This window comes from Lytechinus variegatus, chromosome 3 (genome assembly GCF_018143015.1).
Source record: "Lytechinus variegatus isolate NC3 chromosome 3, Lvar_3.0, whole genome shotgun sequence".
NCBI classification, from domain to species: domain Eukaryota; kingdom Metazoa; phylum Echinodermata; class Echinoidea; order Temnopleuroida; family Toxopneustidae; genus Lytechinus; species Lytechinus variegatus.
In genome coordinates, this window is record NC_054742.1 from 68,201,728 (window position 1) to 68,262,675 (window position 60,948).

At 36.7% G+C, this 60,948-nt stretch overlaps 2 pseudogenes; one reads left to right on the top strand and one right to left on the bottom strand.

Moving 5' to 3' along the window:
• The first annotated feature begins 8,950 nt into the window (after positions 1-8,950).
• Positions 8,951-16,121, top strand: LOC121411763 (annotated as a pseudogene).
• An 11,690-nt stretch (positions 16,122-27,811) lies between these two features.
• LOC121411764 lies at positions 27,812-58,491 on the bottom strand (annotated as a pseudogene).
• Between the last annotated feature and the right edge of the window lie 2,457 nt (positions 58,492-60,948).

A 60,948-nucleotide genomic window follows, 5' to 3' on the forward strand; every position in this document is an offset into this window, starting at 1 on the left:
ATACACAGCAAAAACTGTGGTGTTAACCGGTGTACATAGAGGACCACACCAGTTATTTTATACCGGTGTTAAATTGGTGGTGTTAGTTTTACACCTATAGGTGTTATTACAACACCTTTGGTTGTTACATTTACACTCTTTGGTGTTATGTTCAGTCTTTAGGGTGTAATTTTAACACCTCAGGGTGTGGTCCTCTATTAACACCGATTGATGTCAGTTTTTACACCACAGTTTTTACAGTGTAAAATTACCCGAAAAATTTAATGACATTTTGGTGATAGTAACTAAAAGTAACCGATGTCGTTGAAAAAAATAGGGGAGTTTGGTGTGTAAAAACAGAAAGCGAAAAACAGGGGGAAAACTATTAATTACTGATTGATTCCATAACAAATGATACATTTTCACTTCTATAATTATACTTCAATCAAAATAAATGGCGAGCGTTTATATATGCTATCGCATCTTTTTAAAGTTTAGAATATTTTCTGAAAGTATATCAACTGCCATGATGTATGTACGAACATTGTAAAAGTGCTACAATAGTGGATATGACAGACAATGCTGATTCTAACACACTCTAATCACTGGCGGATCCAGGGGGAGCACAGCCGGCCCGTGCCCCCCTCCCCCCTTTGAGAGGCACAATTTAAGTTTGTAATGTGAAAATGCCGTTAAAACAGAAGTGTGCCCCCCTCCTTGAAAGTGAAGACCTTTCTTTCCTTTTTTTTGCTTGTCATATTTTTCCGTGGACCAAATGTCCTTATTTGGGGGTTGAAAACCTCTTTTTTTGGCTCGCGGGAAATGTCCCCCCCCCCTTTATGGAAAATCCTGGATCCGCCCCTGGCTCTAATTCATTCGAAATATTCGATTTCTTTAGACGCCTTAATTCAGAGTCCCATAACAATGTGATGTTCAGCAATTTAAAACAGAAAGCTCGTAATACATATTTCTCACATGTTTTGCCAAAATGACGTAATATTGCGAAACTGTATTCAAAGTGACATCCACTATAGGTCAAGATAAATTCAATTATACATATTACAATAATTTGAATCTATTAAACTGTATTCAAATAAAGCGATTTATCGACATGACTGATTGTGATTTTTAAAGTTTCTTATACAAAAGTCCTGCATACAATGGTTGGTCATTCACAATGAAAGCAATCAGACAATCGTGTTTTTTTTTTATTTTCCTTCTTTTTTTGCTTTGAGAAAAAAACTATCGCTTAGCAGATGAGTCAATATCCCATTCAAAATCAATCGAATGAACGACAACTTTTAAACCTAGTTGAACCCCCCCCGCTGGATAGTAAAATTTCCCGCAGTGGGTGATTTCATGTTCAGTGTTGACCTATTGATATTGGTGTTAGGTCAATTTTTACACGAGTATAACACCAAACATAAAATGAAAAAGGTCCTGAAAAGTCACTAGTTTGTGAGATGTCAATAATGTGATCTGGATCAGTTTTACAAACTCAGAATCAGGTTTGGGAGCTAAGGGAAGCAATCCAAAGTCCAACACCGATGCCAACACCGGACTTGAAATCACCCACTGTGTTCACAGTGTGGAACACAGTGTGAAATTATCTTCACATTGTGAAATTTGAGAATTTTATCAGTCAGTGTGAATAACATATTTATGAACTCCACCTTGACTGTGAACATACTGTGAACACACTGTGAGCACACGATGAACACACTGTTAGCATACTATACACACTGTGAACACACTGTGAGCACACGATGAACACAATGTTAGCATACTATACACACTGTGAACACACTGTGAGCACACGATGAACACACTGTTAGCATACTATACACACTGTGAACACACTGTGAGCACACGATGAACACACTGTTAGCATAGGCCTACTGTGAACACACTGTCAGAATACCGTTTACACACTATACGACATTGTGATAATTTCTATACGGGAATGTAGGGACATTTTCACATTATGGCCACACAAAACGCCAAACTGTGAATAATATGCGATTGTGATTGACCTTGTGGCACAATGTATGAATCTGAATGTGGCTGTGGCCTACATTCTAGACACAACGAAAACACTGTGGAATCATTTAGGTCCATGGTTCCACATTGTCTTCATTGTGTGTAAACTGTCGTGGTTCCGCAGTGATGGACCATAGCATCCACGGCCACAGTAAGCTATTCGCATTGTGACACATTACTCTGAAAAGCACTGTGGAATAAAGTGTGAATAACATTACTTCATATTGTAAATTGTAGCGTGTACTATAAATGCAAACTGGCGTTGTCACATCCGGTAACCGGAGATTCATATTGTGGCCACACGAGGAATCACAGTGTGGATCAATTCGAGCATACTTTGAAAACAGATTGATTTACCATGGAAAATTCACAATTCCACACTTTCAAATAGGAGATTTTGTATTTCTTTAAACAAAACATCAACATCACTCCTCAGGAGAATTGAAAACAAGAAGTAATTTGTATTTTCCTTTCTTACTAGCAGAAGATAAACAACAACTAGAATACAACAAATATTGACACTCTGTGTTGCACTTTTCTCATTCTTGATCGGAACTCCTTATAATCAACTGATATTGGGAGGGGTGGAGAAAGGGGTTAGATCTCGGTATTAGATTACTTTTTAAAGCGGAAGTTTGTGGTTTATTGTCTTGTGACATTGCAATTTCATAATTCACTCCCCTGCGAGTGACTCAAAGTTTCTTATTTCTTCAACCATTGCAAGGTTTGTTGGAAACATGATCACAGTGGCGAGTGAACGACAGGCAATGACATTCATTTAGTCAAATCTGAGTAACTGTTTTGTGAGGCCAGTATGTATTTCAAGGGTATAAAGCATTCTTTTTTTTATGAGAGCGCCGTTAAAAAACTAAACTTAAAAACTATAGATTTAACGGAAACAAAATGCATGCACCTGAAGATGCATGCCAGAACTTTTTTGACGCACGTTTTCGGAAGTTTTTTTTTCTTTTTCTTTTCACAAATTATTTTTCGCAGTTATTGTTGGTCAATTTCAATTGTTTTACTAATTAGTTCAAACTTAGTCGATTTCATCTCTATTGCTCATTGTATTCAATATATACTGTACAGTATAGCTTCTGATGTTTGAAGAATTTGAATTTTTTTTTTAACTCGGTTGTTTCGTACCCTCGCACATATATTCATAGCATACTCGAAATCTTTAAAACGAAGAAAACATAAAAATGTTTTATACATTTTCGGTGATTTGTTGTATTGAAAAAATTAGCAAAATGCGCAAGAAATTACGTTTTACGGATTAAAATTTTGAATGGAATTTCCACGCTTGGTTGCTTCGCCCTCTTGTTTGAAATATAATTAAGATACCTTACTCGGGAAGAGAGGGACGCAAATTTAAGGTTTTTCCCCGGGCGTGCCACTGACTACATGTTGCTATGAGGCAGGATAAAATCATACAATATTTAATTCAAACGTCTCCTTTATTGAAACTAATATGTCAAACAACACACTGACTCATAAATTGCTATGGAATTCGAAGATCCCTGGAGTCTTATACTCGCAACCTATCTTCACTGACGTTTATTTCGGAAATCCATTTCCCAGGCAATGTCCTGTCCACTCTCATACTTCAGATTACGCTTAAGAGGGCATATTGAAGCTATCCTTGCGTTTCCTCCAAAAATTGTTCACAGAGTTGACTTTTGATGGGTTGAAGGCTGGTTCAGATAATATCTTCATCTTAGTAACACATCTTTTTTATATAAAGGGTTTGTTAAGTAAGTTTAGAGACCATTTTCTTGAGAAATGTTATTTTGTCCACTTGACCGTAAGAATACGACTTTCTGTCAGCCTGAGACGTAAAAGTTGTGAGTATAGTGAGTTGAATTATTATCGTCATTTCTTTATTTTACAATAACAGTGGGGTGGTGCAAAGATGGTTTTTATGTTAATATAATATTGGTGTTCAAACCCTCTATATTGATGCATCAGTGCTATGCAGAGGCCTACATTTTGTTTTCAGAACTCTATGGTTAATTCATTGTTGCAATGTAAATATATTTTAGTCAGTATTTTCTATGGAGATACTTCTTGGTGTTCTGACGTTCTATATTCAATGCTTTTGAGCTATATAGGCTTATATAATTATCTTGGTGTTTCATGATTTACCAGATATGTGATGTTTGAACTATAAGCATTCTTGTAAAAAAAAAACACCTTCAAATCCAATGCATTTGTGCTATGTTAATGAATCTTGGCATTCAAACACCCATTATTCAATATATTTGTGCTATGTGAATACATCATGGTGTTCAAGCACTCAATATTTAATGTATTTGTGCAATGTGAATACACCTTCGTACTTAAATACTCACTATTCAATGAATTTGTGCTTGGTGTTCAATATGGTTCATTGCATCAGTGTTATGTGAATACATCTTGGTGTTCAAGCACTCAATAGTACTCAATACATTTGTGCCTTGTGAATACATCTTGGTGTTCAAGTACTCAATAGTACTCAATACATTTGTGCCCTTGTGAACACATCTTGGTGTTCAAGCACTCAATAGTACTCAATACATTTGTGCCCTTGTGAATACATCTTGGTGTTCAAGCACTCAATAGTACTCAATACATTTGTGCCCTTGTGAACACATCTTGGTGTTCAAGCACTCAATAGTAATCAATACATTTGTGCCCTTGTGAAAACATCTTCTTGTTCAAGCACTCAATAGTACTCAATACATTCGTGCCCTTGTGAATACATCTTGGTGTTCAAGCACTCAATACTACTCAATGCATTTGTGCCCTTGTGAACACATCTTGGTGTTCAAGCACTCAATAGTACTCAATACATTCGTGCCCTTGTGAATACATCTTGGTGTTCAAGCACTCAATACTACTCAATGCATTTGTGCCCTTGTGAATACATCTTGGTGTTCAAGGACTCAATAGTACTCAATACATTTGTGCCCTTGTGAACACATCTCGGTGTTCAAGCACTCAATATTACTCAATGCATTTGTGCCCTTGTGAATACATCTTGGTGTTCAAGACGCTCAATATTCGCTGTATTTGTTTTATGTGAATACATACTGGCGTTTAGACATTTCAGTGCTCAATGATATATTCGATGCATCAGTGCATGATTAACGAATGCAGCTTTGGGCTCATATGTTTTTTAAGAAATAAAATATGTGTTGTGTAAATATAATTTTTGTCTTCACTGCATTTGTAACCTGCCACCCCCCGAAGCAACGACAAGTTGTCCCAAATTAATTTTGAGGGCTTTTTTAACGCTTTATATAACCTTGTTTATTATAGTACATATGAAGTGATAAATTATTGATTACATTTTAAACGAAGTATCAAGAATTTACATATGAGTGTTTAATTTGTAATATTTATTCCTTAAGCAGAGCTATTTATTTCTTTTAAAACATTCAAGGTTTAAACTTTTTTTTAATTCTCCAAGAGCAACCGTAAGTTCTTTGTGTAAGCCAGATTGTATGTAGTCAATGGTTGTCAGTCTCTCTCTTTCACTCACTCACTCACTCACACACACACTCTCTCTCTCTCTCTCTCTCTCTCTCTTCCTTCCTTCTCCTCTCTTTCAAACTTCTTCTCGGTTTTCCCCCATTTCTTGACAGATCACCTCTTCCCCCTTTCCGTCTTTTCTGAGCGAAAAGGCTGGCTGGGAAATGGAACCAGAACGTGGCTGTACGCCGCTTCTTGCCCGTTTCCTCTCTTGGGGCCCCCGTAAGGCCTTTTCTGTTCCACAATGCCCCCTTGATTGCACATATCATCGCGCTTTTAGCACATACCTCCTTGTGATAATAAATGATTTCTTATTTCATTTCTCGAAATTTGAACCGATCCCTGCGATTATCAAGACTTGACACTCTGCCCTGTAGCGTGAGTCACAGATGAGACTGAAGTGAGACGTACGTGTATTGGCGCAGCTTCAATCCGATATCAGGATCGTCGTGAGGGTTCGGCTTTCTCGTATGGGTTGGGCAAAATTTCAGACATTAACTTTATATTTGAACTGTAATATTACAAGCGATACATTGAATGTTGCTCGTTCTATTCCATTTTATCTTCTCACTTTTTTATTTTCCTTTTCGTAGTTTAAAAAGAATAAAAAAATGACAAAGACGAGGTTCCATGAAAAACGCGGACCCCAAAAATATATCGAATGTGATAAAGTATGATTGTCTTTGAATATGAGCTATGCCTATGGCCTGGCCCAGATGGCCGAGTAGTTTAATCATTCAATTTCTTATTTTTATAATTATGTTTTTATTCAAAAGTAAATCATCAATGAAAAGAAAAAAAAGGTAGAACAAAATGTAGAGTAAACTAATTAATTAATTCAATGTCTTGTAATATATATATACCCATATTCGAAGCCAATATGATATGCTGCGCATAGCCCTGGGACGCGGGATACTGCATGGGGTGTGGAGTTACCCCCAAGATTTAAGGGGGGGCTGCGGAAATTTTGCAGGTAGGCCTATGCTAAGTAGCGGAAATGTATCCAAAATCACCTTCATTTTGCTGTAAAACGCCTCCTTTTTGTGTGTGTGTTTCTCAAATTTGAATAAGCACCGCTTCTTTAAAAAATCTTTCAAGGGCCCTGATCCTACGAACACGAGATTGATACAAAATAAAATGTCCCCATCTCCAACTGAATGAGAGAGGAGGTAGTCTGCCACCAGGCGAAAGATTTTCTGAATGAGGACTCCTGGTTAATCCAAATTACATTTTCAGGGTATTGAACTATGCAGGAGTTGAAAATGAATGAATGAATAAATAAATGAATAAATTAATTAATTAATTAATAAATAAATAAATAAAACCTCTGCTCAACATTGGCAACATTTTCCTAAATTTCCATATAGCCAAGGAAAACTTTCTTAGACCCAAGTAATTAGAGTCTTTTTAATCCTCTTAGTAAACATGTATGTGTTGTCAATAGAAGTATACACAAAGACAGGTATGTATGTGTTTCCCAGTCGTTTAAAATTGAAATATAAAAGTTTTTTTTGATTCTCAGGAAAATATGTTTATTATGCAATATATAATTTACCGGTGTGACCACATTAATGTTGTGATCGTAAGTGCAGTGTTGACAGCGACAAAGCTCTTGGTTACCATAGTTGGATCTTGATGATTATTTCGCACAAAGCCATGTGTTTCTTTATACAGGTTGTATCATGTTCATGAAACATTGGGCCAAGTCAATTGCATTCCATTTCTCAAACATTCTTCGGAGCATACCTGGGTATCACGAAGGACCGCATTGACGTCACTTCCGCTGCTACCGCGCCAAGAAAATTCTTGATAAGAATCTCTGCCCAAAATCACATTTTCTCTTTCCTGTCTCACCAGACATTAAATTACGTCACATGAATTCAAGGACAAAAATGCGATCAACAGAAAAGATGAAAAAGAAAGGTAAAAAAGACACGACAAGAAATGCGTCTGTTGAACAACTGTCTAGGTATGGTCGCCACAAACTACCGGAATATTCATTGTGTATTGCGTCATGAAGTGCATCATTCCGGGTACATGAACATGCCAGATTATTAAATCATCATTTAGGCCCTATCATTCAAGGACAAACAATGCGATCGAAAGAGCAGATGAAAAAAAGAGGAAAGAAAAGACAAGGCAAGAAAACTTTCTTTGAATATTCATTGTGTGTATAATGTGCATTCTGGGTAAATGAAAAATGCCAGAATTATTATGCGTCGTCGTAGCCCTTTGTTGCTTATCTGTGGTTTCATGTAGCCCCAGCCTATCAAGAACAAAAATATGATCGAAAGAGAAGACGAATAAGTGCACGAAATACGTCTTTTGAATAGCTGAGTAGGTATATAGGTGCATTAATATTAATTGTGTGTTGTAAAAGATATTTCTTTAACACTTCCGGAGAAGAGTTAATCATGTTATAAATGGAGAAAGTAGGAGAAAATGTATATTTAAGGAACTTGCTAGAAATGATTTAAAACAAGATTTTAATGCCCACATATACTGTACATACATTATTAAACAATAAAAATCAAGTGTAAAGGTCTGCTAACATGGCTAAGGACACTCAAATATAGGTGAATTTGATCCCCGCCCTTAATTCGACCTTACGTCCTAGATTGCATTATCAAGTGCTGACACAATTCATTACATATGTTTGAGTTATATAAATTTACAATTATTAGCTTACATTCGACTTCGGTTTTCTTCGCTTTTCTTTTTGTCTTTACATCTTTCAGTTGTGGAAATATAGCAAATTGACGTTATTCCACAAGGCCTTGAATGAGTAAGGACCTCCCTGGAATGATCTTGCGCAAAGATGTAGGACCGCCAAATAGTGTACTTGATTTTGAAGGAAAATGCATACATTGAAAAATAAAATGTATACATTCATTTTTTGGAAGTATTATCTTTGTGATTTAGAACACTACATAAAACCATGCATCAATTTCTAGGGGTATACAAAAATACTAATAGGTTTCTACAGACGTGCCTGACGATTTTCAGTGCGATTGCGCGGTCGATAACCAAGATCGGGGAGGGGTTATTTTTAGGCCCCCTCCCAAGTCTTTTCATTATTCAAAATACTAGTGGCCAAGTCTCTTATAGCATGTTTAGGGTTAAGCAAATGAATGTATTGCCATTTTATGAATAAATTAGGGTAGACAGAGCTGCCACTTGAAAAAATACCGAAATAATGAAATTCATTCACTAATTAAAAAAGAGAATGGTGACCTAGCTATCTGAAAATTATTTGAAGAAAGTGACCTAGCTATCCGAAAATTATTTGTCCTACCGATTAAAATGGTCAATATCAACCAAAATTTTGGTAGGTTCTAACCGTTGAATAAGTTCACTTTTACAATTTTTTGTCGAACACATGTACCCCATAACGTATTCACTATGCTGATCAATCCTTTCAAAGATTTGCTTTTGCAGTACAAAGTTCTTATAGTAGCATCTCATAATCAGCACCCAATCCGTACAACTCGTCTCGAAGCTGTGGGCTTTACCGTGAACCATGAAATGCTCTTAAAAGTTCGTGTAAAATTTAAAATGGAGTGAATCCATAACTGACATAAAATTAATGGTAAAATGACCGCTAGTTTCAGCCATGTTAAGCAAATGAAAAATGCCCCATCCTAGGTCCTATTTGTAGAATTGGATAGGGTTATAGAAAAATGTATGAGCAATGAAAGAAACGTTTTCGAAGTAGCCTAAACACAAATGTTACTGTAAACATGGCAGAATCGAGAATGAAATGAGGTTATACCCCCTTTCTCTCACAGGAAAAGTGGGGACAAGGGAACCTGTGTTGAGGAAGGGGAATTACCCCCGATGGATTGTTATGACTGACGTGGGCCTCTGACACGGGGGACTCTCGGCTTTGATTTTCCACCTGTCAATACACATTTCCCCCTCTTCATTCGCAATAATACAGCGCATCATAGTCGTAATAACGTTGTATCTTCATACAGCTGCAGATAGTATCCACAGTGCTCGCTTGCCAGAGCTGAGCTGCCACCCGCTACATATCAGTACGGCAAAGAATCGCCTCTCGGTTCGAACTAGGAAAAATAATGCTGTGAGATGACATTGCTTGGTCCTTGAAAGACAAGTTGATCCCGCAGATCGAAGGCGGAATGGGGCCCTCAACGTGAAGCAATGAAACTCGGAAAGACGGTTCCGATCTTATATAGATAACGAGTTGTCGAGGATTGTGATCTGTATACGCGCTTCGATTTGTGTTGCGACTTTACAAGTCTTCCATCGTCCAATATTTGGAGTTTAATATTGATCTATCAATAATTGGAATTCTTAGGAACTTGTCTGTGACAGGATTTTTATCTCAAATACTCAATTGCATGGAAGTAATGTAAGTGTGCTCAAATTTCATTTACCGTACAATAAGAGTTCCTGATATTGGGGAACCTGTTGCAATTGCAGCCTCAGCTCAGGCTCTGCGAATTTCAGTTTTATCAAGATTCAAAGGAGGATAATATCAGTTGGTTTTTGTAATTATTGGTAGTGTTTTTCAGGTGTTTGAACATCATGATATGAAGACGAAGAACGTTTGATTGATAAATGCAATATTTCTGTCTGGAGAGAAAAACTGGGAGTATTTAAGGATATATCTTCTAAATATTCTCGCGGCATTCAGAAAACATTATTCAAGTGTATACAAACATGTTTTTAAAAAAGGAAACAGAAATATATCACTAGAAAAAAAAGAGTCGTTAGCAGGGAAACCGGAGGGAAGTTTTTGATCATCGAGATGCCTTGGGTGTTGTATAGGTCGTAGTGTAGGTCGAAGCGTAGGTGGACAACTCTAACTAATATCCGGGTAACTTCTTACTCTGTCAATCGCACACCACCCAAAACCTTCCGATCACAACTTTTGATTCAGACAATACCTACTTTGAATGTAGGCGGTTTGTCGATGAATGACCTCATTGAATGGAGGTGAAACCTTTCGGGCGTCAAGGGATTTAACTTTTCAATCTAATAGTAATAGGCGAACTCAAAGACATTGATTTAAAAAAAAAATCGTGACAAGCTACCACCGATTTTTGTTACGTCTGAGCCTTAGCAGCAGAGCAATCACAAACGTTTCGATTCCTAGGAGCACATGATGAGAAAATGTCCCGGGAAAATGTGAATGATTGTAGAATCATGTTTCCTTCATTATCATTTTGCGAATGGTGTTTATGTTGCAGGTGTGTATGAATTCAAGGTGTTGCAGGGGTGGGCACCACAAACCGCCCCACCTCACACAAGAAACCCTGATGCCTAAAATCTCTCGATTGGAGGATGAGTAATTCTGGTTATCACGGTGGGTGACGCAACGAAAGGTGCCCGAAAATAACACCAGACATTAATCATGTTAATTAGACGGACCAGTGATTGCATCCAATGATATAATGTTTCCTCCTTCGATCCCGGGTTCAGATGAAAGAGTTTTTATCGCTATAAACGACGACGTCTGGAAATAGGTAGTTTTTCGCATCTTAGTGCTCTTATTATGGACGTCGTTAGACTATAAGATAATGATATCATCATGTCTTGATCATTTACTTGCCGTATACCACTACGCTGTAGGAAAGTCGTAGCTGATCATAAATTCTTAATGTCATCTAAAGAAATTTCCTGATGCAACGCTGAAAGCAACTCAGAGTACATGATTAAGAAGTGATTGGTCGACACAACCCAATACTTCGGTAGATTGCAGCCAATGGTTTGGTTAATTTTGACAAAGTGCTTTTTAGTCGGCCACATATTCATAAAAACATTGGTTACTTAGACCAATCCTTTTTAAAGAGTAGCTGTTATAAATCTACTCTATCTATTTTGTAGTAATTAGAGGACAGCTCATAAAGAGTGAAATAAACAACCATGGAGAAGAAAATTATATTGCACTCTTTCCGTAGATTTTGTTTACATATGGGGTTATTATATCTCTAAAATTAGATACATCATACACTCATCAAAGGTGTAAGCAGGAACAATGTGTCCCACCCCATGGCATTCGGAAGTTGCTTATCTGTTGTTGGGTGACGAATGATCTACTCAATCAAATCAGGAAAGAATACGCGTGAACTTCTTGAGTAAATATTTATAGAGCGTTGAAAAAGTCGGAGACGTGTTCTTCCTGTATGATATTTTGGTTGCTGGTAATAAATAACATTTTCGTTGGAAGTCAGTCTTGCAGTCTTTGCAATACAACTTCGAACTTCTTTGTGGTTTCTGCACAAGAGAAACGCATTTGTGATTCCATAAACCTCCACTGGATCATAACTATATAGCTAATTGCTCGTTTCGTATACCTATGCTTTTGGTAAACCTTTACCAAAGTAAAGGTTAACCAAACAGTCTTGGGCGCCAGTCCGTCTTGATTTTTATCTGCTCGTTTTCATTCGGTCATGCCGAGTGTTCTGGTTAAAGCTTAATCTGAATTTTGTCTTTATTGTAAGCATATTTCGATTGTGAAGAATCCTCCTTTCTCTTGTTTCAGTTACCCAAGGTTTAGCTTCGATCCAGTCCATGATACAAAATGCAAATCACCACATGTCCGTAGAATCGCTCAGGGTTCTTCTATAATAACGTGGCCAACTATTTCAGATATTTCATTCCATATTACAATGCAATAATCCTTTCATAGATTATATTTCTTTTAGGTATCAAATTGTTTGCAATAACATTCTTTTTTTTCTCCCTCTCTCTCTCAACAGTGACCAATGCGAAAGATGGAGTGAATCCTGAAACATCTTGGAGACTTATTTTCTGAGACTCTTTGTTTGTCCAGCCCGGTCAGTCATAATTATATTGGATAGCCCGAAATAATGACAAACAAATACACCGATGTACGGAAAACCATTCATATTTCTCGCGATATCGACCAATGAAGTAGGAACGCATCAAATTGAATATGGAGAATATTTCGAGAGTCTGTGTTGGACGATGCTGTGTTATGAACTTGTTAATGGTCGCAATACTGTTCGTCAAAACCACGCCGACATTTTCGGTATGTCCTACGTCATGTAGGTGTTTAGCACGATCCAGAGTAGACTGCAGTGGATCCGCGTTGTGGGACTTTCCCGCAGACATTCCACCAAATACTAAAATTTTAAGCGTAAGCACAAACTTGATTCATGTACTCAATCAGGACCACTTTAGTGATCTCACATATCTGGAGGAATTACATGTCGATAAAAACGTACTCAGCGTGTTGAATGACAACACTTTCTTACTTTTAACCAAGCTTTTAATCCTTGATCTCAGATACAACAGAATAAAAGTCCTTGCAAGAGGGGCCTTCAACGGTCTCATGAAATTAACACATTTGCAATTGGAGGGCAATTGGGTAACTACTGTGGACCAGCTCACCTTTGTATCGCTACCTGCGTTAATACAGCTGGATTTGTACGACAACCGATTAAGAAATCTTCCCCAAGCAGTGTTTCACAATAACAAGAACATGCAGATACTCAATATGGGAATGTGTGACTTGGAACAGATCCCTCCAACTCTCTTGAAAGGCCTCCACAGTCTCGCGTATCTAAACATGAGTGATAACCATCACTTGACAGGTATTGCCAAGGGTGTCTTCAGGGATCTTACAAACATTACGAAGATCACACTGGACGGATGTGGTTTAACAAGTATGCACATCAGCACATTTGCAGGGCTACCAAAGTTACGCACAGTCTACCTCGATGGTAATCAGTTTTCAGAGACCATTAGGTGGGATGTGTTTGCTAACATGCCGCCATCGGTGAGGTACGTGTCGCTGACAAGAAATCACTTCACGGCACTGCATGAATTTTCATTGCATTCCCTCAGTCGTATCCAGCAGGTCAATCTTAGCGGCAACGAATGGCACTGTGACTGTAGCCTCCTGAATGTGAGAATGGCCTTTATGGAGCGACGCCCACACTTCCTGACACAACCCGGTATCACATGTAGTTCCCCTGACCTAGTGGAGGGTCAAGACCTATGGTCCGTACCAGTCAAAACTATCATGAAAAATTGCGTCACGTCTCTGGTTTCGATGGTCCACAAATCTACCGTGGATTTGGGATCTGAAGTTCAGTTTGATTGCCCCATTTCGAGGGTCAATGAAAGTCAGCTTGCATGGTACACACCTACACCGACATACCTTGCCTCTTCTTCGGTAGATTCATCTAACGGAGCTTTTCCATCTGATCGTAGATACCGACTTTTACCCAATGGAACGCTTTTCCTCAACGAAGTCAAGCACAAAGATGCTGGGCTGTACATTTGCTCTGTGAGATATGTTGACGGGTCAAGTTCTTGGAGCGTGGTCGAACTAATCCTTGCAGATGGTGGTGCTGATTCTCATCAGAACCATGCGACAATCTACGTCGCTGTTGTGACAACGTTCGCGATAATGCTGGTTTGTGCAGCAATTGCAGCTGTGATTTACAGACTAAGGCGTAAGAAGGCTCAGTCAGCTCCACTTGTCAGCATTCGTCCAATGATGAGTCAAGGAATCCTTTCTCTTGCTTCAAGGATTTCGAGGAAGTCGCTACCTCCTGAAGACACATACGCTTATGCTTACGCAGAGGTACCGATATCGAACTCATCGAAGTCATCACTGTCTTCCAATGCCTATGCCGTCGGTGCACTGCTTAAGACTAGAGACAGCTTTGGTCCTATGAACGGTGGACCTGGATCCGGTAACAACAACGTGAATGGCGGACTGACTGGGACGTCCGCACAGCGAATAGTAGCGAGGTCGTGTAGAGAGAGATCTGAACCAAAGGTTCCCATTGTTAGAACATCGCGAAGTATCGCGAGGTGTGAAACTTATGGATACGTCTCGCCGAATTTTCCCGCATGGACAGAGACTTGATCAATCATCCATAGGACAAATTCCAGAAAATGGGAGCACGAATAATGTGAACAATGGAAAGCCAACCATGTTTTACGATGTCAATAGACCAGATAGCGCAGGATACCTTGAAATAATTGGTTAAAACTCGGCCATGTACCTGTGTACCAATACTTGATGTACTCTAAGGAAATAGAGCCATAGACATTGTGGCTTGGACGTTATGATTAGTAAAAGCACCAAATACCTGAATACCTCGATGAAAGATTTACTTGTAAATGATCTTCTGATATTAGGGTTGGGTTTAACGTCACTGTGTAAAATGGGATGTGGTGATAAGTGCGACAAAATTATTTATTGGTTATCATTGAATTTGAAACATGTTACTGCAAGATGTACGATGCTAACTCTTTAATAGAAAGAAAGCCTTTCTTCAATCCACCGCTATGAAAGGTTGAAAATTCTGCGAATGATTTGATAATTAATATTTCTGATCAGGAAATTGTTATCAATGATCTGATAGATTCCATCGTACCTCCATTATGTCCATCCCTATGATCCCTTCCACCTCCCCTCTCCCTCCAAAACCATTGTATATTTTTAATGTTTATTCAATATTTTCATTTACTGTCTCCATTTACTGCCAATGTTAAATGGAAGGTAATACATTGATGGTTCCAAGTAAATCCCAACTCTGTATCTTTCTATGGAGTAATTTTGTATTTATTCTTTCTCTACAACGCGTTATTGGCCTATAGGTTTGCGTGTAGGGCACTGAGATGGGCGATGCAATATTTTTTTGTTTTGATATTTCTTTTTCTATTTCGCACTAAGATGTATTATATATCAAAAATAATTTTTCGTTGGCATTCTCGGGAGCAATTAGGGCAGTGAGTGACAACCTCTTTTGTAGGAGAGGAGGCCTCTTGGAAAGCAAATACTGAACAAAATCACCCACTTTTAGGGTAGAATAATTCTTTTGAGATTTTTTGTGCTCAACCTTTTCTGACATTTTTGATCCGCTCTTTATACACGTACCTTCATTCAATGGTGGATCCAGGATTTTGAAATAGATGGGGCGCAAATAGCAAATTGAAAAAAATTGGGGGGCAAATGGGCAATTCTGAAAATATAGAGGGATGTGCGCCCCTTGGGCTCCTGCCTTGATCCACCACGGTTAATTGCTGACAAATTCTTCCTTACCTCTTGGCCCATCATACTAAACTCTATTTTCATTTTTTTATATAAAATTCTTCTAAAATATCGCTGTTGATTTTTTTTCCATTGCCGTAGCTAATTTGGCAATGGAAAACTAGTGGACTTATTCATTTAGACTAACTAACGTCTACAAATTTTCATCATTTGTATGTTGTTCTTTATAATGCCAAACATGTTTTAATGGTAAAATGTTATTTTTATGCACCTATTAATGTACCATTAAACCAATATTTGGCTTTACTCTCAAATTCAGTTAGTAAGAAATGTGTAAATAATAACATGTAAATAGTGATTGTGTAAATGAGGACATTTGACAATGTAATATATTTCTTTGTGGTATTCTTTTGTATCTAAATCATTAGTTATTTCTAAAATTTGAGATATGTGTATTGTAGATTGTATTGATGACTGGAGACTTGTTTACTAGTGTATTTATAGTGCATTGACTGATAATACGTACTCTATAGCGCAAGCGTTCAAAGTGACAAATGAAATTATTAAATGCCAAAATTAACAAACCTATTTCTCCGTTTCCTGTCACTTTCATTTATTCCAGTACCATAAGATGGTAAGCCGGAAAGGTTTATTTGTTCATTTTCCTTTTTCATTAACAGCAAACGTTGAAATATAGGCTTACCATGCTTACAGGAGGTGATAACTTCTCCAATCAACGCCTTTTTGTATGATATTTCTAACGATATTGTCAATTTTTTTATGGGAAATTTGTCGGTTTTACTACAACTGCATTATTCTTTCACATTTCCGGGGGAAGTCCCTTCTCCGAACCACAACGTCCAATGGTTAGTTCAGTTTACGGATAGCTTTAACATTATCGCGAGTAATTTCCATAGGCATGATAGATGCATACACTGTAAAAACTGCGGTGTTAAAACTGACACCAATTGGTGTTAATAGAGGACCACACCCTGAGGTGTTAAAATTACACACTAGAGATTAAACGTAACACCAAAGAGCGTAAATGTAACAACAAAAGGTGTTGTAATAACACCTATAGGTGTAAAATTAACACCACCAATTTAACACCGGTGTAAAATAACTGGTGTGGTCCTCTATGTACACCGGTTAACACCACAGTTTTGCTGTGTACATTGTTATTTACCTATAATATATATGGATACGATATCATGGCATACTAGTATTCGGTTCATCGTCACGATTTGATCACTGAGTACCAACCATCATGCCTTTTGGCCATTATTATAAAGGTTCATCTTTGGGGGCTCTTTTCTTTTCCCATCTTGTGCGGAAATGAGACATTTCACACGTAATCCACCCAATCGACAATGACCTTAAATCATAATGAACAATTGACTGATAGATGAACATGGGACAACAATCAATCACGCAATATCCAAACCCATCCCAGGTGGGTGTTTCATAAAGCTGTTCGTAAGATAAGAACGAGTTTAAGAACGACTGGTGATCCTTTTTCTTGGTAAATGGTATGCACCATTGACGACGGTTTAGCATGTAACAATGGATCACCAGTCGTTCATAAAATCGCTCTTACCTTACGAACATCTTTATGAAACAGGACGATTGGTGAACCTTTCCTACATGCTAAATAATCACCAATGGTGGATATCATTTACCACAAGAAAGGATCACCAGTCGTTCTTATAGTCACTCTGAACTTACGAATAGCTTTATGAAACGGCCCCCAGAAATGTTTCAACGAAACAATAGGCATGCTACATACTTAAAAAATAATCACCATCAAGAATAATAACACTCCAAAAACTCCGGTGTTGATTTAACATCAGCCCGTGTCCACACCAGAGAAGTATTGAAACAACACCAGTTTGGAATCAAACCGATGCTGTTTTAATACTAATTGGTGTTGTACAAAACACCTGGTGTTAGACCAAAACGAAACCGGTGTTAACACTAATGTTCTCTGGTGTGGACATATTTAGATTCCGGGCTGGTGTTAAACCAACACCAGAGTTTTTGCAGTGTACATGACTTGAGATAGTGGGCAAGATCCGTTTCATAACCAAATCACGGCCACTTGCAACAACAAAGAATATTCATTTACCAAAAATCAAAGATTCGTGTGAGTGGGACAATATACGAACATGAATATTGGAAGTAAAGGCATATGGCATAAACTTATTTTCTGTATCAAGTGACCAAAAAATGTTATGATCTCATAGCTCAATGGAACTCAATGGCATCGAATCAAAATGGTGCAGTTAGTTCAAAATGATATATGAAAATGATGTCTTTGGGGATATTTTTGTGAGCTCGCTGATAGGTATAGAAGAAATTTTATTGAAATTTAACATTCATGACATTTGTAGAATAGTTTTACAAAACCACTTATATTAGAATATGTTTACAAATCCACTTATATTTCCTTAAAATTATGATATTAACAGACGTGCATACCAATGAATAGGCCTATAGATGATGCACTTGTACAGGGTATGTATTGACAAAGCTCACACACTGGAATCGAGTACACCATTCCGGATAGGAAATTAAAGCAATCCCTGAGTGGGAACGTATAAGCCTGTCGAAGAGTGGATTAACCCTGACTTAATCAGATCTGAATCACCTGCGGGGGTATAATATAATCATTCCACATTAGAAACCAATTACTCATGCTATAACCCCTGTAAACTGGTTTGTAAATGTAGTCAGGAACATCGGAATATCATCAGTGCCATCACAAAAAAGAGTTGGCCCGTTGTATAAAAGTTAACATCATGGTAACTTTGACGTCCGATGGTATTTATCATGGTAACGAAGTTCAACAGCCAATGGAAATCAATGATTCAAATTATCACTGGGTTGAGAAGTAATCATTATAGGAAATGTTATGCGATTCGGCCCAGGGTCCATCTAGCATTTAACTTACGATTTAATGCAAGGTAGACCCTGCAATCGAAGGTAACTACCATTGTAACCTTGGTAACAGGGCGGAAAAGCCAATCAGAATAAACGTTACCATTGCAGTTAACATTGATGGAAAGGGTTTCCATTATTGAAAGATTAATGCAAAGGGACCCAATATAAAACAAATACACGTTCCTCCTCAACGAACTAAATGTTATAAAAAAAACAACAGAAAGAAACCTCTGTCACATTTGCTCAACGACAGCCGTACGGCGAGTCGAAAACAACAGTTTTAACATTGTTGTACCAGCTACATATAAGTGATGTATAAACATTGCACCAAGCATGCTAGCGTTTGTTTTTATATAAGATTATAATCATGTTAAAAAAACAGCACCCGGTTTGGAAGTATCATTGGATTGAAATCTCCAATAAATTTAATTTATTTTTGCTTCTTTTAAAATGACTCGATCTTAGGGTAAATTATTAATGACTATTCAAACTACATCACATGACATTAGGTTATATACTATAGAATAGTATAAATGGAGGGATATATCCCTTTAACTCCATGGGACCCCTACACAGTTGACGAGAAACAACAGCCTAGAAACCCGTAATGACTGGCTTCCGCACAAGTCATCGGCAAATCGAACAAACTATAAGTTAACACGGAACAGAATCCCTCTGCAAATGGAGAGACTAGCATGAACACATGCCAAGTCTACGTATTCGATTTGCGCACGCACCCATAAACATACACACACACACACACACCCTACCACACATTAAATGAAAGTATTGTGGAAAAGCGAAGTTGATTGGCTAATTACAAGTTCCATTTGTATCATTTTGAGAAGATAATTTATATTCATCACAAAAATTGGCCTTTCCAAGAATGAATGCCGTTTTCATTGTTTACAAACTAACATTTATTTAAATTCCATATCAACAATTCTGAATCGCCATTGCATAAGCAATTAAATCTACTTAAATTCGTGAATTCAACAATTGCAATTGTGTAGATGTATCTTTTCACGCATAAATACTACAAAACATTGCATTATTGCAAGTTGTATACCCCGTATTGCCATTCGACGGTTTGCCATATTAACCATATAGGGCCTAGTGAAAGTTTATAGAGTAAATTCCCAATACCTTTCATCCGATAATCACGGGGCTGAGAGGCGTATAAATTAGCGAGCCAACAATTTTGAGAAAGTAGAACATGGCGTTATAAATAATGATTCCGAATTTGGGATATTAATAATAATTATAATATTTATGTAGCGCTCATTACATTCTGGCATCACATTGAAATTATAGATAGATTTTGATACAAGATTCAGAAAATTATTTATTTTTCAAACCTTTTCCTATTCCTTTCTTTATTTTTAAAAATCGTATTCTTATTTTCTCTTGGCCATGGAAAGTTTGATCCCCCCCCCTCCATATACATGCTAGTGATATGGCTAACTCTGTCTCACACGACTAGGGATCCATCCCATGTTCATTATAAGACTAACTCCAGGGAGGGTAATAGTCCGATAACAACACAATGCAAGGGGGCTCGACCGAACGCCAAAATTATAGTTATTATTGGGACAACAGTACGATTATAATACTAACGACCATAATATCATTGACATAATCATTATGATCACTGGCGGATCCAGGGAGGCACAGCAGGCCCGTGCCCCCCTTTTGAGAGGAAAAATTAAAATTTGTAATGTAAAAATGCCATTATCAAAACAGAGGTGTGCCCCCTCTTTTCAAAGTGAAGACTTTTTTTTTGCTTGTCAAATTTTTCTTCAGAAAAATGTGCCCCCCCCCCTTGGAAAATTTTGGATCCGCCCTTAATAATTATTATGATAAAAATAGTATAGTAAACAACAAAATGATAATAATACGGAATTAATCAATTGTTTCCCGAAGTTCCACATAAGCCGTTTCCCCCTCTGGACATGATGGAAGGGAACATTTAGTCGGATGATAATTATGATGATAATAACTTTACTTTATTTGTTCATTTATTTGTTTCCACTCATGGGTTGAACACCCTTTTCATCTAAAATTTGTCCCTTGAAGGGATCTAACAAAACAATAATGATAATGATTATAATCATATTTGAAAAGATAATAATAATGATAATGATATGTGTAATGATAAAGACAGAGGTTTGGTCATCCGGTCATCTTCCGACCTGAATGACCGTTGAAAAAAAAATTAATGAAGAAATGAGGTTATCATAATAGTTTACAAAGTTAGTTCGACGACCCACTCCTGTATTATTTCCAATGGTAATATATTTTCTTTTTTTTTCTTCTTTCCCCCTCTTAGTCTCTCCCATCCTCATGTTCTTTTGGGGTTTTTTATCACTTGTAAAATCATTGGGACGGACACCCCTGATCAACGCCCCCTCGGTATTTCGATCGATGAATTTACTTCAGAAACAAGATTTTTTGAAAGACTTTTTCAGTGAAATCATTGAAAACCGCTTCCCTCTCAACCTCCCTTCCTTTGAGATTTAAGGTGAGTTAAGGTTAATAGATGACGTCTTCATCAACAAGGGGTTATTGTTCTCCTAAACTCCGCTAAAGCTTGTGTGATTCTAGACTTCCTGTGAATCTTCTCCGTGATTAATCCGCTCTTTCACACGGTTAAAAAATCGTAATTTGAATGATGATTCCAGTGAAAAGGCTAATGACGAACTTAATCACGTGTGAAACCAAACTAGGAACATGATTAGAATCATGAACGCCTGCAATCCTCATTACAATGATGATTCAAGATTCACGTGTGAAAAGGCCCATAGTCATGTGAAAATGGGGTTAATGCTGCCATTTATAAACAGGAAATGTGTCAATACACCTTAAATCTGATGCACAAGTTTACTAATCGGATTCCTGCGGAGAGAAGCCAAGATGAAGAGGATTTTTACATTAATCACGCAGCTAATGAATATTCGCAATCGATGTTCTAAACGATACATATGAGATTATACTAAACGCTGTTCAACGTCTAAATAAAAATTGACTGATATAATCGAAAATATTACAACTATCTTCATCATTAACATAATCCACATCATAATAGGAGGGACATACAAATCATATATCACTTTTATATGGCATGGACAAATCAAAACAAAACGAGCGCTGCTACAGGTTGGTCAGGGGTGAGAAAAGCGTAACAAACATTATGTTGCTCAGAAGCATATCACCCCATCATATCACGCATAATCTCTAAATGAGTCCATGAGAAGCGCCACGAACATGACATGCATGATGTCATTATAAAATTATCGGCTTATACCATTCTCATCGGGTTATCTGCGTCCGATCAGGCAATCGCGTCACCTCACCATTCGAGAAAGGGACCCCGTCCAGTTTACCCGACCATTGGCATTCGATTTTCACAAAATATCGGGTAAACTGGATCCGACCTTTCGTGAATTTAGGGGGTCGTTTGTCCGACCGGACGCGATAACCCCGATGTGACGACAAATTTTCCGATCCCTCTTTTCTATATCCTACGCTGTTAAAAAACGTGATTTTACAGAAAATTTTGCAGAAAGCAATAACAGAATCATTCTGTAAATTTATAAAACAGAATTTTTTTCTGCAATTTAACAGAACAGGTCTGTTTAAAAAGGGGAAAAGGGTGTTTTATTCTATGAAATTTGTAAGATTCCATACACCAAATACCAATTTCCTGTAGGATTACAGGTGTTCTCGAGACTCTGCTGCAGGAACTTCTTTTATTTTAAGGATAAATCTTCTAACTGTGTAAAACATGTAAAAGCCTACATCGCTCCTCTTTCTCGTCTTTCCTATGAGGTTCTTTGTTGTGATGATACACATGATGAATGGGAAATGACTCTCTTTGATTTCGTATCTTTTGTTTTGTTTTGCCCGCTTATCTTAGCTTGTTTTAATAATAGTTCTTTTAAAAGGATACAAAGGGTCGAAAGAAAGAAATGAGGAGACGGGGTGACAGCGCTTTCCAATGTTACAATCTCGGCAGTTTTAATAGGGTGATTTATCCCTTTCCATCCATTTATTTCAGAGTATAATGAAAGTAATAATATGGAGCATTATACATGTTATACAGCGTTTTATGCAATAGGGGCTGCTTTCTATTTTCAGGCTGTAGCACGGCTATCCTGACAATGCTCGAGAGTGCTCCATTCTTTCCAAACATTACTAAAATTTAAATAGTTCCATACAACGCTCTTTCCATAGTTCCCCCTTCCATCACTAGTGCTCATATCTGTTTAATTGATTTGTATATGTATATATTCATACAATAAAGTGCCTCTTTTTCATTTCAATAGCATGTGCCAAAAACTCATGAAAGGAGCCAAAAACTCGCAAATGGAGCACAAAATGAAGTTATTGTGTAATTGTATAATTTAGCAAATTAAATCCATTGCAGTTTTCCCAACAAAAAGTTGATTTGCAGCGAGTGGCCCTCAACATAGGGATATGAGTTCCCTGTGGGTTTTCGACTAGAGGATGATGTTTTTTGTTGTTGCATTGATACATAAAACACCTTTTTAAAAGTCAAGTCCACCCCATGAAAATGTTAATTTGAATAAATAGAGAAAAATCCAACAAGCATAACACTGAAAATTTCAAATTTCATCGAAATCGGATGTAATTTTTTGGAGGGTTTAACAAACTCATGACAACCACTTGTTGTGAAATCAGATTTGTAATTAATAATTGGTTTATACAGGAAATTTCCAAAGCAGATTTGAAAGCTACATAGAGGTTATAACGCATTTTACTCCGCCAAAATTTCGCTTCTCTTTCATCAGCATTTTTTTTCTCCTACAATATGTTTCGACATTTCAATGTCAATTTTGTGTAAAAAGTCATATCAAGATGGCGCTCGACCAAAGTGTTCTCTGGTGCCATGAGCCTAATTACATCGGGAGGGCTCAAGATATTCGTTCGACCCAACCCATTCGATTTTTTTTTCAATTTGATGTTGCTGATTGACAAAACTATATGAATATGATTCAAAATCTAACACTGATTCTAGAAATGGTAACTACTGAACTTCCTTCGCCCAAATTGGGAAGATAAAAAAGTGACTTGAAACTATTTTTTTGACTGGCGGACTAATTAGGGCTATTTTACTGTTTGAGTCGATGAATTTGCTCCATTCATAGTTATCTTCATAAATGGCAATTTATTTTTTAAATGAGCTGGCTACGCTACCCTTTTCTGGTCAGATATGGAATGCCAGATATATATCCTATCCAATGGTAGTAAACATTTCACCCTCTAATTTCACATTCATTTTTTATGAATTTTTTTCAAAAGTGCCATTTTAACACACAAGTCTCTGGGGAATGTTTTACGCGCGTGACACCCTCTTTCATCATATCAACGGGAAGATGAAAAAGATTCTAGGATGCATACATCCATGAGACCTAAAATATTGATTTCATCATCCTCATCCTTATCAACAGCATCCTCGTCATCCTCATCATTGTAATTATTATCATCGTGATAATCATCGCCAACACCAACATAATCATCATCACCATCATCAAATGACACGTCAATTATATTAGACGAATGAATAAATGGCAAATATTAAACATGGATGTATGAAATTAACACATCCCACACAATAATAGAATACGAAATTGAATACTGTTGTTACATGTATTGCACTTCATTCGAAAATGCTTCGACTGATCAAACTGCATTATTGTTTGGATCACAATTTATTACGAATGTGTATAGGCCTATTGTATATTAATTAAATTCCTCATTTAGGTCATAATCATAAACAATATAATTTCAAAGCAGATATCAAATCTTCAAAGGAATCCAAGCCATTCACTTTGTCATAGTAACCTGCACGACATTTTGATTTAAAAAATGGTTTAAAAGAAAATAATGTATTTTCTCAAAATTGATAGAAATATGAACTATTTGAAAACCTTCACAGCTGAACTTATAACGCAATAGCTTTGTATTGTTGTAGAATAGGTAATCAATCTGAGAAAGGACTTATCGGATGCTTTATCCGACAATAACGTAGATACAATAATAGTCAGACATTTGTGCTCTCCAGCCAATTAAAATCAATGAAAAAAGCTGTCAGATCTCACAAGCGCTCTCTCTGTGCTGCGAGAAGTCTGCTGGGGAGAAGTCAGCCAATTGATCATGTAAGTAATTTTGATCTGGGTGGACAATCATGATTAAGAACGAGTATCATTTTATTTCTGTTTTATGAATTTCATTCACTTTCAGTGGCGTACCGTGGTTCACGTCAAGGGGGGGGGTGCACCAGCAAAATTTTTGAGTCACTTATTGGGCGCGCGAAGTGCTCTCAATTGCCAGGTATGCTGACATATAATAGAGACATTTTAAGGACTATCATTAAACGGATATTTATCTCACTGATCAAATAATGCGAGCGCGAACTGATTTTTTATTTATTTACTTTTTATATTCAGACCTAAGAAGGGGCATTATGAGCAAATTTATACCTGTCTCACTAAACAATGTGAGCGCGACGCGCGAGCTGAAATTTTTGTATATTGACCCCAAACAGGGTTATTTTAAGGACTATTTTTAAGGGATTCATGAAAAGAGCATAGCGTTGATAGCGCTGATTCTGTTAGAATTACAACGAAACACATGAAGCACTTTTTGAAGTCATTGTAATCATGAAAACATGTAACTCTCTATTCAAATATTGCAAGCGGGAAGCGTGAGCTGAAAATTTTTGAAATTCAGACCTGAAGAAGGGTATTCTAAAGCTTTTTTTAAGAATTCACTAAGACCGTACGTATTTCAGTAACCAAATCATGCGAGCGCGAAGCGCGAGCAGATTTTTTTTTATATTCAGACAAGAAAAAGGTGCATTTACGGACTGTTATTTGGAATTAATGAAGAGCTGATAAATCTCAGCAATCCACTAATGTGAACGTAAGCAAGGACTGGAAATGTTTTATATTCAGACCTTAAAAGGGGCAATCACTTTTAGTAGTCATAAAAGGCATATGTCACGACATAAATCAATGTTAACTCAAAGTGCGAGGATATATATTTGGTGTATATTGACTTGAAAACGGGATGTTTTGTAGTACTACAGGATTATCTCATTGAACAGACAATGCGAACACCAGAATTAATGAACACATTGGCCCTAATCAATAATTTGTCAAAAAGTTATGCAAAAAAATCTGATGTAATATAATATAACATAAAATATGATATCCAATACTTTCTTCTTCCCCCACTACGTTTCTTTTTCTTTCTCTCTCTCTCTTTCTCCTTTTGTCCTGTTTTTTTTGGGGGGCAGCCGATGGAAGAGGGGCACGTGCCCCCCCGCCGGGATTACTTCACTGTTCACTTTGATTAATCAAGATTTTGTACAAAGAAAGCAAGATAGCAGAGACACATAATAAATCTAAAATAGGAATTTATTCCAATAATTTAGCAATGGATTAGAAAAAAAGACAGTTAAAATCATTTATTCTGAAAGACGGTGCTGGACCAGAGATGAGGGTATTGGCTTAATAAGCAGACAACTTAGTATTGCCATTGTGCGAAATAATCATTTACCAAGTGATGCCGTTTGCAAACAAAACAACCAGGAGCGGATCCAGGATTTGCCAAAGGGGGGGGGGGGCAATTCTTTGAATAAAAATTTTGACAAGCCCCCCCCCCCAAAAAAAAAAGAAGAAAGGTTTACAACCACAAATTAAGGATATTTCGTACCCGGAGAAAAAAAAAATAAGCAAAAAAAGGAAAAAAAAAGTCTTCAAATTCAAAAAAGGGGTACACCTTTGTTTAAATGGTATTTTTTTACATTACAAATTTTTAAATTTGCTTCTCAAAAGGGGGGGGGCACGTGTGCCCCCCCCAACCCCCGCGAATCCGCGCCTGAAAACAACCATCCAAAAAAATCCCGTGTTAACGAAAAATTTATTCAGATTCCATAGGCCGCATGCTTCCATTAGATCAAGTAAGTTGACACTTTAAAAAACATATAAACACATAGTTGGTCCTTGTTGTGTTTTATGGTTTGTACCATGATCACATTGGGATATCGCGTCGGGTCGGACAATCGCGAAATATACCAGACCATTCGAGAAAAGATGACCAATCGATTTTGCTATAATTTTCACTAACATCAAGTAAACTGAACCCAAACTTTCGGAATTTAGGATGCCCTTTTCTCGAATGGTCGAGTAAACTGGACCCGATCTTTCAGGAATTTAAAAGGTCCTATTCCGCAAGAAACCCTATGACCGATGTTGCTGCAGTGGAATATGGGGATCCATACTCTGAGCTGCAGCAAACGTACCACTAAACATAAGCTGAAAACGGCCCTTCTGAACGTTTCTCTAGCTTTGAAAGATACCTTGAGGAAGGATATTGCGTCATCTACTATATAGTACGCAGATTTGGATGGTGTTATCATCAATACTCAAATTGTATTTTTTAAAACTCTTTTTAGCAGCAAACCTACCGAGAAATAATTAGAGGCGTGCGACCCGATAACAGGTTCGGTGGCCGACCATATCTCTATGTGGTCGACATCATCCATCCGCCAATAAACATTAACTGACTGAGAGGGAGTCCTTTATTTTGTAGAGAAAATGATGATAAAGTTCCCTTCAGTCACATGAAAATGATCGCTTAATTTCCCCCATTGAATGTAGAAGGATGAATTAGCTCTGTTGTCCGGTAAATGGCACAAGCGGTAATGTTGATCTTATTCCGTGCACCTGTGCAGAGAGAGTTGTCAGGGGTAAGCGTGGCAAATCAAGTAAAGATAAAAGCTTGGTAATGTTATTCTAATTGGAACTGCGAGTAATGAAGTTTTTATCATTTTCTATTGATATTTCCCTTCAAGTTGTCCAATGTGACGACTATCAATACTTCTACAATTATATGACTACCACTACTACCACTACTAATATTACTAGGCCTACGACGACGACTACTACTATTACTACTACTTTTACTACTACTACTACTACTACCACTACTTCTACTTCTACTTATACTACTACTACTACTACTACTACTACTACTACTACTACTACTACTACTACTGCTGCTGCTGCTGCTGCTGCTGCTGCTACTACTACTACTACTACTACTACATCGTGACTGTGCCAGACACGCTGAATGTGGGCTCTCCACCGTATTTTATTGTATATAATTGCGCTTTTAATATTCAAATACTACCTCTTCTATACCTCTACTGCTGCTGGTACTACTTACTGCTAATGACCTTAGTACTATAATGGCACTTATGACAAATTTTTGAAAGCGGTTTAATACAAATAAGATAACAATATTGGACCCAGGGAAAAGGAGCGGCTTTTGTAGACGGCTGTTGAAAAGAATGCTGGGAGAGAAGTTTCCTTACTGAAGTAGCCAGCTAGGGTATAAATAAAACGTTATTATCTACGATTTACGATATCTTATAAATCAATAGGACTGAAAAAAAGAAGTATACAAACTTACTCTACAGTCTTTTACCATTGAAACCTGTCCAATACATCAGAGTAGATTACAAGTTTTAAAAATGATGAAAATGCAGAGTTGAATCTTTTAATGATGAAATATTCAGCCGAAGTTGTATGAAAAAAATAAATACAAATAAAATTTTAAAAAGGTAAATGTTATGAATTTAACCTTATATATCAATGAAATATTCAGCCCAATTTCTACAATACCATGAAAAAATGGCAATGAAATTGTGATAAGAGTTATGATAATGGGCACAAAATACAGATACCGATGTTTCAAATTTGCGCAGTGTCCTATATGACCATTATCCACGATGAGGTAAAAATTCATCAGTTAACCAAAAAATGTTGTTTCACTTGTAAGTACAACTTAAAGCATTTTGAATAATACCTGGTTTCTGTCAGTGTTTTATCCAATAGTAACCATATCAAGAGTCAGAAACCAGTCTTATTTTTCTAAGCCAATCAAGGATCAAGGATCTGACGACCCGTCCGACCACAAAATATTGACAAATGTTGACAAAACGCTCTCCTCAAAAATTATTGCCAGAGAGTATCATGTTTGTGCTTTTATTTTTTTTTTGTTTATGACAAATCTTAGATAAAAGCAATACACATGCCTGCAATACAGATTCAGAGGCAGAAACGACAGCTAATACTTTCTAATATTCATTAATTTTTATTTTATTCTTTTAATATTTGCAACACTGTCATTTTCAGTGAATTGTCCTACAAACCTAATAAAATTGCAATGAAAATACCTATATCGATCATAATTCTAAGTGTAATAGTTCTTTTGTCGCTGACGTTCTACTTTTCCCATTAAAAAATTGAGATGCATGGTTCTTATTCTCGATATTACCCGCTACCATCGTCAACAAAGTAACAATTGTATTATAACTCAGAAAATTTAATTGGCAAGATCTATACCCTCTTCAACAAAACATTGAAATAATAATCTATATAGCGCTAAATAAATCGGAATGACGTGTCTAAGCGCTTTACAGATATGTTATTACTCCGGTAACCGGATTCAATCAGTCATTCCCACATCTTCCACTCCTGGGGGGTATTACAGTCGTTGTTGAGACGCACACAGTACTGGACAAGCTACCATGACGTTCACATCCTATCGGGTACCCATTTAGCACCTGGGTCGTGAGTGGCAAAGTGTGGATTAATGACTTGCCAAAGTGGCCAGACCGCCGTGGGATTTGAATATACGACCCTCTGTTTACAAGGCGAGAGTCAGAACCACTACACCACGGCTCCTCCACATGGTAATAGGGAGAAATTAAACCCTCAAATGTTTATTCTCTTCGCTGCTTCCTCTGCAGCACGATTCACCATGCCCTTTCTAATCAGAGCCGTGTAGGGTACGTCACCGCGAAGAAGATCTTGGCAAAATTTGGAATCATTCTTCAGAGTCAGCTTATCCTCTCTCCTATCCCCTGTGTTATTCTTCTTCGTATCGATACACATATCCATTGCATTCGACTCTATCTCTCTAAAATGTGCTAAATCTTCATGGAAGCTTGGGCCGTAGTCAACCACCCTCTTCCAGAATGTACGATTGAAGTGCTCGTAAAGCATGACATCGGCCGCGCTCCATTCCCTAATTCTGTCCGCTATATCTTGGTTTACGGAGAACCTATGGCTTTTGCTACGGATACCGTTCGAGATATAAAGAATGTCCGTGTAATCCCAACATAAAAGCTTTTTTAAAAGAATGAGCGATTCTTCGAAATATTCCGTGATCATAACCAGATCTATCTCCCTGGATAACTGGTCGATTTTGTCTTGAATTCTGGCCACGTTTTCCTCGTCGGCGTGTGGGCGAACCCGAGGTCGTACATCTGTCCATTTCGACTCCGTGACCAGAAATAACTCTTCATTGCGTAGTACTTTCGAGGCTGGGACATGAAAGTTTCAAACGGATTTTTCGTGGTTATTTTGAGGTGCTTGCCCATTTCGAAGTACCCGAACGCCGACTCGAGCTGAGTCACTGGATCCCGTATGATCGTGATGTACTTTGCCTCGGGTATAGCAAGATCCATCTCTTCCCTGTTGTATCTAACATGGTTCACAAGCATGTCGAAATCGTTCCGGGTTCTGTTTGGGATCTTATATACCATGGATCGCTTAAACAGGCCTTCATTCGAGATGATGTGACTCCCTTTAGACATGGCGAAACTCAAATTACGCAAGTATCCATAGCGTTCGAAGATGGAAGCCGTGGTGGTGGACCCCGTCTTATGCGTTTTGATGTAAACTATCCTTTCTGTGGGCTTACAGCTACTTTGTGAGTCCGGAGAGGTGGTTGCAGCGAGGACTGGGCCGGTGAAACCTGGACTAACAGGGTCGATGGCCGATGTCTTGGTCAAAGTTCTTGTAATACTATAAGATGCAGCTGCATTGGCGACATCGTTTTTGTTCGAGTCGGTGTCTTGTTTTTCCTCTTTGATCAAGCGGTGATACCTGAGGAGAAGAGAAGGGTAGAAATATAACTAACAACCACATATTGAATTTAACTAAAGGGGCATCATGTACTGTTTGGTCTATAGGGGGACAAGTTAACGTGGGAACTGTCTACAAATATGTCGTGAAATCACGTTTTTCTTTCAATGTGGGTACCAGGGTACCAAGATCTCACCAGTGACAATATAGGATGCCATAATCTACAAATATATACTTTGATATGATGATCATTTAGGATCTTCTTGGAGATAAACTTCGTTGAACTTCTACGCCTAGCGACCACACACCAACGGGCATTAGTACTCAATGCACGTCCCACCAATTTTCAGGCTGTAAGTACTATAACTGAGTGATCTATTATATAACTCACTCTGCTACTAATTTGAATTTGGAACTGGAATCGCATATTACTCCACATTTACGGTGGGCCTATACGTCTCTCTGAGAATACGAGAATTGGTTTGTTGTGGACATTCCTAGTATGAGAACACATTTTATGTGAACCTCCATGTCTTATAATTTCCTACCCGTGGCACATAGGCCTCATACTTTTACTATCCGATATGATCTATATAGTTGCCTGAAAAAGAACCATCACTTTTGCCATCATAATTTATTTGCCACATATGGTGATTAACTGATTGATTTACATACGATTATATGAACTGCCATTTTGCGAATTTGGAGACAAATATGGCGTCGTTTGAACCCGATGTAAGCAAACTCAAACAGAGATACCCTGTAGAGGGTGAGTACAAAGTTAAACAAAAGAGCCCATCAGGTAAACTAATCCCATTTGAAGCTATAGACCTAAATCTTTACAAAAAGGGCGCTAACAGTACATGCTTCTCAACCTCGGCTGAAAGAATTCATTATTGGATTGCTGCAATCGGTCAGAGGCTACTGTCCAGAAACGATTTGAATACTGATTGCAACAAAGATGACACAAGCAAACTTGAGTTCGTTATCCATGATAGTACAAATGACGGAGATATATTATATCGCGTCATTGTATACACTACAACGGGCAAAATCCTGATACAAGGGAAATACTTCCAACGTTGATGCGACGAAGAATTCGAGCATTGTAAGGGGCTTATTGCCTCTTTAACCCACAAGGTACCGGGTGAGCAACAAACAGCAGGTGCTGCCGTTCAGTCAAATGGCGACACGCATGAGCACCTGTCAGTAACGGCTGCGCCAACCATCTCCCGCCACAATGGAACGCATGCGCACTACATTGAAGAGCCCGACCAATCACACACTAGCGATAGTACATCCACTGATTATGCGCAGGAAGGAGCTGGAGTTGAGATTTCAGCTAATTCACCACCAGAGGGCGCCCAAGACAAAGCTGACCAACCATTTCATCTCTTGTCCTCTAGTGATGATGATGATGAAACCCCCAACGCAATCGCGACTGACGTCAAGAATCAGAGTACGACGGCAGCAATTGATATATCCAACGACTTAACATGCGGTCCAGAAACAAAGGAGAGCTCTAACACCAATCCTGGAAGGGAGACTAGCGTTGCATGAAATCCATCAATTGATCTTCCCGACATTCCCAAGTCCTTAGAAGTCTTTGGCTCGCGACTTGACACAATGGAGCTTGCGATCGTGAACATCACAAAAGCCATATCTCAAGTCATAACACAAAATGACAAATCCAATGAACTACAAGTTAACCTATTAGAAAAGCTCCAGAAAAATAAATGTTGTGGAAACAAATCAGAGTCTGACAAAAGGCCATTAGAAAAACTGATAAACGATGAATGTAAAATGCTAAGAAAAGAAGTTAAACAGATTGAGCAGATTAATATGATCGAGAAACGAAGAATAGCAGATGAACAAAGGGCTAACGTTGATAAGATGAATGGTGTAATAAATAGTCTTAGAGAGGAGAAAATAAAATTGGAGATAGAAAACGGTGGATTGATTGCTCATATCCAAGATCATGAACAAAGAAGAAATGACTTGAAAAGCTCTTATGAAGCTAGACTTTCAGATAAGGATAAACATATAGAAAACCTTCAAGATAGATTGATAAATGCCAAAACTGAAATGGAAGGTGGTCCGTGGATATCTGTAAATAACAGTAAAGTATCGGATGACAAATGTAGTAATGTAAATAACAGCAAAGTATCCAGTGAGGTAAATGATAGTAGGCCTAGAGCATACAGTGATGTAAATAACAGTAGAGTATACAGTGATGTACATAACAGTAGAGTATACAGTGATGTGAATAACAGTAGAGTGTACAGTGATGTAAATAGAGTATACGGTGATGTAAATAAGAGTAGAGTAACAGGTGACACATACAGTGATGTTACTAAGGGTAACAGAAGAAGCTTACAACATGAACAAAATTCTTCTAATACTAATAAACAGAGCCTGGGCGGTAGTCATGGTAGTAATTATGAAACAAGGCCTAACAGTTCCCGCTGGAGCTCGAGTGAGAGAATCACCCTTGTACATGATTCTACTGCTAAATCTCTCCACATAGGCAAGCTCACAGCTAGGGCTGGTGGGCTGGGTGAGAGGGTATATGCTCCTACAATAGATGAAGCAAGTAGGGCAATTGATGACATTAAACATCAAGATACTGTAATCATTCACACAGCCGTGAATAACCTCAAGACCCAAAACCCTGAACTAGTTGCAGAAGGATATAACCAACTCCTTCATAAATGCCTTGTGAGACCCTTTAAGAAGATTGTTGTCTCCCTCCCCACCCCTTCCTTAACAAAACCATGGAATGATAGAATATTGCAATTCAAAAACATAATCACTTCCCAATTTCCCGAGTCCCCCCAAATCTCTCTTTGTAATAACAACAATTTCAATCAATACGGAAGCCCTCAAGAACGCTTCTTTGTAGATGATGTTCACCTCAGCAATGAAGGAACCAGACTACTTTCTGGTAATATTATTCATACCACATTTGGTCGTAGAAATAAGCCAAATATGAGTCAATCTCCAAGTATGCCAAGGGTAACCTCTGACAGAAAGGACCATAAAGCCCTTGCATCCGAAATTGCAAATGCTATCATGAGGGCATGTAATGGATAACCCTCACTCTAAAGTTATTAGAGGGCATGTAATGGGTAACCCTCACCCTAGAGTTATTGGAGGGCACGTAATAGGTAACCCTCACCCAAGAACCCTAAAGTTATTATAGGGTACGTAATGGTCAACCCTCACTCTAGAATTATTAGAGAGCACATAATGGGTAACCCTCTTGAGTTATTGAAGAGTATAGACTAATCTGATGGGTTTTTTTAATAATACGGAAGTTTGGTCGAGCATAAGTATTAAAAATTACCGTAATATTTGAACAGCATTATTGGAAATTTTGTTTTGTAATTTCGTATACGAGTCGTCCTACTCCAGGAAATGTGACAGTGCATATATGTGTATATAAGAGGGTGTAAGGGTGTGTATATGGGTATATCATAAGCGACTAGTAGGCCTATATATATATTTATTCATTTTTTCTTCTTCTTATTTTTTTTTATTTTTTTTTTGCTCTCTTTCTCTTTGCTCCCGCTCTGTCTATCTCAATATCCCTTCTATCCTTCTCTGTTCTCCCCACCACTTTCTCACCCTCTTCCTCTTCTCAATATCCAGTAAGGATAATAACAACGATGATGATGATAATGATAAAAATTAATAACGATACTAGTAATAATAATATGAGTAATAATGATAATAATAATAATAATAAAGGTGATAGCAATAATAATGTTAATAAGGATAATAATAATAAAAATAATAATAACAACAACTATTAAATACATTAACGACAATGATGATGATGATGATGATGATGATGATGATAATTACAATAATAATGATAATAACAATGATAATAATAACAATAATAATAATAATCATAATCATAATGATAATAATAATATAACTAAGAATAATAATGATAATAATATTAATCATAATAATAATAATAATATTAATAATATTAATGATAATGATCAAAGTAACAATAAAGATATTGGTGATAATGAAAGTATACAATTATTTAAATAATTTTCGATGATAACCACAGTTTACGATAGGGGTAAAACCCATTTATATCAATGTTTGAGTTTATGTATTAGAACAAAAATGAAGTTAAATAAATATATAATTCAATTAGCAAAATTAGAAAGACAATATCATAATAACAACCACATATCAAACAAAGAAAAAACACGCTGCTCTTATTCTTTAAGAAGTTCCGACATAACGTTTACGAATCCAAGTTCGTTCCAAGGTATTACAAATGGAATATTTCAACTTGTACGTATAGCCCCTAAACTTATATTTATAACTTGTAACACTTGTAAAACCCTCCATACCGGGTTATGATATTCTTTAAAGCTAAATATAATAAATATATGTGTCATAAAAAAAATATATATATTATTCATAAATAATAATAAAATAATAATAATAACCATTTAAAGTATAATTTTGAGATCTATATCATTAATCGAACGAACCCTGGTACCCCGTCTTGTCATCCAATCATGAATAACTCAAAAGTCTCTAAACAATTATCAATTAGCTCTTGGAATGTAAATGGCCTCATCAAACGACTGAACGGAACTAGACAATGTAAATTAGACGAACCCTTATTACGTGAAAAACTTTTCTCAGATATTATTTTTCTTAGTGAAACACACTTATCAAACAGTGATAATATAGCATACAAGGGATATAAATACTATGCCAATTGTAGTTCAGATGGACCAAGCAGGCTGAGAGGAGGATTAGGTGTACTCATCAGACAGTCTCTTGTAAAGGGTATCACAATTGTAGATAAATCCTCAAGCGAAAGTATATGGCTGAAACTCAGTCGCACATTTTTTGGCTTTAGGAAAGATATTTACTTATGTCTTTTGTATATTCCGCCGATTAACTCTACATTTACACTTAGGACGGGAATAGATAAAGATATTTTTGAAAATCTCGAAAAGAATATAGAAATATGGAATGAAAAAGGTGAAATTATTATCATGGGAGACCTTAATGCACATACAAGTAAAAATTAACGTGATTATATCAACTTAGACTCTACTGATCAATCAATAAACTCCATACCAAACGCATATATTGCCGATACAACTCCCCAGTGCAGAAACATGTCCATCAAACAAACCACAAATAATTACGGAAAACAAATCATAGATCTTTGTATAGCCGCTCAAATTAGGATACTAAATGGTCGCACTCTTGCGATACCAAGGGAAGAGCGACTTTCTTTAATACAAGAGGCGTCTCAATAGTCGATTATTGTATATGTAGCGCTTCTTTACTTAGCAATGTTTTATCATTTGTAGTTGAAGAATTCTACCCGTTTTTATCAGATCATTGCCCAATAACTGTAACTATCCAGTCACTTCAATATATCCAAAATGACATGGAATTACACACAATACAGCCATGCAAATGGTCTAAAAAGATTGAAGACAAATTTATTGATTCAATACAAAAACACAACTTCGAACAAATCAGGGCAGATGCGACTGATATAATGAAAGGTGACAAGGATATTGATATAAAACAAAAGCTAAACCATATGGTTGACAACTTTTCACAGACATTAAGGGTCGCTGCTGGTAACCACACTAATCATAAGACAGCTCGGGTTAAGAAAAAAAATAAACCTTGGTTTAATTCCTGCTGTAGAACCAAACTACGCCTGATAAGGAAACTCTGTAGAGAGCTTAAAAAAACACCATGGAATAATGAACTTAGACTTAAAGTACTAACTGAACAAAAAGCCCTTCGTAGATTAAGTCGAAAAAATCATAGAGCTTATAAAAGAGAGATATTTTACAAATTACACTCTCTTGACAACAAAGACACAACTTCCTTTTGGAATATTATAAACAAAATGAAAGAAAAAAAGATGGATGACCCCTCAGTCAATATATCAGCAAAAGAATGGTACGATCACTTTAAAGAACTAATGAACAAAAATTATACCGATAACTTTGATACCCTTACAGACTCCAAACGCACAACATTTGATCCAGGAAAGCTTAATTGTAGTATAAGTGTAAATGAAGTACTAGATGCTATTAAAACACTCAAAAAAAGCGAGTGGCTTTGACAATATATTGAATGAAATGATAATAACATCCGGCAGCATTCACATTAACACATATGTTGATATATTCAATGCCATACTCAAGTCAGGCGTATACCCAAACCTGGAGAGAAAACTTCATTAAACCAATCTTTAAAGGGGGGAACATTAATGATCCTGGTAACTATAGAGGAATTGCCCTCACAAGCACCCTAGCTAAACTCTTTTCAAGAGTACTATACAATAGACTCCATAAGTACCTTGAAGAAAATAGCATAATTGAGCCTAACCAAATAGGCTTTAGAAAGGGCTGTAGAACTAGTGACCATATTTTCACTTTAAAAACGATGATAAATAAAATGTTAAAAAAAATAAATATCTATATGTACATGTATGTTTCGTTGACTTTCGGAAAGCCTTTGACCTTGTTAACAGAAACGCTCTTCTTTTTAAACTAAAAAACTACAACATCTCTGGTCCGTTCTATGATATAATTGAAAATATGTACCATGATGTACGTTTTTCCATTAAATTACAAAATAAAATAACACAATCATTCCCCACTTCGGTTGGAGTAAAACAAGGTTGCGTATTAAGCCCCACCCTTTTTTCCATTTACTTAAATGATATTATTGATTCATTTGGGGAAGATTGTCATCCAGTAACACTGAGTTCAGGTCAAAAGATATCGTGTCTTCTCTATGCCGATGATCTTGTTATCAGAGATGACATGAGGAAGAACATGGTAAACTAATTTTAACCTTTTCCTGGATGGATGATACTTGATTTCACCCTTCCTACGGAACTTTTACAAAGCTAATAATGCTTTCAGAGTCTCACTTTTTAATGTACTTTTTTAATAACCTGTTTTCTGTCCTTTTTTTTCTTGATAGTATGTACCCTTTTTCATTCCGTTTTTGTATATTTGAATGTATGTCAGAGGAACATGATCAATTATGTATTTATCTTCACCAGTCAGTATTCATGAACATATATCTGCAACTTCATTTAAACATACTCATTGGAAAACATGAATTCTTGCATTTTTTTATATGAATCCGTTAATAGATATTGATCCAGACTTAAATATGTTTAATTTTGTAAACACAAGTACTTCTACTTACACACCAAATGAGTTTAATATGAAGGTTCATAAACATCTTGGGCTGAGTATACTGCATATAAATGCTCGTAGTCTTCAGAAAAACTTTGAAAAAATCTCAGAATTTATATCAACAATTCATATATCTTTTTCAATTATTGCGGTTTCTGAAACGTGGATTACTGATATACCACTTTTACCTTTTGAGCTGGAAGGCTATACATTTTTGAATTCCAACAGGGTCTTTGGTCGAGGAGGAGGTGTAGGTTTTTTTGTATCAAATAAGTTAAAATACCGAATAAGAAATATTGTTTATGAGAATGAGGTTAATGATTATGAATATTTATTTATTGATGTCTTAAATCTTTATAACATCGAAACTACAGTTGGAGTTTTATATAGAAAACCAAGTGGTAATGTTGACGAGTTCTTTAAATTTTATGAATACATGTTATGTAAACTTAAATGTGAACACTGCAATTTGTATATTGCTGGGGATTTTAACATCGACATCTTAAAACATCTTAATAATTCTGATGCTGCCAATTTTTTGAGTATCAATTCTTCTTATGGTCTCATACCCCTCATTAAAAGTCCGACTCGTATTACTGCCAATACTACTTCTCTAATTGACAATATCTTTACCAATGTTATAAATTGTATAAATTATAGTGGAAGTTTTAGTGTGGATATTTCTGACCACTTGCCAATTTTTCATCTCTCTCAAATCGAATATATTGATTCATTGATTGCAGAATTGTATGTTACAGACTGGTCTTCAATATATTGTTGTTCTGATGTAAATGAATCTTATGAGTTGTTTTTATCCAAATTACTAAATGCATTTGACAAACATTTACCTTATGTTAAATGTAACGATAAGAAACATCACATCCGCAAACCATGGATCACTCCTGAAATTTTACGTTATATTAGGAAAAAGAATAAGCTTTACAAAATATTTTTGAATAATCGTTCTTTATCTCATGAAAATAAATACAAAAACTTTAGAAACAAAGTGAATCAGATTTTGAGGAACGCCAAAAAATCATTTTACTCCAATGAATTGAACAGTCATCATAATGATGTCAAAGGCACATGGTCTGTACTGAATAATACTGAGAAAAACAAAAAAATCTCTTCCTAAGTATTTTATATTTGATGATAAACGTGTTGATGATCCACAGCAAATTGCGAATGATTTTAATAATCATTTCATTAATTCATGTGCCAAGGCTATTGATTTATTACTTCAAGACAATAGTTATCTATTTTCTGATTTCAAAGATTATCTGACAACTCCAAGTGGTGTTTCGTTATATTTAACACCAGTAAATGAAAGTGAAATTATTGAAACTTGTAAAACACTAAAAAACACTAAGTCATGTGGGTTTGACTCTATTAGCACTGTTGTTTTAAAGAAGATTATTTATTCAATTGTTAAACCAGTTACACACATTTTTAATCAATCCTTAGCAACTGGAATTGTTCCAGACAAACTGAAAATTGCTAAAACTGTTCCTATTTATAAAAAAGATGATTGTCATAATTTTGAAAATTACAGACCTATTTCAATTTTACCTTCTCTGTCAAAAATATTAGAAAAGTGTATGCATAAACGTCTTTTTCTTACTTGATAATAATAATATTATATTGTTAATAGTCAATATGGTTTCCGTTCAAATCATTCAACTCTACATGCTTTGATTAATTTACAAGACAAAATAATTGCAGCCATAAAAATAACAACGTTGGAATAGGTCTGTTTATGGACCTTTCCAAAGCTGTTGATATTGTGAATCATGACATTCTTTTATATAAGCTTAAATATTATGGTGTAAGGGGCATAGCACATCAATGGTTTCAGAGTTATTTACAAAACCGATATCAATATACTGTTTTTTATGAATATTCATCGGATCGTTTTATGGTAAATAATGGAGTTCCTCAGGGGTCTATTCTCGGCCCCTTGCTTTTCTTGATATATGTAAATGACATAGTTAAATCCTCTGGTAATTTTAATTTTACAATGTATGCAGATGACACAACAATATTTTATACGCAACCTAACCTTTCAAACTTAGAACAAAACTTTAATTTCGAATTGACTAAAGTGTGTAATTGGTTTAAAGCTAATAGACTCCTCATAAACAAAAAGAAGACCAATTTCATGATATTTTCTTTACATAACTTATCTGATATTTCAAACACGTTGACTGGCATTACCATTTCCATTGACTCCATTCCTCTAAAGAGGGTAAATTTTGTAAATTTTCTTGGAATCTATATCGACTGTAATCTAAAATGGGATACCCATGTTAACAATGTTATTTGCAAAGTATCCAGATGTATAGGTATTTTATTTAAGCTTAAATACTATCTTTCAAATCATTCTTTGTTTTCATTATATAATGCTCTTATATTACCATATTTATCGTATTGTGTCAGCGTTTGGGGTAATTGTAGTAAGTTAAAAATAAACACCTTATTTAGATTACAAAAAAAAGCTTTGCGAATTTGCACCAACAGCCATTACCTTGCCCATTCTGCTCCTCTCTTTATAAAACTCAAAACTTTGAATATAAGTGATTTATATCAGTATCAAACAGCAGTGTTAGGTTACTTGTATTTTCACAATTTACTTCCATATAATATTTCTACTATGTTTTCTTCAAATCTTAATGTTCATAATTACAATACAAGAAATCGATATAATTTTCATCGTTGGAAAGTTTTATTTATGTATGAAGAAAAATGTCCTCGATGTAGTATTCCAGTCATTTGGAATTCATTACCAAATTATATATCTCTTTGTAATAACCAAAACTCATTTAAAAAACATTTGAAAATATTCTTTTTATCCAAATACTGACATGTACATGTACCCCATGTAGTGCATACTGTTATTGCCATATTTTTTTTGTCTATGTTCCTCTGACACATTTCATTTTTGTTTCTTTTTTGTAAACATGTCTTTCAGTAACACATATAGTTAATTGTATCAAATATAGATATAAGGGAACTTATTTTACAGGGCCACATGGCCTTACTTTAGTTTCCCTTTTTTTTCATTTTCAAATAATTTAGCATGTATTTATCCTTTCTTGTTTTCATTGAAAGGCATTCTGTAAACTGTTTATATGTATTTTACTTTTATGAATGTATATTATTGCATGTATTTAATTTGTATTGTAATGGACTGTTTTTATATGATTATGGAAAATAAATGATCAAACAAACAAAAACAAACAAACTTCCGAAAATGAACTTGGGCTTCAAACAGCATTAAACCATGTAAAGACATATTGTGTAAAGTGGAACCTAGAAATAAATACAAAGAAAACCAAAATAATAATTTTTAATAAAGCAGGTAGAACACTTAATAAGAATAAATTTTTCTTTGATAATACCGAGATAGAAATTGCTAACGAATATAAATATTTAGGAATAATCTTTAAACCATCGTGCACATTTACTCATGCTATAAAACACTTGTTCAACAAAGCAAAAAAGCCCTCTTCAGTTTACGAAACATTTTACCAAAAGACAGAATCTCCCTTATAGCTCACCTTAAGCTTTTTGACTCTTGTATAAAACCAATTGCCCTCTATAATTCAGAAGTTTGGGCTGTTGAATATTTAATAAAAGAAAAAAAGTTAATTGAGACTTGCTATAAAACATTTCCCCTGAAGCCCTACAATCAAAATTTCTCAAAGTGATTTTGGGTACGAACAAGGCGGCAATGAATAGCGCCATGCTAGCAGAAACCGGACGATTTCCTCTTGCCCTCACTTCATTGAAAGATACTATCGGATTCTGGCACCACATGACTCGTACCTTGGTCACATTTGCTACGGCCGCCGTAGATTCTAAAATTTCTACGGCAAGTAGTAATTCTACGGTCGCCTCAGAATTTCCACGGCCACTTACTTTAGCGGTCACATATGTTACGGTCGCCGCACGGCGTATTTTTTAATTTATGGAGAAAAAAAATCTGCGGCTGACGTAAGTCCTTGAAATCATGACGTACGGTCGCCCTAGAGAGACCCTGCGCTGGCCGTAGGTTTTTGACAAATTCTACGGCAGACGCGAGGTGGCCGCAAGGCGCCCTCACGGCGGCCGCAGGGGAACTATACAGTGAGTATACCATGAATTGCTTTTCACACTCATCATGATATTTTACATTAAAGTAATTAAACATTTCATTTCAGAAAGTTTTTACAGTTTCGCACCGCCCATACACGCATTCTGGGCGGGAGGGAGGGAGTGGGTTTTCGGGGTCCGGCCCCTGAGTAGGCAAAAAGGGGGCGCCAAAAAGAGGGAGGGAAGAAAGGGAAAGAAAAGGGAGATAAAAAGGGAGGGAGAAAGAAGAGAAACAGAAAAGGGAGAAAAGAAAGAGATAAGGAAACAAGAAGGGAAAGGAGAAAGGGGGAGTAATAAAAGTGCGGGAGCACCAAATTAATATTCGACCTAGGAAGGGGGGTCGCCAAATTAATGTTTGACACTGATCTGAATATTATACGATCAGTAATGTTCGACCTAGGAATGGGGGGGGGACAAATTCGACCTTTGGGGTGATTCGCACGTCGCGCTCGCATCGAATAATTAGTTTGATGGACATCCTGTTAATGAATACCTAAATTGCGTAGAATGTCCAATTTTGGAACGGAATATAAAAAAAAGTTCAGCTCGCTCTTGGCGCTCGCGTCGAATAATTTTTAAGTGCCCATCCTGTTCATGATTACCAATAATGCTTAGAATTTACAAACTTTGGGTCATTTTGGAATATAAACAATTTTCAGCTCGCCCTGACAGATAGATAAATACCCATCCTGCTCATGCTTACAAAATTTATCAGAATATTCTATTTTCAGGTTTATACACAAGCTAAAAATCGCGTTCGCATTATTTATTTGGAGTTAAACATGTTAACTTGTTTGTAGGAATAAAGTTAAGATGTTAATAAACGCATTAGTCTTAAGTAAGAACTACACCCTATATAGGAAACAACAAAAATCAGCATTTAACTCCACATGATGATAATGGTGTTAATAATAACAATAATAATAATAATAATAATAAGGTCATATTTTACCCAAGTTAGCCCCTGGTGAAAAGGCAATATCTGTGATTCCTGGTCACATTAATTTTGTTCTTAAAAAAAGTGGTATTACATCATATTCATGGATAGTTTGCTTTTAAAAAAGTGGTCTGCAGTTGCCCTTTTTCATGTGATTATAAAATAAGATAATTCAACATGCATTTAAGGCACCTGTTTGCCTGACGAGGAGGGGTCGCCATTTTTTGTTCGAAAAGTACACATGCATATGGGCCAAAATTATAGGTCGGGCCCCCGAGGTGCAAAATTCTAAATACGCGCCTGGTGGCTCCCGAGCAGATAACACAAAAGGAGAAGGGGAAAGGAGGGAAGAAAAACAAGAGGGCAGCCGCACGGCCACCGCACGCTCGACGTACGGCCGCCGTAGACCGTTCTACGCCATGCCTACGGCTAGTCTAATTTCTACGGCGAGCGTAGAAAAGAAAAAATGTTATAACTCCGCGTTAAAATTCTACGGCCACCCCTACGGCCTGTAAAAAGTAGGAATCCGCCGTACGTCGACCCTGCGGCCACCGTAGATTTTCTGCGGCCGCCGCAGAAATCTCTCGAATTCAGGTATCTACGGCCGCCGTACGGCCGCCGTAGAGCAAATGTGACCATGGTATTACTCCGCCTGTAAAAGCCTGGTAAATAAAACATACGTTGAGTACAAAAATACAAACATAAATTACTGCAAATATATTGAATCTTTTCTAAGCTCATTGAGCTTCTCCCATGTATGGGAAAACCAAAATACGTTTTCGATTAACAGATTAAAAAAAAGCTATACACAGCAAACTACAAGACAGACATGGAAAGACGCTCTCTGCAATGAACAGTACCCCAAAAGTACCCAATACTCCACCAAACTGCAAACATATAAAACCTTTAAACTAGAATACAAAATGGAAAATTACTTATCACTAGACATAGAAAAGTCACATGTAACTAAATTCACTAAACTCAGAATAAGTAATAGCAATCTTATGATTGAAGAGGGAAGATATAAGAAACTAAAACCAGAAGAAAGAGTATGTCCTCTATGTAAGGCCGGTATAGAGGATGAACCTCACTTCCTTGTCACCTGCTCATGTTTAAAAGAGCCCAGGTTAGAACTATACTCTAAATTGAATGAAATATTACCGGATTTCCAAAGCTTAAACAATAATGATAAATTTAAACTAATGATGTCGAATTCCGAAATAGACTTAAACGCAATAATAGTTAAGGGAATAAGTGCAATGTTTGATAAACGTCTGGAGCTCTTGCAACATAATAATTAATGTATTCATAATACAAATAATGACAATAATAATAGTGATAATAATAATAATAGTGATAATAATAATAATAATAAATAATAATAATAATAACTTTTTATAGCGCCTTTTTAAGTGCTTTACATTGTAATTATTTACCCTTACCTACCCTTTTATTTTTGTTTTCACCTGAATATGGCTAATAGATAAAACTAGAGAAATTTTGTTATTATTGATTTGCTTATGTTTTAATATTGTTGTTGTCATTATTATTGTTGTTATTATTGTTACCCTTCTCCTCAAGCTCCCTTCTTCCTTTAAATATCACAATGTACTTATTATAATTTGTATTAATTCATTATGATGTAAATATGTATTATTTCAGTAGGTCATGTGACCTAAGACTCCACATACTGTATTATGTATATTATTATGTAAAAAAAAGTGGCTATATTCTATTATGTATCATATTAGGTATATGCCTATTATGTATTATGTACATGTATGCAGGCGCGCCGGAACACTTTCAGTTTTGGGGGGGCAAAATCCCGACTGAGGGGGCACAATATTTTTGACAGCGTGAGTAACCGAAGCGATCGAGCGGGAGAGGCTATGGGACCCCCCCCCCCCACGGTAAGGATTTTGTGTAAAAATAGAGTATAAAAGTTGCGTTTCTAAGTGCATTCAAAAATAAATTTCTTGAGAATTAAACAGTCTTGGAGTTCTTTTTGCTCCTTCTGTTTCCTCCCTTCTGACCCAGCCTGGTGTTTCTTCATGACCAGGGTCGCAGTTCCAGCAAATTACGAGCCTTATTGCAAACGAAATTGTTTCAAACCAGTGTAATATAGGCCTTTTAAAAGACTTTAAGATGACAAACATGACCGTACGCAGCCGGGGACCGCCGATCGAGAGGGCAAAATTCACAAAATTCACCAAAAGTGTGCACGAAATCCTTCAATTTCATTCTAGAAAATGCAAAAGCTCCCCCCATCACAAATCCCCTCGCTCTTACGTTTCTTCGAAAATTTAGGTCTTGCAGCCCCACCCACTCCCGGGTTGTTGTTTTTTTATTTTTGCAAACGTCCATGAATAACAAAAGCTGGGATGAACCAGAGAACATAGCTGCCATCTCGATCTGATTGGTAACAGGTAATGGGAAGAAGTTTTGGAATCTAAAATACATAAGTGCTATATATGAGCTGAAATAGTATCAGACAAAACGCCTTCCAATCATGCCAATGAATAGAAATAGAGGAAAATACGGGGCTGTGAAAATATCTTAAGATTTATTTTATAAAACTGTAGAGCACTACTGTAACGCTTATTTTTTTTTCTTTTATATTCTTTACATTATTATTCATATCTCGGATAATATGAGTCCGGTCAAGAAGACACTTTCACAGATGATTTTATTTTTTTCATGTCTAAACATTATCTCTAAGTTGCTTTCGAGTGGGATTCACCATTTTTACAAATTATAAATTATAATCCTCTACACATGATTATTCTGAGTGTAATTTTCTGATAACATGTCTATATTGAGTAGAAATGACCTTGGTATTTTCTTTAGGGCACTGAATTGTTATTATTATTTGTTTGGCGTCACCTGTGCCTGGGAGGCGAAAAGCGAACTGAATCACTATGATCCACAGGTCTCTCCGATATAACTGATGGGGGGGATGCAGGTGGACCTCGACACGGGGTTTCCCCTACTCTTATACGAATAGTGCAGTGGGTTCTTAACGTGCCAAGGTGGTGGTGACTCTCCTCTACACGGGGCCTCCATTTAACGTCCTATCCGAGGGACGGAGTGTTTTCCATTGTAACATAGCCTGCATCTATGAAACATGGGAGAGACGTTTACACACAACGCACTGACTTCAGTCATCCGCCCAGGGTGGACTCGAACCTACGATCTTTGGTTCGACTTCGACGGGCAGACGCGTTACCGACTGAGCCAACACCGCTCTCTTGTTATCACTGTATTAACTCAATTTATATTTAGTTGAAAATGAAATAATTGAAACAAGTTTCTCGAGATGTTATGGTTTCTGGGCTTGACAGCTATGACATAGATTCCATATCTTGCTCGAGTAACTAGTGTTCACGCGCGTTAGTTATATCGGGTCCGGTCTGAGCGTTTCTGGGCGACCGCGCGTTTGTTAGACGACACAGCCAGCATCATAGAATTATAAACCTAATCATTGGTGGACCACTATCAATTTGCCATTCGCTTTTAGTCTGAAATGTATTCATTAAAAGGTTAAACGTTATCACACTGTAATAAGATGGAAAAGGGGCTTATCAAAGCTATGTTTCACAGAGGAACTGTTCGTCAAAAGACGCGAGGCTTACTATGATAATGTATTTGCCCCGTCAGGGGCAAAATTTTTTCATTTTTGACAATGGAAATGACAATTTTCAGGCAGAAAAGTGCCTTCATTTACTTTTGTCCTTAAATAATTTATCATTTTTCATCTTTCAGGGGGGCACGTTGGGGGGCAAAATCTCGTTTTGCCCCCCCAAAATTTTATTTGGGGGGGCAAGTGCCCCCCGCTTCGGCGCCCTTGCATGTATGTTTATTAGAAAAGCGAAAGAATCATGAGTAATGCAACTAAATTTGAATTGCCAACAAGTTCATATTCAATTTCTTATTTTATTTTAATTCGTATGTTTATTATGTATATTATTATGTATATCATTTAAATTATTTTGTCTCTGTTTGTGTTTCATTGTATAATTTTGAGAACAATCCAACATGTTTGTGATTATAATCAATAAATTTTGAATTTGAATTTGAATTTGTACTTCCCTCTGATACATGTAACAATCATTGGCAGATATGTCTCGGGGGGGGGGCCATTAGGGCATTTTACCAACCACCATGCAGACGCTTTCTATAACGCAGAAAATCTATTGTCAAAAGCCCTTCATAACAAAGCAGCCTTTGTCGAAAATCGGTGAATCAAAACAGCACAGTCGTCCTGGACTTCTGACAAACCACATACTTGCAGTTTTTGTCTGGTCCGAATCTTAAGACGATGTGCTGTCCCGGTATACTAACTTTCGACAATGACCTCTAATCTTTCCAGTGTGATTTGGCGGGTATTTTCATTAGATTCTGAACGTTTCAGAAAGGATCGGCGAAGTGTTGCTTAAATATGACATTATCATCCATTGTAAAGATATTTTCCTCTTTCCCTATCGAAAGAAAAAGATCACCCGATTCATGCATTACAATCAAAACCATTTAGTCTAAAACGCATATGCAAATTGTTAACCGAAAACAACTTGATTGACCATCCATTGTTTTGCTCTGTTTATGCGCCTACAACACTCTACAATAACCATTGAACTCAAGTCCTTTGCGTAACATCTTTTTTTAATCTCATCAAAACTCCAGATGGTACTAACAACCAGCAAATATAGACATTAAAGATAAGAGGGTTGTCTAAAAGCATTATACGGGTATTATAATGCCAGTATTCCCCAGAGTATGCCTTTACTCTCCAGAGTCTCCAGTTGAGAAGATTGTTTGACATCAACACAACTTTTCTTCCACTGTCTTACATTATAAGCCGTACTCAGTCGTACTCAATTTCATTATTGGGTTAGTTACAAAGCATTATTTATGCTCTGCAAATACAAAAGAGCTAATCTAATCACTATTCACTCTTTTCTCGGATAATCTGGACCGATCTGTACATCCTTATCGAATCCATTATGGCTCATTCTGGAGTGAAATGTTCGTCTTTTCAGACATTTTCACTAATAAGAGGTAAAATCCACTCTCAAAAGATAAAAATTTCACCCCAAGAGGAGTGTGATTATTGAGGAGGAGTCTTTATATGGTAACCTTGCCATCCAAAGGTATCTTCCATGAAATCCTTGATTTTGATTGGCTGTTGAGCCTTGTTACCATGGTAGTTACCATTGGATGGCAAAGTTAGTAAATTTTATGAAACGGGGCCAAGGTTAGCTTAGCTCTGGGGATCGTTTCATCAACATTTTTGTCCGACAAGTTGTCAGATATGACAAGTTTCCCTGATTCTGATTGGCTGACAGGCACTCTTACTATGGTAATTGTCGGATAAAGTCCTTTCATGAAACGCTCCCCTGTAACACACTGTGAGTAATATACAGACAGTACACCGCCCTAGGTCGATGTGTTTTTCATTGAAAGTTTTCATGCATGTAAAGTTTGTTGTAAGAATAGCAGGAAAAATAATAAAAATATCGGTGAAGGTTTCCGTCAAAGATTTAAAAAGTTACTCGAATTTCGAGTTTTCGGATTTGTGACGTCATAAACGAGCAGCTGCCCCAGGTGTTATGCAGAGTAAAATGCATGAATTTTATTTTTTTTAATGGTTCGTTGTGACTTTTTTTTTTTAGAAACGGGTGTGAAATGATTTGTCTATTGATATACTGAATGTACAGTAAAAACCATTTTCGATTTTCTGCGTAAATGACTTTTCATTGATTGCATACCATTCGATATGTAGGAAAGCCCCAAGGGCCCGTTGCAGAAAAAATTGCAATCAATCGCAACTCTAAAAATCATGCGTAACTTGATATTCAACCAATCAACAGCGCGCATTTGGGACTTGCAACTGATTTATTGACTTGCGTTTAAACGCAACTCCTTCTGCAACGAGCCCCAGGGGCCCGTTGCTCGCATATGACGTCACAAATCGAATAATTAAAATTCTAATAACTTTTTTTATTCTTTGGGTGGATTTTTCTCAAACCTTCAGCAGTAGTTATTATTCTTTTCCAGCTATTTTTACGATAAACTTTTTGTCAGGGTGAACTTTCCCTTTATTAACACTTCAAACACAATAATATAGAAAGCGTCAAACCTGGGTATCCCCGGGTGAGGTACTGGTTCTGCTATTGGCTTGGTGAATTTGTTGCTTCCTGGAATATAGATGCAGATCAGAACAACTAAACAGCACAGAGGAAAGATTGTCGACTTGAGATATTTTCCTAGTGACGTTTGGTTGATGGAAAGACCACTGTCGGGCCCAGTGGTGCTTGCGGGCCGACCGTTATCCCCCTCCTTCGGGTTCATTGTTGAATCGTCTTACGCATTGATGATCGATCTCGAGGATCAGAAGCAAGCAAAGCACGAGGAGGGGAGGCAATGACGGGCTCACTGAAAGGAAAGAAATAGACATGGTTACGAATTTAATTATAGCAAATTGAAGGCCAAGTCAACCATAAGTATGAAACATGGTAGGCCCAATAGAGAATGGACCAAAACCTCTGCCATTTTAATTGTTACCTCTGCTATTAATGCCTCTGCCATTTTTACCTCTGCCCTTTTTGCCTCTGCCATTTTTACTTCTGTCATTTTTACACTATGACATTTTTGCCTCTGCTATTTTTGCCTCTGCTATTTTTACCTCTGCCATCTTTGCCTCTGCCATTTTTACCTCTGCCAATATTGCCTTTGCCCTATTTGCCTCTGCCATTTTTACTTCTGTCATATTTATTTCTGCTATTTATGCCTCTGCCATTTTTACCTCTGCCCTTTTTGCCTCTCCCATTTTCCTTTTGACATTGTTATACTCTGTCATTTTGGCCTCTATTTTTGTCTCCGCCATTTTTACCTCTGCCCTATTTGCCTCTGACATTTTTACTACTGTCATTTTTACCTCTGCCATTTTTGCCTCTGCTTTTTTTGCCTCTGCTATTTTTACCTCTGCTATTTTTGCCTCTGCCCTATTTGCCTCTGCCCTTTTTGCCTCTGCCCTTTTTACTTCTGCCATTATTACTTCTGCTGTTTTTGCCTCTGCCATTTTTACCTCCACCATATACCTTTGCCATTTTTACTTCTTCTATTTTTACCTCTGCCACTATTACCTCTGTGATTGTTACCTCTCTTGCCATTTTTACACCGAACCCTCCTCGCATCACTCGAACAGCAGAAAGTTCGTAAGTCTTCCTTATGACGACCTTTTCGCCAAACCTTCGCTGATAAGTTTCTTTTCATAATCTACTTTCAAGAAAAACTAACTTAATTTCAGTGTGAACTTCCCAATCAAAGCAAAACGTAAAGAACAGTCGTCCGACAGGTCACTTAAGAGTGGAGAGAAACGAGGCATAGTGACGTTTCGAAAGCACCTTTCTTCTGACCGAACAGCGACTCAGTGTGGCAGATGTGACAGGGATTGATATTCAAGAATCGGTCAGCACTGCAGCAACGACAGAAAATGTCCCACATGACTGTGGTGCATGCAGGGTGAAAATAAAAATCATCGATGATGCTGCTGTTGCTGCTGCTGCTGATGATGATGATGATAACGATGATGATGATGGTGGTGGTGATGATGATGATAATATAACATTGACCTTATCAGATGGCAGGGATCGTGATGTATTCTGTATTTAAAAGAAAGACTGCTATCGTTCTGTAGTACGTCCTATGTTGCAGAGGCGTCGATCGTGGGGGGGGGGCAGGGGGGGCGATCGCCCCACCAATGAAAATATTGGGGGGGCAAACATATCATTTCGCCCCCCCCCCCCCAATAATTCCGGATATGCCAAAAAAAACAAGATTGTAATGTTCAGCAAGCTAGATTGAGATACACAACTCGTTCTTCATTTAAAATCGTGCTCAAAATGTCCGCTTTTCAGATTGGAATATAAAATTTTCAGCTCGCGCTTCGCGCTCGCATCATTTTTATAACAAAACCCCATACTTTTCATGATTAAATAGGTGAATGTAAATGTCCCGTTTTCAGTTCTAAGCCTCAAAAGAACTCCTGTTTCGATTTGTAATCATCTTTTCTTGGATATATATCTTGGTCTTTATCAAAAACGTCCATTAAACTGTCATTTTTTCAGATCGAAATATCAAAATTTTAATCTCGCGCTTCATGCTCGCATCTATTCTTCTTTTAGATACAAATCTTAATCATTGGTACAAAAAATGCTTAGAATATCAAGCTTTCAGGTCAGAAAATAAAGAAATTTCGGCTCACTCTTGGCACTCGTATACGTAGTGAGATATATATCTTCCTCAGGCACGCTTTTCCTGTCAGTATACTAAAAAAAAAAAATCAGCTCGCGCTTCGCGCTCGCATCAATTTGTTGGTGAGATATGTGTCTGTGTCTCATGAGTCATATATATATATATATATACATACATATATATGTGTGTGTGTGTGTATATATGTGTGTGTGTTAATGGGTGTTTTGTAAGATCCAGCGGCTTTGGAACATTAACGATTTTGCCCCCCAAATCTGAAAAATTGATCGACGCCCCTGCTATGTGGGTGTTTCATATAAAGCTGTTCATTGGATACGAATGACTTTACGCACGACTGGTGATCCTTTCTTTTGGTAAAGGGTATAAATTGGCGATGGTTTAGCGCGTAAAAAAAGGTTCACAAGCAAATCTTAAAGTCGCTCTTAACTTTCGAACAGCTTCATGAAACGGCCCCCTGGGCCTATAAGACTAAGACCAGACAGAGTGTACACAACTGCCTCCATGATCTTAAAACCATTATGATGAATATGATATCCTACAAAATGTACAGACCTCTCCGCTCCGGAACACTGTTCACAAACTTATTCACAGTTGGAATCTTCCAAACGGTGTATAAAGGGAGTTGTTGACGCAATGAACCATTGATTCAGGTGCACTTTGATGTCATTTATCTTTTGCCGAGCATAGGCTTCTTCAAGCCCCAAGTTACAAATTAACATAAAATCAGCACCCAAAACAGAAATCATATATTCCATAGTCAATATGAACTCGTTTGGAAAAAGTTCGAGGAATACATTTATGTTTCAGATCCTTCCAAATTACCTGCAGGCCAACATCAATTCTGTTTGAGCATTGCATACATAGTTCTCAACAAAAATGAAAAATAAATGACGAGAACAACATCCAGGTGGCATAATGAATTAGCACGTGATCAAACATTTAAAATAATTCAATATTTAATTTGGAAGTTACAAAACACGTTGACAAGGAAAACACTAACTAACACTAACTGATTCACCAATCAACTAATGCGAACGTAAGCACGGACAGCAAATGTTTTATATTGAGACCTTAAATATGGCAATCACTTTAAGTAATCATGAAAAAAGAAGCAAATGTCACTACATGAAATAAAAATAACTCGAATAGCGAGGAAATATATTTGGTGTACAGTATATTTATTTCAAAACGGGAGGTTTTAGTACAGCAAGATTATATACATGTATCTCGTTAAACAGCATATGCGAGCACCAGGAACAATAAAGACATAGGCCCTGAGCAAATAATGTTTCATAAAGTTATGAAAAATGCTTCTTATATAATATTACATAATTATGATAGAACATTTATAATGAACATAATTTCTCCTTTCCCACTACGTTTCTCTTCGTACATGTATCTCCCTCTTTTTCTCCTTTTCCCCGTTTTTTTTTTGTTTTTTGGGGGGGCATATGCCCCCCCCCCCGTAGTTACACCACTGCTCACCATCGTCATCTAATGCGAGCGCCATGCAAGCGCTTGCTGATTTTGTTAGAATTACACCTCACACATGAAACAAATTTTGTAGTCATTTTAATCATGAACATGATACATATCTGACTAATCAAATATTGCGAGCGCGAAGCGCGAGATGATTTTTTAATTCAGACCTGAAGAGGGGCATTCTAAGGCTTGTTTGTAGGAATTCACTAAGACCATACGAATTTCACTAACCAAATGATGTATGCGCGAAGCGCGAGCTGATTTTTTATATAAAGAGCAGACATCTCACCAGTCCACAAGCTAATGCGAACGTAAGAACGGATAGGAAATGTTTAATATTCAGACCTTAAAGGTGGCAATCATGAAATAGTCATGAAAAAAGCATATGTCACTTCATAACTGAAACAATAAAAACTCGAAATGCGAGGAAATATATTTGGTGTATATTGACTTAAGAACGGGATGTTTTAGTACAACACGATTATATATAACATTACTCAGACAATGCGAGCACCAGGTCTGTGATTAGCCCTCTCTACGCCCTAAGTCAAATATGTTGCATGAATTGATGAAAAAATATTTCTTATGTTAAATGATATGATAAGTATAATATAATATTACATAATATACAATCATTTCTTCTTCCCCATTACGTTTCTCTTCCTCTCTCCTTCTTTTTCTTCTTTTCCTTCTTTTTGGGGCCAGCCGATTGGGGGGCACGTGCCCCCCATGCCCCCGTAGTTACGCCACTGGGTACAGACCTCTTCGCTCCGTAACACTGTTCACAAACTTAGTTACAGTTTGAATCTTCCAAACGACGTATAAACTTATAAAGGGAGTTCAGTTGTTGACGCAAGGAATCATTGATTCAGGTGCATTTTGATGTCATTTATCTTTTGCCGAGCATAGGCTTCTTCAAGCCCCAAGTTAAAAATTAACATAAAATCAGCACCCAAAACAGAAATCATATATTCCATAGTCAATATGAACTCGTTTGGAAAAAGTTCGAGGAATATATTAATATTTCAGATCCTTCCAAATTACCTGCAGGCCAACATCAATTCTGTTTGAGCATTGCATACAAAGTTCTCAACAAAAATGAAAAATAAATGACGAGAGTAACATCCAGGTGGCATAATGAATTAGCACGTGATCAAATTTAAAATAATTAATATTTGATTTGGAAGTTACAAAACACGTTGACAAGGAAAACACGTTAGCTGTGAAGATCGACAGACTTTCAGCAAACATCTGAAATGTATTTGTAGGAAAATGGTGAGAGTGTTATTGCTTCTACCTTTTCCAATCAGAGTGTAGTCTTAACGTAAATGTACTATTATTTGTTTTTACTACATGTATACAATTGGATAGTGTGGCATATATTGTGGGATGTAAATCTTAAATGCAAGGGTAATATAAAGGGTAAATCAGTAGAAAAAGTTGAGAAAATAACAATCATGAGAAATCAGTGTTCAAAGAATTTATGCAATATTAAAAAGATGATACAAATACATATGTACCTTACGTTTTTGTATTTATTTTAAGAAAGTCTTATCCAGTTTATACAGCATTCCAATATTAATGGAGTTTATATTTGCACACTGAGCTGTTTTGCTGATAAAAATCACGATATGTGCATACAAAAAAAAGATTGACAGACTTGTACCAAAAAAAGGTAGTAGAAAATTTCGAGAAGTGATTCCGAATATATTTTGAAACAAGCGAAGAGGTAAGAAGCTTTTCCATGAAGTGGGGGCTGAAGCCATCGCGAAGATTACGATTGCGCGCGAAGCGCATATCACGGAGGCAAAGCACGGAGTCCCTTGCTGACGGGATCTACAGATATGTGATTATACATAGGCGGATCCAGGGGGACCGAGTGGCCCGCCCCCGACCCACCATTGCTGGAGCCAAAAAAGGGGGAAAGAGAGAAAAAAAGGGAAAAGTGAAAAGGAAAAAAAGAAGAGGAAAATAAGAGGAAGACGAGTGGATAAAAAAGGTCAAGGGAAGACTTGAAAAATAACAAAAAATCATTCATATCCCCCCAAAAAAATGGATCGCTCTTCGCGCTCGCATTGTCTGTTCGATGTATATATACTGCTCAATTACTGATGTGGAGCTTAACATACTAGTATCAAGTTTTGAATTCGATATACAAAACATATTTCAGCTCGGACATCGAGCTTTCATTATTTTGTTTGATTTATATATTTTTTTAATTGCTCTGTAAAATGTCCGTTTTATGGTGTGAATATCAACATTTTCAGCTTACGCTTCGCGCTCGCATTTTCACTGTAGGAAGATACCAAACACATCTTTTTCCATGATTTACAAAACATGAATTTTTTATGTATGATTTTTTTATTTCGCGCCTCGCGCTCGCATTACTAATTGTTTAGTTATATATTACCTATCCCGTTCATAATTATAATGAGTGCTTTGAATGTCCATTGTTTAGGTCGGAATGTCAAATATTTTTAGCTCGCGTTTCGCACTCAAATAATCGTTGAAATATGTACCGTCTTAATGCCACTAACTGCAAAAACTCCTAAACAGACCTCCCTTTTCGATCAGGTCGGAACGCATGTTAAAAATTTCTGTAATTATCTAGTTACATACGCATCTTGTTCAGGATCACGGGCGTAAATCCCGGGGGATGGGGGATACACCCCTCCCCCACTTTCCGGAGAGGGGGATGACATGTACAATCACCCCCCCCCCACACACACACACACATACTTTTCAAGATAGAAAAAACAAATCATCAAATGTTTAATTATATTGTTATTGTGTGGATTCATCTTTAAATGCAGTCAAATTGCTCATATTGGCCTAATTTTGCATTCTAAAAATGCAAAATTTCTCACGGTGTTACTCTGCTCCCTCGCTCAACTTACAAGTATTTGGCCGTGACAGATCTCTAGGTTTAAGCTTATTGCAAATGTTATATCCACTGCACCACGGGAGTTTAGTTATAATATGTCCATTTATGAATATGTGATTCCGATGTCTTTCAAATATGATTATAATTTTTAACATTAAAATTAAAACATCCTTTAAAGGTCAAGTCCACCCCAGAAAATTGTTGATTTTAATCGATAGAGAAAAATCAAACAAACATAACGCTGCAAATTTCATTGAAATCGGATGTACATGTAAATTAAGACAGTTATGACATTTTTAAGTTTCGCTTATTTTTTCACAATTAAATTTGAACAACTCAGTGATATGCAAATGAGAGAGTCGATGATGTCCATCACAAATTTTTACAAATTTGACAAAAAGGACCAACTTAACTTAACCATAAACTGTTAAAATAATGGTAATTCCACATGTTCAGGGAGAAATTGACAAGGAGGAGAAAATTAGAATATTTCATATAATAAAATACAAAAGAAATAGTGAGTTGGTGACGTCATCAGTCTGCCAATTTGCATACCGACCAGGATGTGCATATAACTGTTTTGTGAAATTAAGCAAAATTTTCAAATGTTACAACTTTCTTATTTTACATCCGATTTTGATGAAATTTTCAGTGTTTTGCTTGTTGGATTTTTCTCCTTTTTTACAAATCAACTTTTTGTTGGGGTGGACTTGTCCTTTAAATACACTTTCGTGAATATGGGAGGGATCATTTGGTATCTTTGTGGAGGTAGGGATCTTGTACGAAAAATATTTGGCCTACCGTATTCATAAGTATACGATGAGTATACTGATGACATTGATCAAATCATTGCCGCTAATCATGCTAATGAAACATTTGTCTTTGCCAGTTTATCCATTTATATAGGGGACTTTAAATCACATATTTCGTGAATAAATTTTGCTCGAAAATTTGTAATGTTGCATCGTCTCCCAATATATAATCTTAAAGATTATTCGAAATCTTTCATGTTCATACTAAGTATTCATCACTGTGATATTTCCACGTTTTCAGAAGTTTATATTGTGGCATGTGATGGCCTCTGATCAGTTCATATGGCACCCTTATTCCTGATAATTATGATCCTATTTTTTATATGAAACCATCCGCTGTGAGATATTACTCCGAGATGACTAGAAAAAGATTTTATCATGTTCTCTTTCCGTTTATTTTCATGATTTTGTATTATCACCAGAAAGCCAGGGTAACTATTCATTCACACAATATACAAGACAGCAAAAGCTTCAGAACTTTTGTTACGTCTGAGGCAAGAAAGCAATCTCCATACTTCATGTTAATATTAGGTCAATGTGCAAGCAACAATACTGAAGGCTATTTTTGATGAATGAATGATGAAATACCCCTGTTCATCCCGTTAATTGCGTGTTCTAATAATAAACCAGTTTTCATTGAAATCAAACAAGTTCACAATAGTCCACTGCAGATATAGGCGTCCAATATTATATTTCAAATTCTATATATATGCAAATGAATGTCACACTCATCAACCAGAGACATACCTATCCACGGAGGATTAGTCTACTACACTGGTGGCGCTGAGCATTGTCACAGCACCCCCAGTAACAATAGATAATCCTCCGTGGCCAGGTCCATGTCATCAACGCTCATTAGAAAATATGCTTCTTTAATGTTTGTAAGGGTGTGTCATTTGACATTTTTTTAATGAATATATACATGTATAAGAATTACGGGCCTTATCGTGAAATTTGTCACCTCTCTTCTTGTGTGTGTGTGCGCTCGTTGTGTACAAAGTCAATGGGAGTGGAAAGAAGTCACCGCCGTTGACGAAATAAACGGCAATGAATGGACTGGTGACATAAACCACGTTAATGCTGAATAATCATGGCATTATTAATTGGCGTTGGCTACAATTTTTTAATACCCAACTTTGATACTATAACTTCGCCAAACCGTCATGAATGATTGATTGATTTTATTTGTCAGATAAATATGAACAAGTACAAGAAAATATGAACAGAAGTGTATACCTTGACAGGATTGCCCATGAAAGCCGAAATGGCTTATTTCCAATGGGGGGTCCTTAAATCAGTGATCGAAGACAATGTACATCTATGAAAAACACCTATAGAAATCTACAAACTTCTTCAATTAAGTCTAGACCACTAAATTAACACGATGAATTGTAAAGCTTAATATATAAAAAGACAAAAACAATAAGTTTGCCATGAAAAACATTTACGTAGAAGAGATAATGAACATGATGAAATTAGCCTAGGGTTGTGCACGTTAAAACTGACTGGAATTTGGCCTGCTGATTGGCGTTGGTTACGAATTTTACCCAACTTTGATACTAACTTCGCCCAACCGTCATGGAGAAAAAAGTGAAAGGGTTGCACTTACCACTGTTCTACTTTGTAGCTGATTACATAAGTCAAACAGCAACGTTGACCCGACAATAGGCGTTGCCTACACGGAGAGCCAAGGCGGGGAATTCGCGTACATGGACTCCACCGCCTCCCTGGTACTACTAGTAAGAATATACCACTCTCGATGCCTGGTGCTTCCGCGTCCGATGGTGATCCAGAATAACAAGGTGCTCAAAATCTGGTTGTTTGGACAAAAAATTGTATATCTACATCGGAGGAAGATGAATGCTTCCTAATTAAAGACAATCGTACGAACTGACTTCATATCGGTCAGAATGACCCTTCCATGTAGTGTAATTTCAAGAAGTACGAGTGAGTGACCATCGGCCACCGTACGTTGAATGTAATTGATGGCGAGAGTTTCTCCAGACCCCGTTGTCGTTTTACAGACCTGAGGCAAAGCACATTTGCGACATTTATCTGATCATTTTAAAAGAAATTCTTTGGGTTTGATGAATGAACTAATGGTTCCTTCTACTCATTGATGGTTGATTATGATTATGGTTTTCATTCTGGGGTCTCAGTGAAGATAATTTTTAAAGTCTGCACGACGAGACTGTTGGACAAGGTCATAAAGGCTTTCTCCTCGCTTTGTTTCCACCTTTGCGCAGTTGATTTACAGAAGCAAACCGTTACGTAATAGGTAAGCAGACAGAATCGATTGAGGAAATGTTCTTGGCTTTCAGACCTGTTTTCTTTTCCGGATCACAGTGGGCAAGAACATGGACCTATCCATGGTCGGTGATACATGTATATCGTGCCATTGATTCAGAAACGAACATGGTTTACTATACATCTGACTCACTGCAGTGCCTCCAGGTTTTTTTCCAATTGGCCTTATGCCAATTTGTCCAATTGCACTGTAAAACTGTGGTGTTAAAACTGACACCAATAGAGGGGCACACCATGAGGTGTTAAAATAACACCCTAGAGATTGAACATAACACCAAAGAGTGTAAATGTAACAACCATAGGTGTTTTAATAACACGTATAGGTGTAAAACTAACACCACCAATTTAACACGGTGTAAAATAACTGGTGTGGTCCTCTATGTATACCGGTTAACACCAAAGTTTTTGCTGTGTGCCAACTCGTATTTTGCTCTACCGTCAGTTCGTCCACTATCCACATGTACGAACTGTCATCGTCCATTCACCATTTCGTCCCATTTCGTCTAATAGCCAATTATTTGCCCAATAGCGTTACTTAGGCCTATATGTCATTTGGTCTAATTGGACTTAGTTTCAATTAGGCGAAATGAATGAAAATGAAATGAATGAGATTGTGGATGATGTGAACACACATGAAACAATAAATAAATAAATAGATAAATAAATAATAGGCCAACTGGTAACGATACGAAATGGTCATAGACGAACTGATGATTAGATGATGATTTGGTTTGGCTTGTTGCTACATGTACAAAATGTACATGTACACAACTGAGCGCTACGTTAGAAAACCCCTATTTTGATGCTTATATAAAAAACTTCCTGAATGATAATACTGCTGATCTTAACTCGATCTTTGACCCAAACGACCCATGTGGGCAGCTTAATACTTCACAGTATTTTACAGAACAAAATTTTAAATCTTTCATTAACTCTAGCAGTCTTGAAGAGGATATTTTTCTTCTCCATCTTAATATTCGTAGTGCCAACAAAAATTTCTTGATAATAATCAGTTTCCCAAACACTCAGTCATTGGATTAACTGAAACGTGGTTTTCGGAAAATCCTTGTTCTCTTTATGCACTCTCTGATTTTAATCTAGTTGTTAATAACAGAACTCTTAGACCCGGTGGTGGTGTTGCACTTTATATACCCCAACAATACGAATATAATCTTATAAATAATATGACTTTATCCAATGATGCTTTAGAATCACTCTTTGTTGAAATCATTAACCCTAAAGGAAAAAATCTGATATTGGGAGTTTTATACCGACCTCCAAATTCGAATACTCAACATTTTCTGGAAACCCTCAAAGAGTTTTTACTCAATCCAGTTCTTAAAAATAAAGAATGCTTTTTTATGGGGGACTTCAACATCAATTTAATGAATTGCAACACTAACAATATTTCGCAAGAGTTCCTTGAAATGTTCTTGACTAATTCTTTCTTACCACTAATTACTAAACCAACGAGAGTAACTAGCACTTCTGCAACTATTATAGATAATATTTTTAGTAATGTAACTTACCCTGCCCCCATAGCTGGTATAGTCCTTAGCGATATTTCTGATCACTTTTCAATTTTTGCGAAGTTGTCTAAAAATAAACTTTTTAAGAATGAATCATAATACTTCCTATCGTAAAATAACCGATGATAACATTTCCCGTTTAATTAATGATTTAGACAATACAGACTGGTCGACCATTTTTGACTCCACAGACGTTGATGTAGCCTACGACTCTTTTATAACCAAATTAACGTCTTCTTTAGATACCCATGTTCCTATTATTACCAACCGAAAATCAAATTATAAAAAAATCCCAATACATCCCTGGATTACTAAATCTCTCTTACGATCTATTAACCGTAAAAATAACCTCTATTATAAATACATCTCTAAACCAAGCGAAAACTCTCGTTCTAAGTACACTTGTTATAAAAACACCCTTACCACATTATTACGTATCGCCAAAAGGGAATACTACACTTCTCAATTAAACATCTACAAGAATGATATGAAAAATACATGGAAGATTATCAATAATGTACTGAACAAAAAGAAAAAAAGCTCTACAATCACAAAAATAAAGTCAAACAATACTATCACAGACGACAGTAGCATAATCACGGGAGAGTTCAATTTGTATTTTTCAAATGTTGGCAACAACTTGGCTAAAAATATACCTCGAGCTAACAAATCATTTTCCGATTTCCTCGATGACCCTAACCCAAATTCTATGTTTTTTAATCCTACTAATCCAATGGAAATAATAAATATAGTTCGCAATCTACAGAATAAGAAAAGTCCGGGGTACGATGGCATACCTAACTTTCTACTAAAAAAAATTATTGCAGCCATCGTTGACCCATTGGTACATATCTTTAACACCTCTCTTAGCACTGGACGGGTCCCAAATAAAATGAAAATCTTCAAAGTCATCCCACTGTTCAAAAAG